Raw genomic sequence first — 71,575 nt, 5'->3', positions numbered from 1 at the left:
TTTTGGCCAAGGCTGGGTTTGAACCCGCCACCTCCGGCATATGGGACCGGCGCCCTACTCCTTGAGCCACAGGCGTCGCTGTCATTTCTGAGAGATCATTAATGGTCACGGTACTTCTACAGGAAGTCTCAAGGAGAGGAACTCTTCCCCAACATCTTAGGGAATGTAAACTTGGGCCAATGAAAGGGATGCATGAAGTCACTACAGACCTTGGAGTGAGACAGAGCCTCAAGCTGTCACCCTGGGTAGAGTCCCATGGTATCACAGCTCACAGCAACCCCCAACTCCTGGGGTCAAGTGAGTCTCCTGCCTCCGCCTCCCAAGTAGCTGGGACTACAGGCGCCCGCCACAAAGCCTGGCTATTTTTTGGTTGCAGCAGTCGTTGTTGTTTGGCGGGCCCGGGCTGGATTCGAACCCGCCAGCTCAGGTGTATGTGGCTGGAGCCTTAGCCACTTGAGCCACAGGCGCTGAGCCTTTTTTTTTTTTTTTACATAGTCTCACTATGTCACCCTCAGTAGAGTGCTCTAGCATCACAGCTCACAGCAACCTCCAACTCTTGGGCTTAAGTGATTCTCTTGCCTCAGCCTCCCAAGTAGCTGGGACTACAGGCACTTGCTACAATGCTGGCTTTTTTTTTTGTTGCAGTTGATTGGCTGGCCCGGGCCGGGTTTGAACCCACCACCCTCGGTGTATGTGGTTGGTGCCATAACCACTGTGCTACAGGTGCTGAGCCTCAAGTAATTCTCTTATCTCAGCCTCCCACGTAGCTGGGACTACAGGCCCCTGCCACAGCACTCGGCTATTTTTAGAGACAGGGTCTCACTCTGGCTCAGGCTGGTCTGGAACCTGTAAGCTCAGGGCAATCCACCCGCATTGGCCTCCCGGAGTGCTGGGATTACAGGCATGAGCCATATGGTTGTTTTTTTTTCTTTTAAGAGATCCATCTGTCACCCAGGCTGGAGTGCAGTGTTTTGATCACAGCTCACAGCAACCTCAATCCCCTGGCTCAAGCAATCCTCCCACCTCAGCCTCCTGAGTTGCTTATTTTTATTTATTTTTCTTATTTTTTGTAGAGATGGAGTCTTTTTTTTTTTTTTTTTTTTTTTAGAGATAGAGTCTCACTTTGTCACCCTCAGTAGAGTTCTGTGGTATCACAGCTCACAGCAACCTCCAGCTCTTGGGCTTAGGCGATTCTCTTGCCTCCCGAGTAGCTGGGACTGTAGGTGCCTGCCACAATGCCCAACTTTTTTTTGTTGCAGTTTGGCTGGGACCAGGTTGAACCTGCCACCCTCGGTATATGAGGCTGGCACCCTACTCACTGAGCCACGGGCGCTGCCCAAGATGGAGTCTTGATATGTAACCCAAGTTGGTCTCAAATTCCTGGCTTCAAGCAATCCTCCTGCCTCAGCCTCCCAAAGTGCTGGGATTATAGGTGTGAGCCAGTGTCCCTGGCTTATGTTAAGGTGTTATTTAAAGCTTTGTCAAGATATTATTCCTCCAGATAAAGATGGATGTTAGGGATAGTGGGTCCTGTTCACTTAGGAATCCCTGATACCCCCCAGCAGAATGCCTGCCCAGAGCAGTAAAGTAGGATATATATTTCCAGAATGAATGATGAAGAGCCGGGAGTGACACAAGAGACCATCAGCTCCTCATTTTCCTGGAGCTGGGGGAGGGGGGAAGGGGGTCCCCTAGAGGCAGGGGACCAACTATACCAATTTGCCAGGGACTGAAGGTGTTTCTAGGATGTAGGACTTTCAGGTTTTCTTTTGTTGTTGTTGTTAAGAACAGGGTCTCACTATGTTACCCAGGCTGGTCGCAGACTCCTGGACTCAAGTGATCCTTCTGGTTCAGCATCCTGAGCAACCGGGACTACAGGTGTGTGCCACTGCACCTGGCAAAACTGTTTCTATCTTTCTGGGGGGTTAGTGGGTTTTGGTTCCAGGTTATAAAGGAAATCTTTACCGTATCTATGCCCTGTGACCAAAGAATTCCGTTTCTTAGAATTTTGGCCTTCAGTAAATAATTAGAAATATGATGAACGTTTTTGGTACAAGGATGCTTATTTGTTTGTGACAACTTCCTAATAAAGGCAAATTGGTGGCAACCCAAAATTTTCTCTTAGGAGGCCAAATGAACAAAGCAAGTTTCTCTCAGTTTTTAAGCAAGGCAATTCACTCTCTTTTGGATTTTCCTCTCACTTTTCAGTTTATGTCCTCTAGCGTGTATTGTAGAGTCAAATAATTCTCTCAACCAGCAGAATTGTGCCATTGGCTCTCAAGATACTTTCTCCAGTCATTTTTAATTAGCTTAAACAACTCACATGATGCATAGGTTATTCTGCCACTTGGTGTAGATACCCTGGTCCAAACATATTTGTTTTAAATAACAGAAAGAACTCAGTCTACCTCAAGAAGAGAAAATAAGGCAGCAAATATTGATAGATGTGGGGGATCTGAGGTTAACCCTCAAGTAAGATCCCGTAAGACACCTCTGGATTGGCTGCTGGCTGCTCCTGGACAGCCTGGCTTCTTTCTTCCTTATTTAATTCCATCCAGGGTTTAAGTCTCTAGTTCTGGCCCTGACTATGTCCATAGGCAGGTTACTTAGCCTCTCCATACCTCAGTAGCTTTGTCTGTAACAAAAGGACATTAATAGCTTTTATCAATCAAATAGCACACACTGTGTGGCCTGCTGTGATGATAAAAAATAGATGGCATTTGGTGTTTGTCCCTAGTTCCTGACATAGGCCACATGGAACTCAGACAATCTCCAGAGTGATCTTTTGTTATTGATAAGGAACCTCTTTTAACCACGCCTGAGATTATACTAATGAGATGACTCAGGGTCTGGTCCCAGAGAGCTTCGGGATGGGAGCTGGCCACCAGAAAAACCAGGATTAGACGAAGAGCGTGAGCTTCCTCTCAATGCCCTGACTTCTGGGGAAGGAGTAGATTGGGTCTTAAAATCTTTTAAATGAGGATATTTGAAAAGTTTCAGGATTGGTGAATGCAACCACTTGCTGGGACAGTAGTATACCCAAATCCACGGGACAGAGGCTTCTATAGTGGGGACTCATATGGATCTTGCCCAGGTAGCTCTTCATCTGACTGCTAATCTCTATCCTTTATAATAAACCAGCTAGTATAGTTCTAGCAAATTTTTGAACCTGAGAAGGGGTCATGGGAACCCCTAAATTTGTTGCCCTGTGGGCAGAAGGAGCCTGGGCACTCCCTTTGCAGCTGGCATTGGAAATGGAGGCAGTCTCATGGGACTGAGCCCTCTAACTTGTGGTGTCGGATGCAAATCCCCAGTAGAGAGTGTCAGAATTGAATTGCATTGTTGCACACTCAGTTGGTGTTGGAGAACTGGTTGGTGTCAGAAAACACTCCACACAGGCACTCGTCAGCACGAAGTATCGACCCAGTCAGTCCTTTTTACCCTATGAGACACGTGCTATTATCTGCTGGGGCAGGTGTGCTCTGATCCTCTGCTTCTCCTCATCCTCTGTCCCCTTCTAACAGGCTTTCCCAGAACCTTTTTTCTCTTCTAACTTGGTTGTGCATGTAGCTCCTTAATGGCCACTCCAGCTGTAACCCCTGCTCCCCAGTCCCACAGGTTTGTGACCCCGCTGTCTGTCGGGCTCTGCCCTACTACTCTTCCCTGCCAACTGTCTACTCTCTCTCCATCACTTCCCCATTCATGAAAGACCTTAGCCCCTTGCTCTCTGCCTTTCTGTCCATCACGACACTCAGTGTCATTCTTGGTCCCTTTGGTATCTATTAGGTGACTGCTCCAACATGCTGCCTCTCAGTTCATTAACCTTCTCACCACCAGTGATCCTTCCCTCCCCTGCTGCCTCATCACTTACTCTCATCAACTGAGCCATGCCCCAAATCCCCATTTCAAGCAGTTTTCTCTGACCACTGTCTCATCTGTTCAGCTAGATTCTACTCATACTGTCATTCCTACACTCCACTTCCATTCACTGATCCTCCAGTCCATTCACTTGTTCATTCCTCCATGTCAGCACCTCCTTGGCTTTAGAGCCCATGATCCATCACAATAAACACACTTATGTATACCTTTGGCCCTTGTAGAGATATTAAAATATGTCTGCAAGTTCTTTGGCACTTGTACTAGTCTTCTTGGCTGCCATAACAAAATACTGCAAACTGGGTGACTTAAACAATTTATTTTCTCAAAGTTCTGGAAGCTAATAGTACAAGATCAAGGTTCTGGCCAATTTGGTTTCTGGTAAGAACTCCACCTTTACTGTAGATGGCTGCCTTCTTGCTGTATCCTCACATGGCCTTTCCTTGCTGCATACATGTAGAGAGCTAGAAAGCTCTCTGGTATCTTCTCTTATAAGGCCACTGATCTCATGGATCAGGGCCCCACCCTTATGACCTCAATTAACCTAATTACTTCCTTAGAGACCCCCATCTCCAAATACAGCTACCCTGGGAATTGGGGCTTCAACAAATGAATTTTAGGAGGACATAAACATTCAGTCCATAACAACACTCCTCCCTTCAAAATGTGGAGTCTAATTCTCCTTCCCTTGAATGTGGACTGGACTTAGTGACTTGCTTCGAATGAATAACATGTGGCAAAAATAATACAATGTGACCTCTGAGTCTAGGACAAAAAAGGGTAGCTTTTGCTTAAATAACCCTCTTGGGTTGCTAGCTATAGGAGAAGCCAGTTGTTCTGTTGTAAGGCTGTTGTCCCCATCTCCCAGGTCGAGGACCAGTACTGGTCCCTGGCCTGTTAGGAACCAAGCTGCACAGCAGGAGGTGAGTGGCAGGTGAGCAAAGCTTCATCTATATTTATTGCCACTCCTCATTGCTCAAATCACTATTTGAGCTCTGCCCCCTGTCAGATTCCCACCCCTCCATGGAAAAATTGTCTTCCATGAAACCAGTCCCTGGTGCCAAAAAGGTTGGGGACTGCTGTTGTAAGGATACTCTAGCAGCCCGTGGAGAGGCCCACATGGAGCAGAATGGGAGTCTATCTGCCACCCATTCCACTGACTTGCCAGTCACGTGAATGTGACATCTTAGAAGCAGACCTCCGGCCCCAATCAGGCTTTCCGATGACAGCAGGCCTGGCGAACATCATGAAAGACCCCAAGCCTAACCTGAGCCACAGCAAGACCCCGTGTCTAAAAAATAGTCAGGTGTTGTGGTAGGCACTTGTAGTCCCAGCTACTTGGGAGGCTGAGGCAGGAGGATCACTTGAACCCAACAGTTTGAGGTTACTGTGAGCTAAGACGCAATGGCACTCTACCAAGGGTGACCAAGTGAGACTCTGTCTCAAAAAAAAAAGACCCCCAGCCAGAACTACCAAGCCAAGCTGCCTCTAAATTCCAAATTCTGACTTACAAAAACTATGAGGTAATAAATGTTTATTGTTTTGAGGTAATTTTTTTTCTTGGTGACAGAGTCTGTCACCATAGCAGTGGTGCCATAGCATCAGCCTAGCTCACAGCAACCTCAAACTCCTAGGCTCAAATAATCCTCCTGCCCCAGCTTCCTGAGTATCTAGGACTATAAGTGCCCACCACAATGCCCAGCTAATTTTTTTCTGTTTTTAGTAGAAATGGGGTCTCGCTCTTGTTCAGGCTGATCTCTGACTCCTGAGCTCAAGCAATCCACTCGTCTCAGTCTCCGGAGTGATAGGATTATAGGCATGAGCCACCGCGCCTGGCCTTAGGGGTAATTGTGTTGGGACAAAGTTTTTTCCAGCAATATATAACTATCACAACCATCTTGACCATCTTGCTTACAACGTTTAGGCCTAGCAAAATCCCAACACTAGCCAAATCTAACATCGTTTCATACCTGCCCTTCAGCTGCTGAATGGGGCTGGAGAAAAAAACAGGGCTGTGCTGAAAGGTTTCCCTTCAGACTCGTGACCACTGACCTCAGGAGAGCCATACTGCCGCCCAGCGTGCCTGTACTCCTGCTCTTGTGACAGAAGCCTGCATCGTGCCTCCTCTCTGCCTCCACGCAGCTCTCCCTGCTTCTCACTTTCAGCTGATGACATCACTTTTTTCCCCCACTGAGAAAAAAAGAAGAAATCAGACAAAAAATTCACATCCTCCCACCACCAAAAATACCAACCTCAGCAGTCAAGCCCACGTGCGCTGGCTTTGCTCTTCTCACGATGGGTGGAACATCCGTGTGTCTGTCTGAGGCCAGCCCCTCCCCTTGCACACTGGATCCCTTCCTATCTTGCTTCTTCAAAGGCATCGCTCCAGCAATGGGCTGCTCTCTCGGCTGTAGCATCACATTGTTCCTTTCAAATGGACTCTGCTCCTCTGCACACTAATGGGATCTAGAACTCTCATCTTGAAAAAAAAAATCTTTTGACTTTACCTTCCCCTCCAGTTAATTTCATCATTTGCCTGCTAACCATCCGTAATAACACTCAGAAGAATTTTTTCTGCTCTTTGTTTCCTCATTTTCTATTCTCTGTCACACGCACTCCAATCAGGCTTCTGTGCCTACCATACCAGTGAAATCACCTTTATCAAGGTCACCAATGACCAGTATGTTGACAGAGTCAATGGTTGATTCTCCATGCTTGTCTGACCCATCAGCAGCATTTTAAGTCATTAGATCACTCCTGTCTTCTTGAAATATGTTGTTCAGTTGCTTGGAGGACACCAGGCTCTTCTAATCTTCCTTCTTACTTCATTAGCTGTTCTTTTCCCATTTATCTTTCCTAGATCGGCTTTTCACTTTTTACAGCCTCTAAATTTGGAATGCCTTAGGGCTTGGTTCTTGAATATCCAGCACTCTCCTCTCTTTCCCTCCTAACCGTCCCCTCCCATCCCCCTCTGCCCTTCCTCCTGGGTGATCTTATCTGGTCCCATAGCTTCAAACACCATCCATATGTTGCAGACCCCCCTGTTTAGATTTCTAATCCAGTGCCTCTGCCCTGAGCCCACGATGAATAAATACAAAATTTGTCTTCATTTTCCTCTCTTTTTTGCAAATCTCTTCTCACCTCTCAGCTGTTCTTTCTTCTCCTGATACCCAATTTATTCATATTCAAGGGTAACAAGCTAGGATTAAAACATTACCCTGGTGGTTCACACAGTGCCCTGCACATGATGGAAATATTAATCAGATGTAACTAGTTATTCCTCTCAGGGAACAATATTAACATTTGGCCTAAAGGTGAAGTTATGCTACTCTCCCGGCAACATTTCAGATATGGGCAGATACGGTTTCATCTTCATGTGTCTGTCTGAGGCCAGCCCCTCAGGGCCTAGGATGGAAAAGTGGGTGGGTAGGTTTTCAAGGGTTGAGAGCCTTTTCTAGAATCCCTTCAATGCTGCTGACCATGGGCTCAGCTTTTCTGTCTCTTCTGCTGTTTCTTCTCTTTGCTCTTGTTGTGGCTGAAGTAGACTGACGAGTCAGCAGGGCTCCACCCTGGACTTTCATGGATCCTACCTGGGGGTGCTTGTGCAGTGGGTAGGTCACAGTACTGACACACTGGGGATTCCTTTTCCACTTAGCTTGTCACAGAGAGACCCTGATCTTCAACCACTGGTTGACCCTTAACTTGGCCCCAAACGGTGGATATTCCAGTCTAACGATTCATGTTAGACTTTGACATTTGTCTGAACCATTTTAAAAAGTCTCACATGCCATAATCCCCAGAAATAAGAGTATAACCCTCTCCACTTTACAATGATAAGGTGAGACTCAATGAGGTGACAAATTTGTGGAGGTCATGAGACACTGAAATCAGTCTAGGCCCTGTCACCCAGGAAGTGAGGAGAGTTAGAGGAAGGGGCTAATTGCAGGATGGAGGGAAGGAACAACATGAGGGGGGCCGGCAGCAACAGGGACTCATCTGCACCTCTAGCTTGAAATCTACTTCTTCATGACGCTTATGTGACAGGGATGGGATTTACTGAAGTGTGTTTATTGTAAGGAAAATTCTAGCTTGATGCTCTGACATTTAGATCTTCTGGGCTGCAGAATTGGGGGTTGAGTGGGGACAAAAAGGGGAAGAAAAGGGAAGGACTGACACCAGAGGCCCAATCACCCTGCAAAATAAAGAGCTCAGAAAGAGGAGAGACGCTCATTTGGGGGCTGCACGGAATGTGGGAGCTTTTGGCATACGAAAAGCCCTTGAGTAGTTATGGATGTGAGAGAATTCAGAAGGAGAAAAAAGAGCTGGAGAAAAATATTGCCAAATGTTTCTATCTTTTCAAAAGATATAAACAATTGGAATTTGTTTTAAAATTACTTTCAGTTACTGAACCATGTTTCTTTCCATGTAGTATGAGCCTCCTGGCAGAGTGGGGGCTGTATGGGACCCTCACTTTTATTGGAGTTGCACTAAGAGACCTTCTGGATGGTTCTGGAAATCAAAGACTGGCCAGAAACCAACCCATACATCTTACTCTCTGTCCTCTGCACAGTTGCACACAAGCCCAGAATCTTCTGAGGACTTTGCTTCCTTCTAATGGGTTGTATGTAACTTTACCCAAGGATCTCTGCAAAACGGAAGGGGTGATCATTTTCCTCTTTCGGCACAGAGGCCAAAGAGGATAAACACGTTGTTCACAGTCACTCCACAGGTCATCTGAAGGAGAAAGAGGACATAAGCCAGGTCTCTGGACTCTACTCAGCTGGCAGGCCGTGGATTCTGTTCCTTTCCCTTTCTGGGAAGTGGAAATGCTCCCCTTTTTCTCCTGAGAAGGCTCAGGCCTGTTTCGCTTAGGTTTTCACCAAGGGCCTGAGTGGAACAAGACCAGATCCCAAGCATTTATCACTCCTTCCCTGCAAGCAGTTTAAATTGCGCAGTGGCAGGAGGCTAAGCCCAAGTACTAGAACCTGGGGGTTCTGAGCATGGAAGCATGACGATGCCACATTCTGAATTTCCCAGCCCTGCAGCACCCTGTGTCTGAGGTGGGCTTTGGTCTGGGCTAATGAGATGTGAGGAGATATTTGTCTGAGGGGTTCTGGAAAGAAGCTCTACCTTCTTCCAAGAGAACTATTTAAAAAGCAGTTTTCTCTCTCTTTTGAGAGTGAACAAAAGGGCAGACAGTTTTGGTTGCTGCTGACAACCATGTTGCAACCTTGAGGGCTGAGAGTTTTAGGATGAAGTTTATACCAGGGAGAAAAGACAAAGGAAACAACAGAGAGCGGATGGATCAGACCTTGCATAAAGTCCAGCCCCGCCTCAAACTGTGTTTATTGTCATGGACCAATAGATTTCCTTTCATTGATTAAGCCCGTTTGGGTTGTGCTTCCTCCCATCCAAGTATCAACTGGGCTCAACCTTCCAATATCAGACACGATTGGGCACATTCAGGGTGGTATGGCCACAGACAAGTTGTGGGAATACAAACTATCCCTCCTCCTGATACCTTATGGCAGCTTGGATTCCCCTTGTTCCAGGCTCAGGAACAAGGAGGCACAGTCTAGCCTGAGGAGCTTCTGTCCTAAAGCTGGTAATGTGCATTCTGTCTTGGGGAGGGGACCAAGGTCAAGCAAGTTCATCTCACAGTCTGGGGAGGGGGATGATGAGTCAGGTCATCTGGCAAAGGCATGGTTCAAAGGATCCCTCAAGTGCTTGAACACAATCCTCTGGGAGATTAGAGGACTTGGGCTGCCAGATCCCTGTGAGGCTGGTGTTCTTTGCCTGGGGTTCCTGCACTCCTGCAGTCCATGGGAGGGCATCAGCAAGTCCATGAAACCCTGCAACTATATGAAGAATTCTGGGCATGGTCACATTCACCAGTTCTCAAACTTAAAGAATCACTGCCTTATGCTTAAATGGGGTAAAGCCCTCTAAGCTCAGCTGCCTTGGATTTCCCTTGTCGTAAACCAGGAGTGACTCTCTTCTTTCTTATTACTCCCAAGAAAAAAGGAACATCTAAAAGATCATAGATGGTAGATGAGCCCATTAGATGGAAAAATCTTTTTTGAATTAGTGGGGACTGTGTCTGATCTTCAGCCACTGGTTGAACCCTTAACTTGGCGCCAAATGGTGGATATTCTGGTCTAATGATTCATGTTAGACTTTGACATTTGTCTGAACCATTTAAAAAAGTTTCACACTCCATAATCCCCAGAAATAAGAGTATAACCCTCTCCACTTTACATTGATAAGGTGAGACTCAATGAGGTGACAAATTTGTGAAAGTCATGGACACTGAAATCAGTCTAGGCCCTGTCACCCAGAAAGTGAGGAGAGTTAGAGGAAGGGGCTAATTGCAGGATGGAGAGAAGGAACAACAAGGGGGGGCACCCAGGGACCGGCAGTAGCAGGGACTCATCGGCACTTCTAGCTTGAAGTCTGCCCCTTCCTCTAACTCCCCTCACTTCCTGGGTGACAGGGCCTGATTTCAGTGTCCCAAGCTATTGGGAGAGGACTTCAGGGGACGTGTCCTGAAGTGGGAAAGTCCATCTGAAAGTGAAGGCAGAAGTGCAGGTAAAAAAAGAATGACAAAAATCAAAGGTCAGGTGTAGTGATTCAACAGACCTGTAATCACAGCACTTTGGGAGGCCAAGGCAGAAGGATTGCTTGAGGCCAGGAGTTGGAGGCCAGCCTGAGCAACATAGCAAGTGAGACTCTGTCTCTAACAAAAATTTAAAACTGGGCAGCGCCTGTGGCTCAAAGGAGTAGGACACCGGCCCCATATGCTGGGGGTGGCGGGTTCAAACACAGCCCCGGCCAAAAACTGCAAAAAAGAAAAAAAATTTTAAAACAGATGGTGCCCGTAGCTCAGTGGGTAGGGTGCCAGCCACATACTCCGAGGTTGGCAGTTTGAACCCAGCCAGGGTCAGCTGAAACAACAATGACAATTACAACAAAAAAATAGCCAGGTGTTGTGGCAGGCACCTATAGTCCCAGCTACTTGGGAGGCTGAGGCAAAAGAATCACTTAAGCTCAAGAATTTGAGGTTGCTGTGAGCTGATAAGATGGCACTTACAAGATGGCACTCTACCCAGGGCGACATAGTGAGATTATGTCTCAAAAAAAAAAAAAATTAAAACAATTAGCTAGATGTGGTGGCACATACCTGTAGTCTTAGCTATCGGGGAGGCTCAGGTGGGAGGAATGGTTGAGCCTAGGAATTCAAGGTTACGCGAGCTATGATTGCACCACTGTACTAAAGCCTGGGTGATAGATTAAGACACTATCTTTAAGAAAAAAGGAAAAGTCAGACCTGCCCTTCCTCTCTGTAGAAAATCTAGGTGAATGAAGACACATGAAGATGACCCTATGTCTGCTGCATCCTAGAATGGATATGGAATAACAATTAACATTTGCATTGTCTGATGGTTTTCAACAGGCATTTCCATAACATTGCCTCCTTTGGTCCTCACAAAGCCATGGGAGCTGAATCTCACGTGTTTTCCCTAGCTTTAGAGAGTGAAGTGACCAGGTCTCTCTCCATAAATGGTGATGCTCAACGCCCTATAGCACTGGTTTCTAAACCTGATTGGTAATCAGCATCACACAGGTCCTTCTTAAAAATGCAGAGTCCTAGGCTCATCTCCAGTCCCGGAAATTCTGATTAAGTATGTCTAGGACAGGGCCTCAATGCCTGCATTTTTTGGAAGCATCCCAGGTGAATCTGAAAATCATTAGGTTTTTGGAATTTGGGTCACAAAGTTTAGGTTGGTGCATTGTCACAGTGGATCTTTAAAGATCAACAATGAGGCTCAACGCCCATAGCTCAGTGAGTAGGGTCCCGGCCACATACACTGAAGCTGGCAGGTTTGAGCCCAGCCCAGGCCTGCTAAACAACAATGACAACTGCAACCAAAAAATACCTGAGTGTTGTTGCAGGTGCCTGTAGTCCCAGCTAGTTGGGATGGAGGCTGAGGCAAGAGAATCACCTAAGCCCAAGAGTTTGAGGTTGCTGTGAGCTGTGACTTCACAGCACTCTACTGAGGGTGACATAGTGAGACTCTGTCTCAACAAAACAAAACAAAACAAAACAAATACCAACAACAACAACAACAAAAAAAAAATGATGGGCAATGCTTCATGTTCAAAAGTAGTAAATTACCTGTGGTGCATCTTACAAGGGTACATGTAAAACTTAGTAAATGTAGAATATAAATGTCTTAACATAATAACTAAGAAAATGCCAGGAAGGCTATGTTAACCAGTGTGATGAAAATGTGTCAAACGGTCTATAAAAGCAGTGGATGGTGCCCATGATTGCATTAATGTACACAGCTATGATTTAATAATAAAAAAAGAAAAAGAAAAAATAAAGTATTGAAATTATTTTCATCATGAAAAAAAGTAGTAAATCTGCAATGGTAGAATTTCAGGCTTTGAGGTAGGCAAATGGATGCAGGAGATGTTTTGGGAAGCAGAGACTAACAGTGTGTGTGGTTGTGTATTGGCCACCATAGCGCTCCACTATAAAATTTCCTATCTTTGTATATAGTACAAATATAATGTCCACAAAACACTCAGAATGAAGATCAAACCCACATAATGAGCCTGTGGATTTTTAGAGCATGCAACCTTTTTTAGGGTAAAAAAATATAAAAACATTTTTAGTGTCAAGGCTCACCACGAGGCATGCTCTTTGAGCTAGAAGAAAGGCATCCGGAAATGCGAATTTGTCATGGAAACGCTGACAGGGCTTCAGCTGAGGGATGCTCACAGGTGCAACCCAGAATGGCGAGGCCTCTTGTGGCTTATTTACATCCCGGCTGCTGAATGAGTTCTCTTCTTGCCTGTTCCCTGCATAGTCAGCTGGTCTTCTGGGGATCTGGAGGCTTCTTACTAGGAGGAGCTGTGTCTGTGTCTCTGGGTGGGGGTCTTCCGACTTCTGAAGCAGGCAATGGGGGGGGGCTTAGGATCAGTTTCACATCTGGGAGAAAGGCTCCTCAAGGGGAGAGGTGTGAGGTAAAGAAGGAAGAAAGGAAGGAAAGAAGGAAGGAAAACACATTGCTTCTGAATGCCAGGCCCAACCTGAGGAACATACAGGCGTCATCTTATGTCTTCATCACCATAGGCTGTAACCTAGTGAGCTACCCGGGGTTATTTCTTTGTTACAGAGGAAGAAACAGACCCGAGGTGCTTACAGCCACATCCTTGGTAGACCAGGTGGTTGGGCGGTGAGAGGATTGGGAAGCTTCTCCTGAACCTATCACTTTTGCTAAAGCCAGAAGCCCTGAAGCAGGGAGCAAATGCCTTCCCCCAGTAAGTAGCAAGAGGGCTGGAATGGCTAGTCCTCCTGAGAGAGGCTGCATGGTGACCATCTGGGGGATGTCTGGACTTGGATCCTGTGCTGTGGGCAGGGTTTGCTCGAGGGAGGCACTGGGTCCTCTGTTCTTCCCACCCTGGGGCTCCAGGAATCCTAGCAGGAGCCACAGGAGGGTGTCAGCCACTTCACAGAGCCTGGTCAGGAGTCTGTGGCCAGGTTGAAAAAACAGGTCTTTCCCTGTCTAGACTGTGAGCTCCTGGAGATAGGGGACTGCATCCTCTTTCCTCCATTTTCCTTGGACTCTGTGTGGACCAAAAGGCAGGGAAGGGAGCAGGAAAAGGTTGTTTCTACCAGTGGGAAGCTTCTATTCAGGTGGGGGAAGTGCAGCCTCTTGGAGGGGTGGTGGTCCCAGTTCAATCCTATAGAGGAGACAGGAGTTCGGCACACAAGGAGTCCCAGGAAGAGGGAAGAAAGAAGGTTCGGTCCGTACATTCCAGGAGCTCACAGTCTAGACAGGGAAAGACCTGCTTTTCCAATCCTGACCACAGACCTCTGACCAAGCATCTTGGGAACTGAAGCCGCCAGCTCTGCCCTGTACTGTGGCAGGAGTTAGGGTGAAACTAAAGCCCCCCAGTCCTCTCCTATGTGCCCACAAGGCCCCCAAAGCATCCTCCTGCAGGTCTATCAGAGCCACCTGCTCCTATGGGGTTGGCAACTTCACTCAGGCCTGATGGCTGTGCCAGGAGGCTGTTTGCAACCAGGGCTGCTCCCAGCCCTTCTGTCCTCAGCAACATGGGCCCCACTTTCCCCTCCCCACTAGGAGCCTTGGGAGCTTGGGAGACATTCCAGGGCTGGCTCTGACATGAATTTGCTGCTCAGTGTGGCAGGCGATCAGAGTTGACTCCTTTCCCTCTTCCCCAGGAGGTGTTGATAGTAACAGCAGCGCTGAGCTGCCAAGTTGGCAGGAGAACAGAGCGACTGTGTGCTGCGGATTGGATGGAGGGGGGTGGGAAGCAGCAGGCCGCCGGCAGAGGGCTGGGCCAGAACAACAGTTTGTTTATCCTGAAATTGAAAGGGTGCCTCTGGTCGCTCCTTGTTGTAGGAGGGAGGGAGCCTGAGGTGGATGGTGGGGGCCCCTGGAGAGGCCGGGGCTGGAGGCGAAGGTTGGGGCACCAGGGAGGCTCCTAGTCCTGGTGTTGCTAGAGCCAGTGGGAGGATCTTCTGGCTGGGCTGACGCCACCAGCCAGCCTGGCCCCAAGAGGCATGCCAGGCTTCAGAGGCAAGAAAGAGATCCACTTTGGTTCCTGCTGTTGATGAAGTGGTTGTGGAATTTCCAAACTGGAAGAGACCTGGGTGGGGAGCTATGGAGTTCTGATAACACTGCTTCCTCAAAGGACCTCCAGGGACCGGAGGGCACTTACACTCTCTCAGTCAAATGGATTTGAGAACTTGGGCAAGTCTTTTGAGTTCCTTGAGCCTCAGAGATTAATAATACTTACTTCAGAGCTTTGTGTGAGGATTCAAGTACTAACAGCAAACCGTGCCTACTGGCTACTGCATGGCAGTCACAGTGGTAAGAGCTTTGAGTGTCTGAGTGCACTTAATCTTCAGACTTCCTCATGTGCGGGGCAGCACCTATGGCTCAAACAGTAAGGCGCCAGCCCCATATACCAGAGGTGGCGGGTTCAAACCCAGACCCCGCCAAAAAAAACAAAACAGACTTCCTCATGTGGGTCCTGTTAGTGTTCTCAAGTTATTAATGAAGCGACTGAGGCACAGAGAGGTTAAGTAACTTTCTCAACATCAGAGAGCTAGTGAGTAGCAAAGTGAGGGACTTGAACCTAGTCTTGTGTCACTTAGCCAATGCTCCCAGACCCTGTACAAACTGACTCCATAGTGCAATTGAGCTCTGAGCAGTGTCAGCAAATGCTGAATGCGTGTTAGCTACCACTATGACTCCCCCTGAGCAGTTGCAGACAGGGGACCTAGCCTTCTGAAACACACCCCAGGGACTCCATCTCCTTTGGAGGGACAGCCACTGGCCTTGCCTGCTTCTCTTGTCCCCTCCTCTATGAACCAGAGCAGAAGATTTCTCAGCTTCCTCTGGTTACTCTGAGCCTGCAAAGAAAACATGTCTCTTATGTCTGCTGCCAGTTCCTCTCTGGTGACAGCCACAACCCATTTGCTTGATGCCAGCTCCAGCCTGTGCTGTGAGTAGAGCCTGGAGCCTGGGCCTGGACCCCAGTGCCTGGGATGGGAACCTGGGATAGTTGCTTCTAGGATGAGCCTTGGGGACTGCGTGTTGTAATCAGATTTTTTTCTGTTTGTTTTTTTCCTTTTATTAAGTCATACACACATAGAGCATGAAGTAACCAGTTTTATAAACTCACTAAATAGTGTCACTGGTCCCCCTTGCCTCTTGTGAGGTACCAGGTAAAGGTACCACTTTTGGGGTGGCCAGAGCTACCTCCTGTCAGCTGGGAGGTCTGCTGACCCAGAGCCAGGGGCTTGGATTAGTGACTACTTCCTAGGCTCAAATTCTTTCCTGGGACTATTAAATGCCAATCTTCAGTGCTAAGGGGAAAAGACTTGCAGTGTGGCGACCTCAAAACATCATTGTTTTGCTTATATGTGCCAGAGGTGTTGTGGGTGTGTTGGCTACAGATTCACCCTCCTAAGTGTTTCTTTCAAGATTGACGATAGGCAGTCAGGTGGGCTTAGAAAGCTGGGGCTGAAACTGCCATAGATAACTGAGAAGGAAATAGAATATTCTAAATATTATACTTAGGGAACAGACAAAGCAGGGACCTTCTAGGCAGAAACTTTTAATCAAAATAGTATTCAGTCCCCATGGATCAGCTGGAATATGGTAGTAGATAATTATAACCAAGAGAGTTGTTACAACCCAACAAATCCTTTCCCCACACTGACTACCTAAACAGCACTTAAGACTCCTTAGGTGTGGGCGGCGCCTGTGGCTCAAGGAGTAGGGTGCCGGTCCCATATGCCGGAGGTGGCAGGTTCAAACCTAGCCCCGGCCAAAAAAAAAAAAAAAAAAAAGACTCCTTAGGTGTGACAGTACTTCCTGCCCGTGCCAGGAAGGTAGAGGGGAAACTGAGGCACCAAACAGAGGAGAGGTGTTTCCTGGCACACCCAGAAGCAATTGTCCATCACTCACAGGGCTAACCACCATCTTGGTCTTTGGAGTCCAAAATATCCAACTTGGTTTGTTGGAGATTTGCTTTTTCCAGTGTTGTAACAGAAGTCAGAGAGAGGAAGGAAGTGCCTTACAGTCAACTTGCTGGCACACGTGCGTTCTGTAAAGTAAGTTACAATGGTCTTCGTCTGTTGTGCCCAGAAATGCATTTACTCTGCCAGACCTTGGGGTGCACATTTATAACAGATGACTAAGCAGCTGAGGGGCTGGGATAGTGGGGAGACTCCCCAGAGGAGCGGGGAGCAACTGCCTTCTTCCTTCTGCTGATTCAATTTGGTGCCAAGCAGCGGTCAGAAGAAAGTCATGAAATCAGGCGAAGTGAGTAGCAAAAAGCCAGAACTGAGAGCAAAGGGCAGAGTCAAGGAGCAAGCTGAAGGCCTGCCTGTGAGAGGGCCCCAGGGAGCTGGTGGTGGGGGGAGGGCACACTCCCTAGGGCTTGACCTCCTTGGGTGGGGCCAGCCAGCACAGAGGCAGGGGGCTGCCCCCGATGACCTGTAGGAGAGTTCCTTCCTTCTGGAGGCCTCTGTAGGAAGCCAGAATGGGTGAGCAGAAGTGGGTCATGGTTTGATTTTCCTAAAGAAGCCCTGAGCTGGAGGCAGGATGCGCTGACTGTTTATTTATTTATGAGGCTATCGATTATAATGCAGCTTTTCCACATGATCCTGAGGTAGCTTGACTTGGGAGAAGAAACCTCCTACCTGTTAACTTCCTTTGCCTTGGAGATGTTGGGAGCTCAGGTAGGCTGCCTCCCTCTCTCCCTGGTCTTTCTCTCTCCTCTCCCCACCCCCCTGCAGCCCTCACCTCTGCACACCCTGGTGGGGTGAGGGTTCCTGCCATCTCTAGTTTCTCTGGTCTGGCTATTCTGGGTTCCTTCCAATATTTAGGGCACATCCCAATACCCCAAATCCCAATAGCATAGGCTGTGCAGGAGTGCACATCTGGAATGCAGATGTAAGATTTCTGAGCTGGAAAAGCCCTCTTAGCAAAATCCTTTTGTTTTACTGAGGAAGAACACAGGCCAAGAGAAAGTGATTTCCCCAAAGTCACACAAAGTGACAGGCACAATCTGAATAAGAATGGAGGCCTCCCAATTCTCCAGGATGACAACCCTTTCCACAGTACCACGTTGCCTCCCCATCTGGCCCCTGTTACTTGGAATGAGTCCCCAGATAGATCCTTAACACCACTCTTCCTCCTCCACCCACGGTCAGGCATGAGTGAGGACTCACTCTCTGGGACCCTTGCTGTCTTTGGCATCTTCCCATCAGGGCCTCTCCTTGGTTTGTTTTGCACTCGATAGAATCTTTGTTCTCAGTCTGCCCTGCTCCCAAATGGGATGGAGGAGGTTCTGTCTATCTCCAGAGGAACCGAGAGGTAGTGATAATGACCATGAGCCTGGTCAGCCTCATCCTCCATTCCCATCTCCTCCCCATCAGTAGTCTTTCCTGAGGCCCCTCCCAGGCTTTGTGCCCCCAACACCAGCCTTCTGGTGGACAGAGATGGCATGGCCACTGGTCCTTGTGAAAGGAAATGACTCTTTTCCCTTACCCCTCATTTCAGAGTTCAGGAATAGGCCTCTCAGGTGGGCAGAGTCTAGGGCACACAAGCCAACATTGCAGCAAGCCCTAAGGGCTGTCTCCCCAACTTTGGAGACCCTGGAATTTGGCCCTGAAATGTTTCTCTAAAGATGAGGGCCACTGTTTAAGGGTAGGTGGGCATTTTGCCCTATCAAGACCACCTTAAGGCTCAGTGCCTATAGCTCAGCGGCTAGGGTGCTGGCCACATACACCAGGCTGGCAGGGTCAAACCCAGCCTGGGCCTGCCAAACAAAAATGACAACTACAACAACAACAACAATAAAAATAGCCGGGCATTGTGGCAGGCGCCTCTAGTCCTGGCTACTTGAAAGGCTGAGGCAAGAGAATCGCTTAAGCCCAAGAGTTTGAAGTTGCTGTAGGCTGTGACACCACAGTACAAAGGAATTCCTTACACGCAGTTCATTTTCTTCCTTTCCTCATATTGTTCAACAATGTCCTACCTTCCTATTCCACACAAATAGAAAACGCACGTCACCTTCCTTTATCACAGCAGCTGACGTCTGCGGAGCATCTGCTATTGCTGGACATTGCACTTTATCTTCACAGTAACCTCAGTGTTCTCTCCATTTCTCCTAGGGCCACACAGTAAGTGGCACAGTCAGGATTGAAGCCCAGGCCTGTGGTCTCCAGCGTCTGTATTATTACCTCTCAAGAAACACCCGCCCTTTCCAACATTGCCTTTCCCTAACCTAGGATTTGATCTGCACTTTCCTTGTCACTCATCACTTTTTTGATATTTATGGTAACGACTTAAATCATATCCTCTTCTCTCCTTGCTGGACTGTGAGCTTTTCAAAAGTAGGAGCTGGGTCACATTTGGTGCGTCCTCAGCACCAGGCCCAGCACTAGCACAGGCAGGGGTCCATTCAATGTGTTTTGAATGAAGGAAGAACAGGCAACTGAATGGATTTGAATTGGAGCAAGGGCTGAAGTCTGCTCACAGTGAAGTAGGGAGTTGGAAGTTGCTTTTCTGAAGGCCCCAGCCTCACACTTCCTTTTCAAAGGCACCATGTGAAGAGAAGGGAATGGAAGTCTTTCATCCATGAGTGAGAACATGAACGCAACCCTCGCATGTCTGTAATTATGGAGGCTCCTCACGCTGGCGGCTGTTGGCAGCATGCTGGGGAATGTGTTTTCAGTTCTTCAGGTTGGGAACTGCAGGTAGTGCTGATTGCTTTGTGTGATCTGACATGGCTGTGAAAGGAAAAGAGAGACGAGGATGATAAAACTCTGTGCAGCGGCCCTGACAGCTGCAGGGCCTGCCCCGAGAGCAAGGGCCTCCAGCGTGCAGCCCACCATCGAGCCCCACTTTTGGTAGGGCAGAGGGAGTGTATAGCCACCCTTGACTGTTCTGAACTCTTTAGTGATCAGGGACCCCTCATGGAGTAGCCCATGGCAGGGTGGTCTCTTGCTGGGTTAAGAGTTGAAAAGGGGTAGCAGGAGGCTGTGAGGTTCAAAGTACTGGACAGAGAACCTGAGACATGGCCTCACTGCAGAGTGTGTGTGTGTGTGTGTGTGTGTGTGTGTGTGTGTGTGTGTATGCTCACCTGAGTGTGGCGGAAGCAGTGAGGGCTCCTTTCAGAGCCCTGAGGTGCCCAGTGGGCCCACTTTCTCCAAGGTTCTCTTCAGGACTTGCTTTTGCCCTCCAAGTTTAGCACAGACAGATGTGCAGTTGCTGGGAAGGGGGAGGGGGAGGGCTTCTGGCTCTGCCTTAATGTAAGGCCGCCTTTGTTGAGGGAAGGTGCACTCCCTGCCTCCTCCCCATACCTGCATTCTCACCTCTTGCCACCCCAAAACAACCACCTCAAAATGCTCCCTTTACACAGTGCTTTTCCCTGACTCTTGTACTTTTTTTTTTTGAGACAGAGTCTCACTTTGTCACCCGCAGTAGAGTGCTGTGGCGTCACAGCTCACAGCAACCTCAAACTCTTGGGCTCAAGTGATCTCCTTGCCTCAGCTTCCCAAGTAGCTGGGACTACAGGCGCCTATCTCAACACCCGGGTATTTTTAGAGATGGGATCTCGCTCTGGCTCAGGCTGGTCTCAAACTCATGAGCTTAGGCAATCCACCTGCCTTGGCCTCTGATTCTTGTACTTTCTAAATTGTTTACGTCCATTAACTCCTTGCATTCTTACAACAGCCCCTTCAGGGCTACAGAAAGCAAAGATTCTTTTAATTATAGATGAGGAACTGAAGCCCAGAGAGGTCGTGTGACTTGTTTCAGGTCCCAGAGCAAGTTAGCTGTGGCGCCCCAGGGAGCCCCAGTCTGGCTTCCTGACTCTGAGTTCTTTCCTCTCTTCTGTTCTGCGTCCCTGCTCAGCCCCACTCCTGAAAAGAAATCTTCTCAGAGAGGCTCACAATTCATTACTAACATGCACTTTATTTCTCCCAATGTGGGGTAAACAGCAACTCAAAACTTGTCCTCTCCTCACTTTCCTTCTCACTTCCTTCCTCCATTCCTACCCACCCCACCCCCACCTAGGAGGAAGCTCATCTCCAGCCAGAATCCTCAATATTGGTCCTGCTGAGAATGTTGGGCTGAATGCCAGGGAGCTTTCCTGGGAAGAGCCAGAGCTGTTTGCTTTTCCTGGGAAGGAGGAAGAGACACTGGTGACCTGGGGCCTCATAAATGGCCTGTGCAGGCCTGGAGCAGGGCTGAACAAAGGACAATGAGTCACAAGTTTTTCTTTGTTTCACCTCCCAGACTGGGAACCTAATAGTCACTGGGTGACCATCTCTTTGAGACTAAGAGGCCAGGTGCAGAGGCCCACTCCTGTAATCCTAGCACTCCCAGAGGCTGAGGCAGGAGGATTGCTTGAGGTCACAAGTTAGAGACCAGCCTGAGCTAAGCGAGACCCCATTTCCAATAAAAATAGAAAAAATAGCCCGGTGTAGTGGTGCACACCTGTAGTCCCCTCTACTCAGCAGGCTGAGGCAGAAGGATTACTTGAGCCTAGGAATTTGAGGTTGCTATGAGCTAGTTTGAGGCCATGGCATTGAACTCTGTCTCCAAAAAAAAAAAAAAAAAAGAAAAAAAATCATCTAGTCTGGCCTCCTCTCCACCTAAAACTTTATGTATCTGGCTTTGGGGTGTCATTCATTGATTCACATAAATTCACATATTTATTCATCAAATTCTTATTGATGACTGACTATGCTCCAGTCTTTCCTTGCTTGAGGTGCTAGAGACATGACAGGCAAGATTCAATCGGTGTGGGGAAAGGACATAGTTATTTGGCACACTATTATTTGAGGGGGAGGTAGGGTGGGGGCAGGACAGAGGAGTCGTGGGAGCTCAGGGAAGTAGCATAGCTAGGAAGGCCTCCCGGGGAGGAGATACATCTAAGCTAAGGCTAGAAAGATGAACAGAGCAGTTAGCAGGCCAAGAGGTGGAAAAGTGTTCCGGGCATAAGGAACAGCATGTGTGAAGGCCCAGAGGCTGTAAGTGTAAAATACATAACAGATTTCAAAGACAATACGAAGAAAAGTAAAATGTCTTTTTAGTATTTCAGTGTTAAAATTATAATATTTTTATATATTGAGTTAAATAAATTATATTACTTAAAATTACTGGCTAGGCATAGTGGCTCACACCTATAATCCCAGCACTTTGGGAGTCTGAGGTAGGAGGATTCCTTGAGCCTAGCACCTTTTAAACCGTACTATCCCCACTTTTGGAGTGCTCCATAGCCCCATGCAGTCAGTGGCTGCCATACAGGACAAAGCAGATGTAGAGAATGAGTTTAAGGGAAGCTAGAATAGGGGTTAGGGGACCAGAGCTGCTGTAGTTGACCTGGAACATAATGGTGGCTTAAAGATAGAGACAAAGGGACAGATTTCAGAGCTATAACTCCCAGGTTTCTGCTTTGGACAACCAACTAGATGCTGGGGCCATGATGAGATGGAGAAGGCAGGAAGAGGAGAGGTTTGGGGGTCAGTGGGCATGGAAGGGTTAACAGTGAGGCGCTCTGAAGGACATGCTGTGTTTAGAGTGCTTGTGGGGCATCTCTGGAAGAACTGTTGTTTGGTAGTTGTTCTCTGGTCTGATTTTTTGACAGGACGTGTGGCCACTCAGAATAAAGACCATATTGGTAGGTCTCGCTTGCAGCCATATGTAGTTCTGCCAGTGGGATATCGGGGATATCGGTGTAGGTGCACCTGGTGCAACCTCTGGGAAATGTGTTAAAGAGATGGCAGAGAAGAGAGAGGACTGCTTCCTCCTTCTGCTGGAGCCAAAGTGGTCATCCTGAATCACGAAAGAAAAGTTGAGGGTTGAGAGTGACAGAAAAACAGAAGGATCCTGAGACCCTGACACAGTGGTGTCATCATCAGGTCTGGGCTTAGTATCTCTGGACTCCTTTAATCTAAAATAGAAATAAACTTCTATTTTCTTTGAGCTATTTTACTTGGATTTTTCTTTTACTTTCAGAAGCCCTGATTCTAATGAATATAGCATGTAAATGGAGATGTTCAGTGTAAGCTAGAGCTTGTGGATCTAAAGCTAAGGAGAGAAGTCTGAAAAGGGTATAAGTAGATGTGGGAGTTACCAGTCCACAGTCGGTCACTGAAGCCACATCCACAACATACGAGATCTCCAAGGGAGAATGGTCTGGTGAGAAGCAGAAAGGATCTAGAACAGAACTCTGAGAAACATCAACATTTGAAGGATGCCTTACAGCCCCTGTTAACATAAACGGCCATTTCATGCAGGACACTGCTGGTCAGGCCCTAACAAAGCTGAATGAGCCTATGTGCTGACATCTGGAGATTGTTTATTCACTTCCAAGGCCACTGTCATAGATAAGCTGGGGCACTGGACTTCGTGGTACCAGTCAAGGACCCGGGGTACTCTGTGCACCCAATGAAGTGTTGACTAACTATAAACTAGGTCTAGAATAAAAATGCTTTGACATATCACCATTTTAAGATAGAAAAATATTGTGTAACTTTGTAACCTTATGAGGAGGAATCTGACGCATATCCGATGAGTAACAACATTGTTGATATTTACTTTTACTGTGACAATAAAAAGTAACAAAAGGAAAGAGGAGGGCAAAACAGTTCTTTGAGGAGATGCCCTCTCTGTTCTCCAGGGTTGCTAGAATTTCTGTAAATAAAAGTGAAACTGTTGATCTCTCATCCACTTCTCCGTAATTGAGAGACAGGCGGACAGATTCCTTGGTCCGGCAACAGATGGGCAGAGGGAGATAAGCCTACTAGGGAGACTGGGAAGGAGTAGCCAGAGAGGGAGGAGGAAAGCAGGGAAGTGCCATCCTCGGGAAGCTCCCCAGGAGCAAGTGATCCACAGTGGTGAAGGCGGCCATCTTTGCTTGCTTCTTCAGGTGTGGATGGCACCACAAAGCTTGTGAACCTAACTTAGGTTCTGTTGCTGTCCCAAATCCAAACAGAGGATAGTCATGTCACCCTCCACTCAGAGTCCTTCAATGGAGTCTTAGTTTCTTCAGGATAAAGGTGACATAGTGAGACTGTTTAAAAAAAAAAATGGCTTGGCGCCTGTGTCTCAAGCGGCTAAGGCATCAGCCACATACACCTGAGCTGGCAGGTTCGAATCCAGCCAGGGCCTGCCAAACAACAACGACAGCTGCAACGAAAAAATAGCTGGGCGTTGTGGCGGGCACCTGTAGTCCTAGTTACTTGGGAGGTGGAGGCAGGAGAATCGCTTAAGCCCAGGAGTTAGAGGTTGCTGTGAGCTGTGATGCCACGGCACTTTACCCAGGGCGAAATCTTGAGGCTCTGTCTCAAAAAAAAAAAAAAAAAAGAAAGAAAGAAAGAAAAAATGTTTATGGATTAAGTTCAAATCCAGATGCTTAAAAAAAAAGTGCAGTCTGTGCTTCTGCCCACCAAAGCAGCTTGTATCATCTGAGCATTCAAAAAACACCTTATTAATAGAAAAGCAATAGAAAAGAACTAATAAAACTACAAATTGGTCCTTCGAAAAGATAAACAAAATTGACAAATTATTAGCTAAATTGACCAAGAAAAAAACAAGGGAAGAGTCAACTTACTAAAATCAAGAATGAAAAGAGGAAGAGGCATTGCTTCCATCCTTAAAGAAATAAGAAGAATTAAAAGGGAATACCATGAGCAACTATGTGCCAAAAAATTAGATAACCTTGATAAAATGAAAAAATTCTGGGCAGTGCCTGTGGCTCAGTGAGTAGGGCACCAGCCCCATATACCCAGGATGGCGGGTTTGAACCCGGCCCCGGCCAAACTGCAACAAAAAAGATAGCTGGGCATTGTGGTGGGCGCCTGTAGTCCCAGCTACTCGGGGGGCTGAAGCAAAAGAATCACCTGAGCCCAAGAGCTGGAAGTTACTGTGAGCTGTGATGCCTTAGCACTCTACAGAGGGTGACAAAATGAGTCTCTGTCTCTAAAAAAATAATAAAGAAAAAATTCTTAGAAAGATGCACACTACTGAAATAATATCGAGAAATAGACAATCTGAATAGACCTACAGAAAGTAAAGAAATTGCATTAGTATTTTAAAACTTCCCACAAAGAAAATTACAGGTCCTGATGACTTCACTGGCTAATTCCACTACATGTTAAAAGAATTAAAACCTGTTATTCACAGTCTTTCTTTTTTTTTTTTTTGTGGAGACAGAGTCTCACTGTACTGCCCTCGGTAGAGTGCCGTGGCGTCACACAGCTCACAGCAACCTCTAACTCTTGGGCTTACGCGATTCTCTTGCCTCAGCCTCCCGAGCAGCTGGGACTACAGGCGCCCGCCACAACGCCCGGCTATTTTTTTGTTGCAGTTTGGCCGGGGCTGGGTTTGAACCCGCCACCCTCGGCATATGGGGCCGGCGCCCTACTCACTGAGCCACAGGCAAATAGGAAGGAACATTTTCCAACTCATTTTATGAGTCCAATATCACCAAGATGCTGAAACCAGAGAAAGACAACATAATAAAACTATATATTAAATGGCTTGGCCCCACCGTAGCTCAGTGAGTGGGGCACTGGCCACATACACTGAAGCTGGTGGGTTTGAGCCCAGCTTGGGCCTGCTAAACCAAAAAATAGCCGGGCATTGTGGCAGGCGCCTATAGTCCCAGCTACTTGGGAGGCTGAGGCAAGAGAATCGCTTCAGCCCAAGAGTTTGAGGTTGCTGTGAGCTGTGACCCCCATGACACTCTACCCAAGGTGACATAGTGAGACTCTGTCACAAAACAAACAAACTATATATTAATACTGTTTATGAGTACAGATGCCAAAATCCTCAATAAAATATTAGAAAAATGACTACAGCAATTTTTTTTTTTTTTTGGCTGGGGCTGGGTTTTTCACCCACCACCTCTGGCATATGCCCGGTGCCCTACTCCTTTGAGCCACAGGTGCTGCCCAACTACAGCAATGTTTAAAAAGAATTATGCATCATGGCCACATGGGATTTATCCCAGGAATGCAAGATCAATTAACATTTAAAAATCAATCAGAGTGATGCACCATATTAATAGAATAAAGGACAAAAACCATATGATTATCTCAATAGATGCAGAATAAGCATTTGACAAGAACCAACACCTTTTCATGATAAAACACTCAACAAACAAATAAATATTTGTACATTTCTTGTTAAACTTGACAAGAGTGGAGGTGAAATCAGACACATGTTAGTCCAAGTTTATGGGGTTAATGCTAGGAAGAAAATGGAAGTGTAGAAATGGATTAAACATTTTTCTGAGGAGAGAGAAATCTTCACTGATGAAGACAGGTCAAGACGGCCAATAACCAGCAGAACTGATGAAAACATTGCAAAAAATAATCAAATTATGTGTCAAAATCATCAACTGACTGTGAGAAGTATAGCAGACCAAATTTGATGGAGACAGGCAAATCTTAACTGAAAATCTTGGCCAACAGCTCATGGCTCTTGCATCATGACAAGGCACCAGCTCACACAGCACTGTCTGTGAGGGAGTTTTTAGCCAGTAAACAAATAACTGTATTGGAACACATTCCCTACTCACCTGATCTGGCCCTAAATGACTTTTTTCTTTACCCGAAGGTAAAGGAAATACTGAAATAAAGACATAATAAAAAAAGACATAAAGAATGTTTGATAACATTCAGAACATCAAAAGACAAATAAAGACATAAAGAATGTTTGATAACATTCAGAACATCAAAAGACAAATAAAGACATAAAGAATGTTTGATAACATTCAGAACATCAAAGGTAATATGGTGTTAACTTTGATGATCATTCTAGAAAGAGTTCCAGAATTGCTTTGAAAGGTGAACTAGGTGCTGGTGTCAGTGCATAATTTCCCAAAGGAAGTCCTTTTGAAGGTGACCATAGTTATATTCAGCAATGAGGTAGGTAGCACTTTTTCTAGGATGAGTTTGCAAACTTGTCAGAATTTAATCACTGAGAAGGTTACTACTGTATTACGTTGAAATGTAAGGTGAGCCTCCATTTTTCGTAGTGAAAAGAGTTTAAGGAAGTTTTTGCCAGCTTGAATAAACCACAGTATGACTGACAAGGCAAAGTTTTCCTTCAATGTCATCCTCAAAAAGGAAGGCCAAGCTGAGCAGACCTTGCTTTTAGGGCTCCCTCACCCCTTCCCACTTCACCCTAAGAGAAGAGCATTGGGAGAGCACAGTGAGGACCAGGCTCTCCCTCAGATGTGATTTGGCCTCCTTCCTCTGAGGCTCTAGGGAGAGTAGACATTTGTGGTTTCTGCTTGCCCAGCAAACATTTTTCTTACTCCTTGTAACCACAGGTGGATTTTCCCTCTGTGAGCCATTCCTCCCTCAATCTCCGAAAGTCTGTAAATCAGGCTGCCCGCCTCTTCCACAGCCAAAAGGTGGACAGGTGACCCAATCTGCCCAACCCAGTGCCCTTCATTGGGAATCTGAATCAAGATGGGAGACTCAAAGAAAACACAGCTAATTTGCCTTGCTGGGATGTCTTGAGGAAACCAACATGGTTGCTGCTACCAGGCATCAGGGAGCTTTTCTGGTCCTGTTTGTTTTTTCCTTCAGGTATTTCTTACACCTAAGAACCCTAACTTGGTCTTTTCAAGTTAGGACTGACAAACTGCATATCACTGTCTTGATTCTCTCCTGGTGGGACAGAGCTTTTCAGGGCTGTCCAGATAACAGGGAGGAAGACTCAAAATTATGGCAAGTCATGACTTGAACACCACTGCTTACACGGGAGTATCTTCTCTTTGGTTCCTTCTTGGTCACTATTTGCTTTTCTTTTCTCTTTTTTTTTTTTTGAGACAGAGTCTCACTTTGTCACCCTCTGTAGAGTGTTGTAGCGTCACAGCTCACCGCAATCTCAAACTCTTGGGCTTAAGTGATTCTCTTGCCTCAGCCTCCCAAGTAGCTGGGATTATAGGCGCCCACCACAATGCTTTGCTTTAATATTTTAATTGAAGCTTTAAATGATTTGTTGAATCTCAACTAAGTCAAGGCTCATTGTTTCTTAGGGCAACACAAAGACGACTGTTCAATACCCCAGCTCTCAAGAAATACCGTTGGTGTAAATTCTGACTGAGTGGATCAGAGTGAAAGATCAGAAAAAGAGGGCATTTATGTCAACCCAGGAATGGATTAATAAACAGTAGTATATGTACATGTACACCATGGACTACTATTTAGCCATTAAAAAAAGATGGGGACTTTACATCTTTTGTATTAACCTGGATGGAGGTGAAACACATTCTTCTTAGTAAGTGTCACAAGAATGGAAAAGCAAGTATCCAATGTACTCAATACTAATACAAAGCCAGTAGATGATCTAATATACACCTACATAAGAGAAAAACTCAATTCAATTCAAGTTGGAGGGAGGAGGAAGGAGGTAGGGAAAAGTGGGGGATTGGTGTGCTCCCACTTAGTGGGCACAATTTAAGGGATATGGCACATTTTGGGGGTGCTGGACATAACTACAAGAGGGACCCTATCTAACGAATGCAAACATTGTAACTTAATTGTTTGAACTCTCATATTAATCTGAAGTTTTAAATAAAGAAAAAAAAAATAAAGAAGGCCTTTAAACTTGTCTAAAGGTAGAGGCTCCTAGCCTAAAAATTTTCTCTTACTCACAGGGAAAGTACCCTTTGGAATGAGGTACTGAAATCAGAGAATTGTAGATCTTGGGGTTGATAAGGACGTAAATCAGCCAGTCCTACATTTCCTATTAAATAGATGAAGAAATTCTGAGAGGTGAAAAGACTTGACCAATAGCTGAATATGGCTCGGGACTTCTTCCCTGATTGTGGTCGACCTTGACTGGCTCCTTCAGGTTTCAGGGAGTTAGGGGCGGTGGAGAGACAATGTTTGCGACTTGGTAAACAGCTGCCTAGGGAAATGTGTCTTGCAAGGCCACCCAAGAAAGCAGCAAGGAGTTGGGGCAGATTGACATGTGGACATCTCCCCTCCTTAGCTTTCCCACTGGGGACGTGGCACTGGGGACTGGCACCAGGGTGTGCACTGCAGTGTAAGTGTCAGTGTGTGTTTCCCACCTTTCTTCAATAAAGGGTCGGGTACAGGGTGGCACCTGTGGCTCAGTCAGTAAGGCGCCAGCCCCATATACCGAGGGTGACGGGTTCAAACCCGGCCCCGGCTGAACTGCAACCAAAAACTAGCCGGGCGTTGTGGTGGGCGCCTGTAGTCCCAGCTACTCGGGAGGCTGAGGCAAGAGAATCGCTTAAGCCCAGGAGTTGGAGGTTGCTGTGAGCTGTGTGATGCCACGGCACTCTAACAAGGGCCATAAAGTGAGACTCTGTTTCTACAAAAAAAAAAAAAGGGTCGGGTACAACAACCTATGTTACTTCTCTGGTCTCTTTTCTCTGAGTGACCCAGACAGCTGGGGTTAGATTGTCTTTACCTATATGGAGACCAGTAAAATACCCAGCAGAGAGTGTAAGGAGGAAATCAATTCAGAAACCAGGGCTGGACTTTCCCCAGAGTCGACAATGATTTATTTTAGCTGGCAACTCGTTCTTAGCAGGAAGGGCCCAGTGTAAACAGCATGCATTGCTGGTTCTGGGGAGAGAGAGGTGCCTGTTCGTCGGGTAAAGGAAGAGGCACTTCTTTCCAAGTTGTGCTGTTCACTCATCAATGGTATAACCAATTTAACCAACACATACAGAGAGCTTCCCATGCTTTAGGAACTGTGCTAGGCCCTGCAACCACATATAAATAAGATGTGATTTCTGCCTAGAAGGACATACAGACGAACGTAAGGCTGACCACAGAAAGTGGTTGGTGGCAAGCCCTGGAGGTTACAGGGCACAGAAAAGAAGTATGCATCCCCACTGTTCAGGGAAGGCTTCTTAGATGGCACCCAAACAAAGGAGACAGCCAGGAAAGAAAGCTACAAGCCTCACAGGCAAAAGAACCACATGAACAAAGGTGTGGAATCTGGGTGTGGGGGAAGGACGGGCAGTTGATGGTGTTCCCAGAGCAGGAATAGTGAGATGTGAGGTGTGGGGAGATAAGGCAGAGAGGCAAGAGTGTGCATGTGGGAGTAAATTACAGGAAAGGGCACCGTCTGTATTCTGAGTGGGGAAGAGGGGCATGCCTACATTTTACATAGATCACTGCAGTGTAGATTTGGAGCAGGGGAACCAAGAATGGAGGCAGGAAAGCAATTGGAAGAGGTAATGAATGCCCAATGCAGGGCATTTATAATGAGAATGAAGGCATGGATTGGAAAAACGTCCAGGAGGGGAGCAATGATGGAGACATGGTGGGTAAAGGAGAGACACAAATCCAGGGAGACTCCCAGGTTTCTGGCTTGTGCCTGGGTGAATAATAGGGTTATGGACAGAAATAAGAAATACAGGGAAGACAGCTGGGCATTGTGTCACCCGCTTGTAGATTCAGTACTCAGGAGGCTGAAGATTGCTTGATTCAAAGAGTCAAGGCTACAGTGAGCTATGATTGCACCATTGCACTCCAGCCTGACCAAAACAGAAAACCTATCTCTGAAAGAAAAAAAGAAAAAGAAAAAGAAAGAAAAGGAAGGGAAACAAGTCAGGGAGAGAAATGTTGATGATGGCTAACAGTTATTAATCACTTATATGGACCAGGCACTGTGCCATAAGGTTTCTATGCATTTTTCTCTTATCTCTATGAAGTAGGTATTATTATTTTATTACTTGTAGATGAGAAAATACAATTTTGAGATGTTGAATAGCTTGGCCAGATCTGCACAGCTGGTAGAGTGGTAGAAAGAGGTCAGAATCCAGTCATTCAGACCCCAGGGCCAATGCTTTTAATTCCTGGGATCCATGAGGGTGCATGTGAAGAGTCTGAAGGCGTTCACAGCAGGGAGGTCTGGGCACTAGGAGGTCACCAGGCCCCAGATCTTGGTAAAAATCATGAATATAGGTGACCAGTGACTGAAGCACATTGCTCTGGGGAAGCCTGAACTTGAAAAAATAGCCAGAGGGTAAGATGCCCACAAGGGAGACAGAAACAACAGTCCCTTTTGATTTTTAAATCAGAAGACCAGCTCTGATCTCTGGGCAACAGAAAACCCACCAGTCGCAAACAGTGTAGCGATATATAATAAAGACATCTACCAAGTTAAGCTGACATATTAATTATAACGGTAACTATGTAACATGGTGATTATCCTGAACAAGAAGCATTTCACACACATAATTAGTATAGCACAAGTTTCCCAAACTGTGGCCTGTGGAATAGAAGTTCCTGGAGATGTCAATACATGTTTGAATAAAAAAAAAACCTTGGAGTCAGATAAGTTTAGGAAATGCTGATACAATTTAGATAGTGAACCAAACCCCAATGGTTTATGTATATTTTCTCTTTTCTCTGTTAGGAAGCAGCATAGCATAAATGGTTAAGATTATAAGCACTGGAAACAGCCTGGGGTTGAATCTTGCCACTGACAAGCTGAGTAATCTTGGTCAAGTTACTAAGCTTCCCTAAAACATAGTTTGATTATCTGTATAGGGAGATAGTAATATAATTCACTTTAAAAGACAGTTCCTGGGATTAAATGGAATGCATCACATATAAATGCTTTAGAAGAGCTTAGTACAGAGTGAGGACTCCATAAAGACTGCTTATTATTATTATATATAAATCATACTATTATTAACAAATTCCCAATGTCTTATAGAGTTCTTGTCATACATCCTTCACACACACACACACACACACACACACGCACATTTCTTTTTTTTTCTTTTTTTCTTTTTTTTTTTTTTTAAGATGGGGGTTTTGCCTTGCTTCCCTGGCCAGGGGTGCAGTGGTAAGATCATAGCCCACTGTAAACCTTGAACTCCTAGACTCAAGAGATCCTCCCACCTCAGCCTCCTGAGTAGTTGGTCTATGCCACAGCTAATTTTTTTCTTTTTTTGGTAGAGCTTTGGGGGGAAGTGTCTTTCTATGTTGCCCAGGCTGGTCTCAAACTCGTGCCCTCAAGTTATCCTCCCACCCAAATTCTGGGATTACAGGCATGAGCCATAGCACCTGGCCAGATACCCACTTTTCTTAAAAGTCAAAAGTCTTGGCTCTGACTCCTGTTAGTTGAAGTATTTTGTGCCTCTGTCACCCCACCACCATAGTCCAGCCTGGGAATGATGGAACTCTACCTCTACCCTCCAGGGAAAGGGATAAGGAGAAGGAAGATTCATGCCCTGGCAGCATGGCCTTTGAAGACCCACTGTTTGCTTGTAGTCACTTTTATGCCCACTTGAAAGAGGTCATCTTCTGGTTGGACACTAGCTTGTATGGGAGCACACAGTCAAACAAGCAGAGTACAGGCTGTACTTTAGCCCCTACTTGCTCTTTTAGTTGAATGCCCTTGTGCAGTGAACAACCTGCACAACAATGCACGGCAGTTCTGACCTTGAGGCCCTGGAAAGGGCTGAGATGATGACTGTTTTAGAAAGAGGGTACTAGCTCTTTTTCTCCAACCAGTCCAAGAGATCAGCTCTGCACAAGCCCTAAGTGGATAAACCATCCTTTCTTTTTCTTCCTCCCCCCCATGTGCCCCGCCCCCCATTCATTAACACAGAGGCTGACATCAGAATACCCTTGGTGTGAGAGGATACCCCAGGCCCTGCCTGTTTCTCTGAAATCCCCATTAAGTTGGAAGAGGACACACCTGTGGAAAACAGAAGCCATGGGGTTACTTTCCCAGGTTTCCCCTGACACATAATGAACACTAACTTATGGTCTAAACCAGAGCAGGCCAGGGCTAGAGCAAATCTGACTTCTTGACCACAGTTTGGGGCAGTGAAAAACAGAAGTGGAGTTACTCCTGGCAGCTTCCTAATCTCCACTGTGTGGCCAAAATGTTTGGCTCCTGGTTAGACTCTCATCATCCCTTTAGGTAAACACTTACCCTGAAACAGGTTAGGAATAAAAAAGCAGACATTTCTGGGGGTCTGTTCTAGCAGTGGGTAGGGTGGAAGGCAGGCATACTCCCAATGTTCACATTCACCTCCCCAATCCTGACAGCCTTCGGAGGGGATGCTGCCTAGGGCACACTTTTCTGCCTAGGAACTGAGTCAAGCCTGACTCCTGGGGACTGGAAGGGCTCCCCAACTCTGTATGATGGTTCTCTCCTTTATAAAGTGAGGGCATGGATGAAGGGAGGAAGTGATCTTTAAGGCTCGTGGCAGCTCTGGCAGGCTTAGCTTTGCCCCTTTAGGGGCTTCTGTTCACTTCCCTCTAGTACTGCCTACCTGAAGAGGTAGAGGTAGTGTGATAGGAAAGGCTTACTCTCAACTCTATCCCAGCAGAAAGACCCCAACGCCATAAACATGCATGGGCAGCAGAGGCCTGTGTACCAAAGACAAATCTGCCTCACCATTTTGCTTAGGCTCTGTCTCTTGAAGAGAATTAACTGTCTAGGGCCCCAGCCAGGAGTTAAGGTCCTTCAGACTCAGTAACAAAGGCTGAGCATGAGAGGGAAGGGACCATTCCTGGATGTGGGGGAGGGGGCTGCCCTGGGGCCAGTTGTGCCCTAGCTCTCCTTAGGGTGGCTGTCCTTTTCCTTCCCAGAGATTTGGGGGCGGGGGGTGTCTATCTTTCCCTCTGAGTCTGGTGACTTCATCTCCTCCCCATCCTCTAAGGCTGAGAACTCTATCCCTAACCCATCTGCTCCCTGGGTCTGCAATCTCCAGCCCCTCTCTTCCTTTTTCTTCCTTGGGATTGTGATCTTCAAACCCCTCCCTCTCCTAGCCTCTTTATTGTTTTCCAGGCCTGGCCTGCCCAGCCGTGGCCAGAGGGGTCTGCAGTCTCTTCTCTTAAGGCCACAGCTCCCTACCCCCACCTTCTCCATCTCCTCCTCCCCACCCCCTCCCTCCGCCCCAAGGCATTATGGGAGGAAACAAGATGTGGGGCGAGAGCTGCGCGGGGAGAAGCCCGCAGTGCAGGGCCGGGCGGGCGCAGCCAATGGGGAGTGCGAACGGCGGCGCGCGCGGCAGGGGGGCGGGGGCGGGGCGCTATTTCAGTAGGGGCCGCGCGTCGGCCGCACTCGGCGGCAGAGCGGAGCGGAGCTGCGAGGCGCCAGCGCGGAGCGGGCGGGCCGGCGGCGCGAGGCGGAGCGCGGGCGGCCGGGGAAGCTCGAAGGGCGGACCGCGGCGGCGACAGATCGGCTCCGGGCTGCGGGAGCCGGAGACGGCGGCGGCGGCGGCTGCTGCAGGAGGAGCCCAGGGGACACTGCCCCTGCCCGCGCTCTGCCTCAGGCCATCGCTGCTCCCCAGGGGCCCGTGCGGACTAGCCTCCGTGAAGGTGAGCGGTGGGTGGGGGCGTCCCCCGAATAGCGGTAGCGTACGTCTCTGTGCGCCCCGGGCTTCGCCATGGTTCTCCTTCGGCCTCTTTACGCGGCCCCGAGGCCTAGAGCTGGGCTGGCCTCGTTGCCCTCAGCATTGATGGCCGGGTCGGCGCCACGCTCCCCTGCCACCCCTCCCTCCCGGCGTAGCCCGGCCTGCGCCACTGTCTGCCCTGGCGACCCCAGTGGCGCCGCTGGAGGTCCCAGGCTGCAGAGATGGCGCTCCCCACACCCCCCCTCCCCCGGGAGTCTGTGCGCTGCGTGGAGGCCACTGGTGTCAGGGACCGGAGGAGAGGGGGGGAGAGGGCTCGGGCATGACGCGGCTTCTCCAGCCGCTGCCACCCTCTGGGGCGTCTTTCCTGCAGCGAGGACGCCCAGTCACTCCGGCGCTGCTCCAGGCCGGGCGGGGGAGGGCGGCTGACCGGCCGGGGCCTGCGGACCCAGCCTGGTGGGAGGTGGGGAGAAGGATGCTTTCTCATTCCGCAGGTGCTGCCCTTCGAGACTGCATGTCTCTGGAGGATGGCATGGTGCAGGCAGACGGGCCCCTTGGAGAGTGGAAAGGAGGAAATGGAAGCATTTGTGTGTATTGGCGGGTGGGAAGTGTGGTTCATGCCATTCGGAGATTGCAGCCTGTGTTTTTGGTCTCAAAACCAAGGACAGAAGATGGGAGCTGTCCTGGAGTGTCCTTTTCGCTTTTCAGAGGAGCCCCTGGCTCGTGACTGAGGCTGCTGGCTTGGGGCCCTCTGGCCATCCTTCTAGCCGGAGGCCAAGGTCCCTCACTTTTTTCTCGGGAAGGAGGGGCTGGGCTGGGCGCCTTCCTATCCTTTTCTCGCTGGCACCTTGGACAGGGGTGGTTGGGGTTGGGCCTCCCCTCTCTCAGACGCCTGGGGGACCGAGGTGAAGAATCGTGGCATTGTAGTCACAAGACCAACATTATGTAACCACATGCTCTATTCTGGAGGGTAAGGTGGCTTTTAATTACTGTGGCAAAGTTGTTTCTTTGGACTTTGCGGCTGAGGCAGTAGAGCAGGTGAGTTTGCTGGCAAAATGGTGCCAATTTCGTGGTCTGTAACCATGCCCCGCCCCCACCTTGGAGTTTGTAAACAGTGCCCCCTTCTGAGTGGTAACCTGGAATACACCGCCAGGTGACACTAGTTTTCTTTACTTAAAGAGCCCTATAATATCAGAACATTCTCCCTGTGCTTCTGATACCTTTGCTCAAACCCTTTGAGGTTTGCCCCATTTATCTCTTTTCAACTATTGGCTATTAAAATGAAGGTGTTGATTTGCCCAAGGTCACAAAGCAAGTCAGGATTTAAGCAGGGCTCTCCTGAACTATGCCCAGTACCATGGAGGGCTCAGAATCCACTTGAGCCTCTCTCTGACTTTTATTTTCCTGGATGTGGGGGCAGAGAGTGCTAGTATACTACCCTTTTGCTCTGCCAGTCTCTCCTGAATTGGAACAGCCCTGCTTAGTTTGACAGTGCCAGATGAAGGTGCTTGGGATGCCGTCAAGGGTGCTTAGCTGGCAGCTGGCATATTTGCATTTTGTTAATCAGCTGCAGGTTGAAATAGTGGTTATGGGTTCTGCCTTCCTGTTGAGCCCATCTATCCCACAGGCTAGTGTGAACTCAGAGGTCATGGTGGCCTGGAATGGTAACCCAGGGATCTGTCCTTGAATAGACAAGCCCGTGGGTAGCCTTGTATCAAACAGTGCTGGAATGACAGCATCTTTTGTCCATTGAGCTGGGCCACTGAGTGGTGCTTTTGGGACTGGCATTGGGAGATTGTTACAGTTGTGTGATGGGACTGTGGTCAAGGACACAGGGCAGGATATTGCAGTTCATTCCCTCTGTTCCTACAGAGTACTTCACATCCTGTAGACTGCCAGGCAGGTCTTGAAATTCCTCTCCTCCCAGGAAAGATCCATGCAGAGTCTGCCCTGAAGCTCTGGTTGCCATGGCTCAGGTAGCAGTGATAAGAAAGAAGGCTGTTAAAATAGTAACCATTCTTCACCTTTCTTAGACTTTTTTTTTAAACCCTCCATCTCCAGGTTTTTCCCAATCCCATATTTTTATGCTTGCAAAAGTTATTTTGAGCCTTAAAGAATGAATGGATGTTGTACTGAGGAGAAGGATGGGACAGAGATGTGATGGACTGAATGACTGGCCAACTCTGAGGCTGCCTCCCTAGCCTTTCTCCTTCTAAGGGGCATCTCAGTCCTGAGTACTTAAGGGAAGATATAATTATTGTTGTGTTTGCTCCACTGGGCATTGGTGTGCCCAGAATATACCCTACCCCTTTTTGTTTGTATAGAATAGGAGTTGGCAGTCTATTTCTGTGACATGTCAGATAGTAAATATTTTAGGCTTTGCAGGCCATATATTCTCTCACAATTATGCAGCACTGCTATTGTAGCATGTTCCTGTAAGACTTGATTTTACAAAAACAGATGGTAGGCTGAATTTGGCCAATGGACAGCCTCTTGTATAGACTGTTCTTTTTTGCTCATTCTCTCATATAACTTTAGTTAATCCTTACAACAATCTCTCCAGTAGAGAGTTATCCTTATGCTAAAATGGAAATAATCAAATGCAGGAAGGCCAAGTGACTTGTCCAAGACTACAGCAGTTCAAAGTCAGGACCAAAAGTCAGATCTACTGATTCCTAGTCTGTCTTTTTACTATGATACCAATGATGTAATAATGGTCATTAAATCAAGGTCTTATTCTGTTTAGGTGTTAATGCCACCTGCTTTATCCTCAGGACAACCCTGTAGTTCCCATTTTATAGATGGCATGAAAACATAAAGGTTAATTTGCCCAAGGACACAGCTAGTAGGTGATATATATCACCTTGAATATCAGCACTGTTCAGAATATCAGAAACAGGTAACTTTTAGAGTTGGAAAAAGCTCATTTTACATATGATAAAAACTGATGGTTACTATGTCTTTTTTTCTATTTGCCCTGTATTTCTCAGGAGTATCTCTGTTAAAAGCTTAGGAGCTTTTCTCCTAATGTCTCATGTCTGTGTTTATTGTTGCCTCAGCCTTCTATGCCGCCTTCTCCCACTGAGACCCCACACCCAGCAGTTAATGTGTGTTGCCCAGAGCATAGATTTGTCAGCCTTACCTTTCTGGTTTTTTTTTTTTTTTTTTTTTTTGTGTGTGTGTGTGTGTGTGTGTGGTTTTTGGCCAGGGCTGGGTTTGAACCCACCACCTCCGGCATATGGGACCAGTGCCCTACTCCTTGAGCCACAGGTGCCGCCCAGCCTTACCTTTCTGCTTCTTCTGCAGTGTCACGATGTCTGACCGGAAGGCAGTGATCAAGAATGCAGACATGTCTGAGGACATGCAACAGGATGCCGTTGACTGTGCCACGCAGGCCATGGAGAAGTACAACATAGAGAAGGACATTGCTGCCTATATCAAGAAGGTGTGCTGGGAGAGCTATGGCTAATGGCCAGGGGTGGGGATTGACAGCTGAGCTGTCCTCCTGGAAGGGCTAGAGCTGGGGGACATAGGAAAGCAGGCATATCCCATGCAAACAAAGCCATAGGAGCCTGGAAAGCAGACAAATTAGGGAGCGACTCTAAATTGCCAAAGCATTCACCTTAGTTCTTAATAGCTTTGTTATGCGTATGTGTGTATGCAAGATGTGGGGGAAGGATAAGACCTATGCAGGGGAGCGTCAGTATTAAATATATCTGGCCCAATTCAGAAATGTTAGAAGATAAGATAAAGGATATTTGAATAATATAAATATATAAATTTTCAGGGAATTGCATCATTTAAAGTGGGGTATACTTATAATAATCTATCATATAGGGGGTTTCCTTTTCCTTCCCTTAAAAAGGACTTGGGTACTGCAGCATCCCATTCTTAAGAAAAAGGTAGGCTTGAATATATACTTGTTTTAAGTAGATGAGCAATATTGGGGCCATAGGTTCGGTCCCTGAAAAATTCCTGAGTGAATGGGTGACCGGGTGTGGTCAACATGGTGAGGAAGCAGCTGAGCCAGAAGTGAGAAGGGGTTTCAGGGGCCCCCATTCCCTGTCAGGACCCGTGTCCTTTGGAGACATGGTCTTTGATGTTCTTATCTCTGGTATCCCAGCAAGGATACATGAGAATGGCAGGCAGTAATCTGGCTCACAGAAATGGTGGGATCTCCTTGAGTTTTATTTATTTTTTTTTTATTAAACCATAGCTGTGTACATTAGTATGATCGTGGGGCACCATACACTTGGTTCATATATCGTTTGACACATTTTCATCACATTAGTTAACATAGCTTTTGTAGCATTTTCTTAGTTATTTTGCCAAGACCTTTACATTCCACATTTACTAGGATTCACATATACCCTTGTAAGATGCACCGCACGTGTAATCCCATTAGTCCCCCTCCTTCCCTCTCCTTGAGTTTTAAAGAACTCTGTTTTTCTACCCAGATAGTGGGATGAAAAGGAAAAACTCTTCGAGTCCTAAGAAACATTTTTGTGTGGACCCAAGGGTGCAGAGCCAGCTGCAGCTGCCAGCTCCGTGCCATCCTTTCCAGGGAGGGAATCCAGAATCATGTTCTCTCAGAAACAGAAGAATCCCTGAATTATCTGGTCCACCTTCTTGTTTTATTGATGGGGAAATGAGGACCCAGAGAATTTACTGTGGCTCTCCATCGTTACACAGATTCTTGAGCCAAAATTGAGGCTGGGTTTGGTTTTCACTGTTTCCTAGTATGTTGTGTGGTATGGGTGTGCTGTGAGGAGGCCAAGCAAGTTGTATGTTTAGCTCTGAGGGGACAGAGATACCCAATCTTGACAGCATTGGTGGGCCCATGGTGGCCATGTCTTCTCATGGCCATGGTAGGATGCATCTAGAATTGAGCCTGCAGGCTGAGCCACAGGTGGGAGGGAATTGCCTGATTAGCTTACAAGGATTTCCTTTATGGTTTTGATACTGAATTTGTACCCCTGAGGGAAGTGAGGAAAGTTCCTAGATCTCATGGCCAGGTCCTTGTTGTGGTGTATATAGGCCACACCAGTGCCTAGCACATGGGAGCACCTTTAACGTCATCTTATGTAGAACTGCTTCCTGGTACTCCATATGTTTTTGGTTCCCGTTTTGCTCTGATGTCTTGGTTTATGCTGCTTTGGTAATGTGTGAGGCAGTAGGTTGTGAGTCTCTATTGGTGTCATACTGTATGACGGCTGGGATGGTCCTTTATTACCATGGCCTCTCTGATTTCCTTTCTGAAGGAAGGAGGTGGGTTAGTGACGGTGTGGCAGTGGGGTAGCTTAGAGGGAGGAGAGATGATCAGGGTGTAGAGTGGAGGCTGAGGTGAGAGAAATAATGGAGCCTTTGTGGTGTTCCATTATTAATGAGGGGAGGAGAGTTCTTGCCAGTCTTAGAACCTGAGCTCCTGAGGTTCAGGGAGCTGAGGCCATGGGCTGGGGGGTTGAATGGGGGTGATAAAAACTGAACATGTGCAGTGCTGGGATTATAGGGAGAGACTCCCTTTCTGATTTTTTTCTTTAAGCTATCTTAATCACTTTTCTCCCCCTTTTGTTATTTTTTTAGGAATTTGACAAGAAATATAACCCTACCTGGCATTGTATCGTGGGCCGAAATTTTGGCAGCTACGTCACACACGAGACAAAGCACTTCATCTATTTTTACTTGGGTCAAGTTGCAATCCTCCTCTTCAAGTCAGGCTAGGTGGCCGTGGTGAAGGTGTCAGTGGCGGCGGCAGCGATGGCAAGCAGGCGGCGTTGCTGGGACTGTTTTGCACTGGGGCTAGCATCAGGATGTCCTCTCCAATGGCTGTGCTACTGCATGGACTGTATACTCGATTTCATGTGTATGTCGCAGTAAACAAAACCAAACTTCTTTCTGTTTAGTTGCCTGGGGAAGAAGGCTGCTTTATGTTTACTTTTCAAGACTTTAAAAAAATTTTTGGTTGTATTGCACTAGGAAATCTCTCCCACCTCTCCCTTTTCTCTTTCTCTCTCTATACAAAATAAAAGCCCTCAACAAAGCCCAAAAGACTAGGAGGGCTGAGGAAAAGAAATAGGTCTCTGGAGGTGGAACTAAAACTGTGCAGCTGCCTTTTCTGGGGTGGATGCTGCTTTGAGAGGGCCAGGGAGTTTGCAGGGGACCGTGTTAGGATTGGCAACGAGAGAGGGATAGGAAGGCAGGTGGAGGGATTGATCTAGTACCAGGGAGAATATTCCACTGAACTGTGATTCTACAGCTAGGGGCAGAGGGTGGGGCGGGGGTGCATTCTTTAAGGGGCCCTGAGATGTATTTGTCTGTGGTGTGTGGGAGTGGGGAGCAGACTTGTCTAGCTGTCTTTGTCAGAATTTCTAAGTAAGGGCTTTGTCTTTGTGGAATTACCTTCTTTTATTCTTCCTGCCAGAGATCTTGCTGTGAGGATGTTGGGGATAGGATTAGCTTGGTTCTTTTCTTTCCATTCTTTCTTCTCCTTCTATCTGCTCTCTGCTCAGCCCTCAGTTTTCTCATTCCTCTGGAGTTCTCTTAGAGCAGCCCCTGTTGTTAGTTGGCTGGCAAGAGAATTTCTGGTGACCGTAGTTCCTTAGTTAGGTCTTAGCAATCAAACCAAATCAATGTTTCCCTCAATTTTCCTGTGTGTTTGTGTGCGTGTGTGTATGTATGTTGTGTTTGGGGTAGAGGGAAGGGAGGGGGCAGGACAGTGTGGAATCTTAGGGTGTATGGTAGGTAGGGGGCACAGTTAGTTCTAAGGGGGCCTTTATGTTAAGAGCCTCTGGGGGTGTCTGTTTTGGGGGTGAAGACAGATGTCACTCCACCCCATCCCCAGTCATCTAGCCCAGACACTCTGCTTGCCCTGTAGTCGTCTGCTCCCTGGGGAGGCTTTAGGAGGACCACCCAGGACAAGATGGCCATGCTGCCGTTTGCTCTGGAGCTGAGTCCCAGTGGAGAAGGTCAGTGACTGTGGACAGTGGCAGCCTCTGGTAGGAGGTGAGATTGGAAGTGATAAAGGGCTGAGAGAGGCTTCGGGGGAGCTTTGGAGGAGGTCATCCTACAAAGTGATAAAGCCAGATATCAGGTGGAGCAGAGCTGTGAGTGGGAGGAGATTCCAAGGAGGGTCCAGGGGAAACCTTGTCTGTTAAAGGAATAAGGTGGGGTTTGGGGTGGTCACTGCTGATTCTCATGAATCACCTTCTAAACTCTCATGTGTAGGGTTAACAAGTGGGGGGTGGGGGATCCAGCTCATACTTTCATTTTCAAGTCCATTCTTTGGGTGGGTGGGGAGGCAGGAGGATGCCTCTTCCCCAAGCTCTTAGTGTGTTCTGAACTTGCTTTTGATACCTACAGGGGAGGGTGGGAACTCGGGTGATGATTGAGTTCCCTGTATCAAACCCTTCAGTGGGCACAAGACTGAGTGCTTGATGTTAGGTTTTATTTTTTTACGGATGTCCAAATCTCTTTTTCCCCTGCCCTCCCAGACTTGTGTGGCCAGTTGGAAGTGTCTGGTTTGTGGTTTGTGTTCATCTCTCCCTCATTTCTGGAGCAGGGATTGAGACCCTGCCATATCTCCTATGCTCTGCATCCACGCCTCTTTTGGACATTAAAGGTCGATTGATGCACCTCTGCACTGTTTGAGTTTCTTTGGGGGGTGAAGGGTTGGCCTGGTGGCAGTGGTGTCACATAGATGGGGGTGGGAAGTAGAGTAGAACGGGGACTGAAGAGAGATCAGGCAAGAGATAGTGGTTGGCCTGGAGCAGAACTTATTTGTAGGGCTTAGGCTTATGTTCCCTAAGTAAGAACTAACCAGCAGCACTCACCCACAGGGGCTCCGGGGTCCTCCCTCCCTTGTGGGGACGGCTAGTGAGCCACATTTCAAATCTTTGGTGTAGTAGATGCTGCCTTCCCAGCTGCTGTCCTGTACTGCCTGAGCTCAGTTTCTAAGAACCTCCGGTCAAAGCTCAGTCTCCTGCTCCCTATTTTCAGCGTCCCGGAGCCTGGGGAGTGTATCTATTAGCAAAGTCCTCTGGCCACTCAAGTGGAAAAGCTGGGGATCTTCAGAAAGAGACTCTGTTGGTGGAACCTGAGTGATTCTCTTGACTCTTTTGGGTTATCCTAGGTGACCTGCTGGGAGGTTCCTACCCCTACACGCAACTGGAGAGGTCAGCAATGACAGGACTTCTCAGAGCATCTGCCCTTCTCTGATCCTACGTTGTGCATCTATAATCCTTGTAGAGGTGTCAGGGAACCAGAGGTGCTTTGTCCTCTTTCTGTTGTCTGAAACATTTGCTGAGTTTCTTGTGTGTTTGGGTCTACAACGCTGTTCACACTGAATGAGGCAGGCAAGCTCTAGGCTTCTATGACACGTGCATTCTAATGGTAGAGCAGGCACATGCACATGGGTAAGCTTTTTTCCAACAGTGATGAATACGTTATCCAAGAAACTGCACAACAAGCTATTGAGTGTGGAAGTAGACAAGGTTCCTTCAGTTAGGAAGTTGATTGGCTAGATTTTGGGGAAAAGGCTCTACCTCTGGAGCAACAAGGTCTTACGCAATTAAGATGAGGGGCTCTAAAGCCCTAACTTCTGTTACTGCCTGTGCTGCCATGAGTAATTCGATAGAGCTGGATGGAGCCCTGGTGGGGAGAGAGGCCATGGTTCGCATTTCATCTGAGATGAGTGTTTCTAGGGCCAAACGTCATCCACTTCCTGCCTGATGCAGGAGGCAGTGCAGCTGGCATCTGTGGACACTGCATTTTTTCACAGGTAGGTACACAGTGCTCATCTAGAAGGCAAATCCTACAGGGCTTCCTGGGGTTCAGTGAGGTCCAGGAGGGAGAAGGATGTGAGTGTGGGTCACAGAAGGGGCTGTGGTGGGCAAATGGGAATCGTGGAATTCTCTTAGAATGCAGGTCACAATCAGAATTGTGGCTGGGCGGAGAGGGAGGTGGAAGCTCGATTTCTCCACCTCTCTTATCCTGATCTCCAGGCTTCTGGGGCTTCCCTTTGACTGACCCCCACCTGAATGGCACATGATAAGGCTGACCCTGGGATGCAGGGAAGAGCAGGGTGGTGACAGTCTAAGAGAGACAAATGGAGAACAACCAGTGTGGTAGGGGGTTGTCTCTGCTACCCTCAACTCCCATATCCTCTAGCTCAGACTTAGGGTGTGGCTGTTTCCTAACTTACTCCCTCACTGCCTTCTTGTCATTACTCAGAACATCCCTTTGACATCTTGTATGAAGCAGAACCTCTGCCCCTCCTTAATCTTGCCCTGTTTAATTCCACCATAGCACCTGCCGAGGCTTGTTATGTTTTGCTGTTTGTTGATTTCCCACAACTAGAATATGAACATTGTAAGAGCATCTTAACTGCTTTATCTTCAAGCACACAGAACGTTTATTTCCTATTGTGTAGGAAATGCTTAATAAATACCCATTGGTCAAATAAAGAAAGGGCATGAACAAGCATGGGCAGCCTGGCTTTTTCTGGAGACCAGGCACCCTCTTGCTCCCTAAGCCCTGCCACCTGGAAAGGAGTGAGAGGATCTGCGTTCAAGCCTCAGCCCCTCTTGCTTGCCAGCTGTGGAAGAATGAAATAATGTGTTCATAAAGTACAGTTTATTTTTAAAGCACTTCAGTTTATTTGTGTCGCTGAAACCTCAGAGCACCCCTCTGAGCTAGACATTAGCCACACTTTTGGATAAGCAAACAGAGGGTGCGTGACTGTGCAAAACCCACGTAGCTGGTAGCATTACTAGAGCTCTGCCCTGTGACTCACAAGGGCTTAACTGGGTTTGGCAGCAGGGGTCTCCCTGACACTTCTTGAAGTTAGGCCCAGCCCTCCGAGGTCAGCAGTGGATCTCCTGGGGCTCTGGTTTGGCAAGTGCAGGAAGGACAATTTCCTGTCTCCTTCCTACACCCCTCTGCCAAGGACTGAGGAGCTGATCTTTCCTCCTCAAGGCCTCATGAGAGAGTTAATGAGTTTTATGGTATCAGAAAAGAGAAATTCCCAAGGTTCTTATTTCTTAGGCCTCCCTGAATTAAAGGCATTGCCTCTTCACCACCCCCAACAGCAATGAGTGACCTATCACCTGTTTGGAGAGATCAGCTGTACCTATGTGTCTTTGTGATGTATTATGGTCTTGGTATCCATACCAAAGTACATGAGTACTCCTACCCACAGACGGCTATTATGCCAATATTCAAAGGTTCCTAAGAAAAGATAAGAGAACCAGCAGAACTCCGGGTTCCTGCTGCCTCTCCCCTCACTTTGCTCAAATAAAGACGTGCAGTGTTTGGTGAGGCTGCTGGCATTGTTGTACTAGGCTTTCTAGAGAGAGCCCAAATATGCAAAAACAAGTGTGGTGGCATGGGCAGAACAAAGACTCTAGAATCAGAAGACCTGGGGTTGAGTCTTAGCTCCCACTGTATAAGCTTGGACAAGCCTCTTGACTTCACTAGCCTCAATTTCTTCATCGTAAAATGGAGCTATATGTGTCTTCTCTAAAGATGATCAAGTGACATCACGTATGTGAAAGTGCTTTGAGGGTGGCGCCTGTGGCTCAAGGAGTAGGGCGCTGGTCCCATATGTCGGAGGTGGTGGGTTCAAACCCAGCCCCGGCCAAAAAAAAAAAAAAAAAAAAAAAGAAAGTGCTTTGAAATCGGAAGAGTGGTGAGAGTGGTGATAGTGATGAAGATACTGATTATTAGGCTATCTAATAAAGCTTGGGGAAAGAATAAAGGATTCTGGGAAGTGAGGCTCCCCAATCCCACCCCCCCCACTCCATTACACGAGCCTTTTCCTACCCTGCCCAATTGCACCCATGTCACAGGGAAGGAAACTGGGAAAGAAACAGACCTAAGGTCACATGAGTGTTTGGGACAAATGCGTTTTAGAACTTGATCTGAATCTCAGGCCAGGTTTGATCCTGGTTTGAGGAGGCAGAGAGGACTAATTCATCACCAGGTTCTGTGACCCTGCTGAACTGTGCACGTCCTGTGCCCGGAGGTGGTGTACGGTTCAAACTGGTGCAGTCATCACTACTATCTTATTCCGGAACATTTCATCACTCCCATCTGTAGTCACTCCCCGTTGCTCCTCCCCAGAAATCACTGGTCTACTTTCCATCTCTGAATTTGCCTATTCTAGACATTTCATAGAAATGGTATCATACAATACCTGGCCTTTTACTGGCTTCTTTCACTCAGCATGATGTTTTCAAAGTTCATGTGTGTTATAGTATTTATCAGTACTTCATTCCTTTTTCTGGCTGTGTAATGTTCTATCATATGGGTATATCACATTTTTGTTTATTCATCAATTGAGGGACATTAGGTTGTTTCCACTTCTCGGCTATTGGGAATAATGCTGCCATGAACATTTCAAGTTTTTGTGTGGACATGTTTTCAATTCTCTTGGGGCATATTTTATTTTTTGATGTCAGTGTACTTTCCTACTTTTTGGAGACAGGGTCTTTTGCCTGGGCTAAAATGCAGTGGTGCTGTCATAGCTCACTGCAACCTCAACCTCTTGGGGTCAAGCGACCCTTCTGCCTTAGTCTCCAAGCAACTGGGGCTACAAGTGAGTGCTACTGCACCAGCTAAGTTTTCTATTTTTTTGTTGAGATAGGTCTTGTCTTTCTCAGCCTTCTACTTTTTCTAAAACAAAACGAACAACAACAACAAAAAACTAAGGTTGGGCATTTTTTTTTCTGTAATGGGTTGGATAGTAAATATTTTAGGCTTTGCGGGCCATATGACAATGTGTGTCTAGTTATTGCAACTACTGGACTCTGCCTTTATATCTTGAAAGCAGCTGTAGACAGTATGTCAACAAATGAGCAGGGCTATGTTGCAATAACACTTTAAACAGGCAGTGGGCCAGATTTGGCCTGTGGACCGCAATGTGCCAACCCCTAATTTAGATGATACATTCACATGAATCATTCAAAAGGTACAAAAAGTGAATTCTCCCTCCCACCTCTGTCCCTAGCCACTGATGCAATTGATGCTATGAGATTTTGTGTCTTCTTTTAGAGACAGTTGATAATGAGCACATTTTAAAGTGGCTGTGTAATATTCTAGATAGTTGCACATAGTTATTATTTTTTTTTTTTTGAGACAGAGCCTCAAGCTGTTGCCCTGGGTAGAGTGCCGTGGCATCACAGCTCACAGCAACCTCAAACTCCTGGGCTCAAGAGATTCTCCTGCCTCAGCCTCCCAAGCAGCTGGGACTACAGGCACTCACCACAATGCCTGGCTATTTTTTGGTTGCAGCCATCATTGTTGTTTGGCAGGCCCAGGCTGAATTCGAACCCACCAGCTCAGATGTATGTGGCTGGCGGCTTAGCCACTTGAGCTGCAGGCGCCGAGCCTGCACATAGTTTAATAAACATGAAACACACCTGAAGGTGTGCCATCAAAGTCAGAGAACTACCCTGAGCTGCCCATTTGATCCTCCATCAGTAATCTTTGTTTGTTTTGAGACAGAGTCTTCCTATGTTGTTCTCAGTAGAGTGATGTGGCGTCACAGCTCACAGCAACCTCAAACTCGTGGGCTCAAGCATTCCTCTTGCCTCAGCCTCCCGAGTAGCTGAGACTATAGGCGCCCACCACCATGCCCAGCTATTTTTTTGTTATTGTTGTCACTGCTGTTTATCAGGCCCTGGCCAGGTTCGAACCCGCCAGCCCTGGTGCATGTGGCCGGCACCCTGACCACTGAGCTATGGGCACTGAGCCATGGGCACTGAGCCCAGAGTAATCTTTTGAATGCCTAGGAGTTGCCCAGTGGTTTTGCGGCATGTCTCATGTATGCCTGGTGGTCCCTTTGGGGTCAAAAAAACAAGCTCTGACCTCAAGAGATGCAAAATTTTCTCAAATCTGTGTATCAGTCAGAGTTCCACCAGAGAAACAAAACCAGTAGTATATCTATCTTCCTTCTTTGCCTGTGTATCTGTCTAGGGTTATTGCAAGGAATTGGCTATGCAGTGTGTGGGGTTGCTGACTAGGCAAATTGGAGATGCACAGGACAGGTCATGAAGAAGGCAAGTGTGGAGACACTCAGCCAGAGCTGACACTGCAGTCCACAGGTGGAATTTCTTCTTCAGGGAAACCTCAGGCCTTTCAGTTGGGTGGATCAGGCCCATCCATATTATCCAGGATAATCTCCTTTTCATAAAGTTAACTGATTATAGATGTAAATCACATCTACAAAATACCTTCACAGCAACCCCTACATTAGTCTTTTTGGGGACAGAGTCTCACTGTGTTGTCCTAGGTAGAGTGGTAGAGAGTAGGTAGACTCTGTCTGGAAAAAAAAAAAAAAAGAAAGAGACTACTCTTAATTATAGTCCTCATTTCCACAATTCATAGATGATTGTATCTGGTATTCATAACTACCTTTTTCCATGAAAATCATTCTATATTTCTTTTATTCTCTACAAGAAACTCAGAACTGCTGGTGAGTCTTTGCCTGGTGGGATGCCCCCAAATCTTTCTTTCTTTCTTTCTTTTTTTTTAGAGACAGAGTCTCACTTTGTCGCCCTCGGTAGAGTACCGTGGCATCACAGCTCACAGCAACCTCCAACTCCTGGGCTTAGGCGATTCTCTTGCCTTAGCCTCCCAAGTAGCTGAGACTACAGGTTCCACCTCTCTCTCTCTCTTTTTAGACAGTCTCACTCTGTCACCTGGGCTGAAGAGCAGTGATGTCATCATAGCTCACTGCAATCTGCAGCTCCCGGGTTCAAGTGATCCTCCTGCCTCAGCCTCCTGAGTACCTGGGACCACAGGCACATGCCACAACGCCCAGATAATTTTCTATTTTTAGTAGAGACAGGGTCTCACTCTTGCTCAGACTGGTCTTAAACTCCTCAACGCCCAGCTATTTTTTTGTTGCAGTTTGGCAGGGGCTGGGTTTGAACCTGCCACGCTCGGTATATGGGGCGGGCGCCCTACCCACTGAGCCACAGGCACCACCCCAAATCCTTATTTCTAAAGGGTTTGGGTCATTAAAGGTCTTAGCTGAATTGAATTGCTATAGTTTTCCATTTGCTTAAATCACAGGACATGGTAGCACTAAAAGAGACCCTAACGGATCACCATATTCTAGATATGCTTTCCCTTCCTCCAATGTGTAGTCAGGATGAATCACCCCAGCCCCCTTCTTTGCCAAAGGACCAATGGCACTCTTTATGTATTTTTTTATTTTTTTGAGACAGAGTCTCAAGCTGTCACCCTGGGCAGAGTGCCATGGTGTCATAGCTCACAACCTTCAACTCTTGAGCTCAAGCGATCCTCTTGCCTCAGTTTTTTCTCTCTTTTTTTTTTTTTCTTAGTAGAGATGGGTTCTTGCTTTTGCTCAGGCTGGTCTCAAACTTGTGAGCTCAAGCTATCCACCTGCCTTGGCCTCCCAGAGTGCTAGGATTACAGGTGTGAGCCACTGCACCTGGCCCCAGTGGCAGTCTTAACTTCCAGTTCAGTGAAGTAATTACTGTGACTCCTGTTGAAAGCATTCTCCCTTTGGAATGGTAATCTCTAGATCAGCAGAGCATAAGATTACAGGGATGGGAAGCAAACATTTTACCAGTGGATCACTAGGGCTAATATCAAGTGGTGCCATTCCATTTCTACCCCTGATTCCTGGAACCACGGACTCTAGCTACGGGAGAAACAGCAGCATGTGTGAAGGACCTTACTTTAACCCTGCAAGGTATTGCCACCAGACTGGCACCATACCTGGACCTTCAAAAGGCCATTCCACCTTTCAGGCAAGCCGGCCGGCTCAGGATGATGGGAACCTAGACCAGTGAATGCCATGAACATGGGCCCATTGCTACGCTGCACTTCCTATGAAATGTGTTTATTCACAGAAATAATGTTGTGTGGAGAAACATGGTGGCGAATGATGCATCCCAGAAGTCCACAGATGATGGTTTTGGCAAGGCACCATGTGCAGAGAAAGTAAATCCAAGTCCAGAGTAAGAATGAAGTGCCACATTTTCCACGATAAAAGTAGGCCATTGTAGGCCAGGCACGGTGGCTCATGCCTGTAATCTTGGCACTCTGTGAGGCCAAGGCAGGAGGATTGCTTGAGCTCAGGAGTTCAAGACCACCCTGAGTAAGAGCAAGACCCCATCTCTGCTAAAAACAGAAAAATTACCTGGACATCGTGGCTGGTACATAGAGTCCTAGCTACTTGGGAGGCTGAGGCAGGAGGATCACTTGAGCCCAACCAGGAGTTTGAGGTTGTTGTGAGCTATGATGATGCCATGGCATTCTAGCCAGGGCGACCAGAGTGAGGCTCTGTTTCAAAACAAAACAAACAAAAAAACATAGGCCAATGTAATCATCCTGCCACAAGTTAGCTGGCTGATGACTCCAGGCAATGGTGCTGCTGTCAGACTGGGTACTCAGTGGTGGCTGTGGCCAGGTTGGCCTTTGTGAGTGGAAGTCCATGTTGCCAAGCGTGTGTGTAAATAACTTCCATCCCTGCCACCGTGGCCACTTTTCTGGACTTTTATGTAAATGAAATCATACAATATGTCCTTTTTTGTTTGTTTGTTTGGTTTGATTTGGTTTCTTTCACTCAGCATAATTATTTTGAGATGCATCCATGCTGTTTTTCTGTGGATTATAAATTGTTCTTTTTTACTACTGAATAGTGTTCCATTGTATAGATATGCTAAAGTGTTTTTATCTACCCCCCCAACTGAGGGACATTCCATTTTGGCAATTATGAATAAAGTTTTTATAAAAATTTATGTACAGGTTTTGTGTTAATGTAGGTTTTTACTTCACTTGGGTAAATGAGTAGGTGTGAGATTGCTGGATCTCAAGGTAAGCATGTATTTAACTTTGTAAGAAACTGCCAGACTGTTTTTCGGAATGGCCACACCGTTTCACATTGCCACTAGCAAGGTATGTGACTTTCAGTTGCTTTCTATTCTTATGACAACTTGCTACTGTTGGATTTTTCAAAAAAATTTACCTATTCATATGTTATGTGGTGGTATCTCATTGTGGTTGTAGGTCACATTTCCAAAATGACAAATTATGTTGATCATCTTTTCATGTGATTATTTGCCATCCATATATCTTTGATTAAGATTTTTGCTCATCTTTGTATTGGCTCATATTGGCTGCTATAACAAAAATGCCATCAGCAGGGTGGCTTACACCACAAATATTTATTTATCACAGTTCTGGAGGCTGGGTATTCCCAAATCAAGGAATTGGCAGATTTGTTTTCTGGTGGCCCCATGTCCCAAAAGTGGGGCCTCTGGAAGGGCCTCAAGAATAAGGCCTTAGGAGGGCGGGTCTCCTTTCAAAGGCCTACTTCTCAATGTCATCTGCACTGAGAGTTAGGATTTCAACCTATGAATTTCGATGGGACACAACATTTAGTCTTTAGTTGGGCAAAGCATTCAGTCTTTTATCATTAAGTGTGATGTTAGCCATAGAGTATTTTTTTTTTTTTTAATAGATGCCATTTGTCAAGTTAAGGAAATTTCCTTTTACTCCTAGTTTCTGAGAATTTTTTATTTATTTATTTATTTGAGACAGTGCCTCAAGCTGTTGCCCTGGGTAGAGTGCTATGGCGTCACAGCTCACAGCAATCTCCAACTCCTGGGCTCAAGCGATTCTCCTGCCTCAGCCTCCCAAGTAGCTGGGACTACAGGCAAGGCACCCGCCACAATGCCCTGCTATTTTTTGGTTGCAGCTGTCATTGTTGTTTGGCGGGCCTGGGCTGGATTCGAACCCGCCAGCTCAGGTGTATGTGGCTGGCGCCTTAGCTGCTGAAGCCACAGGCGCCGAGCCGGTGTTTGTTTTTGTTGTTTGTTTGAGACAGAGCCTTAAGCTGTTGTCCTTGGTAGAGTGTCTTGGCATCACAGCTCACAGCAAGTCCAACTCCTGGGCTCAAGTGATTCTTCTGCCTCTGCCTCCCAAGTAGCTGGGACTACAGGCGCCTGCCACAACACCCAGCAATTTTTTTGGTTGCAGCTGTTATTGTTGTTTGGCAGCCCAGGCTGGATTCAACCAGCCAGCTCAAGTGTATGTGGCTGGCGCCTTAGCTGCTTGAGCCACAGGCACCCAACCAGTTTCTGAGAGTTTTTATGTTGAAATTTGTCAAATGCTTTTTCCACATCTACTGAGATGATCATGCAGTGGTTCCTTTTTACTTTATTAAGTTACATTGTTGATTTTTGAATGTTAAACCGAATGGACATTACTGGACTAAACCCTCCTTTGGTAATGATGATTATCCTTTTTATATATTGATGAATTCTATTTGCTAAAATTTTGATTAGAGTATGGCACCTATTTTGAGATGGATATGGGTGGGTACTTTCCTTTCCTTGTAATGTCTTTCATCTGGTTTTGTATCATCCGGCTAGCCACAGCTGGCCGGTTAGCTCAGTTGGTTAGAGTGTGGTGCTAATAATGCTAGCCACATACCATGACCTGGGTACTATTTCCTGTCCAGCAGGTAAGGGGAGGGGAAGGGGAGTGGAGGAAGGTGAGGGCAGGGGAGGAGAGATGAGGGGAGGGAAAGGAAGGGAGAGATTCATATTCATCCATGTGGTTTTTCTGTGTACCATAGTTTGTTCCTTTTTATTTTTGAGTAGTGTTCAATTGTATGGAACTAAAGTGTATTTATGGGGTGTGGTGGCTCACGCCTGTAATCCTCGCACTCTGGGAGGCTGAGGTGGGTGGATTGCTTGAGCTCATGAGTTCAAGACCAGCCTGAGCAAAAGCAAGACTCCTGTTTCTACTAAAAAAAAAAAAGAATGAAAGAAAAAACCTAGAGGTGACGCCTGTGGCTCAAAGGGGTAGGGCCCTGGCCCCATATGCCAGAGGTGGTGGGTTCAAACCCAGCCCTGGCCAAAATCTGCAAAAAAAAAGAAAGAAAGAAAGAAACAAGAAAAAAAGAAAAAAACTGAGGCAGGAGGATCACTTGAGCCCAAATTGGAGGTTGCTGTGAGCTATGGTGCTACGGCACTCTACCCAGGGCAACAGCTTGATACTCTGTCTCAAAAAATAAATAAATAAATAAAACAGTAAATAAAATGTATTTCTCTATTCCCCAATTATTATTATAATTAAGGAATTTCCTTTTACTCCTAGTTTCTGAGAATTTTTATGTTGAAATTTGTCAAATGCTATCCCCCATATGAGGGCCATATTGGTTTCCATTTTGGCAAAAAAGATGAGCAAAAAAATCTATTTTTTTTTTTTTTTGAGACAGAGTCTTACTATGCCACCCTTTGCAGAGTGCCGTGGTGTCACAGCTCACAGAAACCTCAAACTCTTGGGCTTAAGTGATTCTCTTGCCTCAGCCTCCCAAGTAGCTGGGACTACGGGCACCCGCTACAACCCCCGGCTATTTCTTTTTTGTAGCAGTTGTCATTGTTGTTTTAGCAGGCCTGGGCTGGGTTCTAATGGGCCAGCTTTGGTGTATGTGGTCGGCACCCTAACCACCGAGCTACGGGCACAAAAATCTTAACCAAAGATATATGGGTGGCAAATGGTTACATGAAAAGATATTATCAGAATAATGCCAGCCAGCCACATAGAATGAGCTGGGTACTATTTCCTCCTTTTAAGTTTAATGGTTTAAGTAGAACAGTATTATTTCTTTCTTAAATGTTTACTAGAATTCACCAGTAAATCTGTCTTCAATTTTCTTGTGCAAAGACTTTTAAGTGAAAATTCAAGATTGAGGGGTATTTAGGTTATCTGTTTCTTCCTGAGTAAGTTTGGTATTTGTGTCAACTTAGATGAAAGTATTTCTCCGGGGCGGCGCCTGTGGCTCAGTAGGTAAGGCGCCGGCCCCATATACCGAGGGTGGCAGGTTCAAACCCGGCCCCGGCCGAACTGCAACCAAAAAATAGCCGGGTGTTGTGGCGGGCGCCTGTGGTCCCAACTACTCGGGAGGCTGAGGCAAGAGAATCGCTTAAGCCCAGGAGTTGGAGGTTGCTGTGAGCTGTGTGAGGCCACGGCACTCTACTGAGGGCCATAAAGTGAGACTCTGTCTCCACAAAAAAAAAAAAAAAGAAAGAAAGTATTTCTCCGTTTCATCTATGTTGTAGAGTTTATTGGCATAAAGTTCATAGTATTTCCTTATTATCTGTAGAATCTGTAGTGATGTCCTTTCTCAGCCCTAATATTGATAATTTGCATCTTTTCTCTGTTTTTTCTTGATTAGTTCTGCTAGAAGTTATTAAGTTAATAATTAACATTATTAATCTTCTCATCTTTTAGTTTCATTTATTTTCTCCATTTTTGTATTTTATCTCCACTCTAATCTTTCTTATTTTCTTTCTTCTGCTTACTTTGGCTTTAATCTGGTAGAAACTGAAATTATTAATTTGAGATTTCTTTTGTAATGTAGGAATTTAGTTATAAAATTTTTTCTGTAAGCTTTAGCAGCATTTAATAAATTCTGTATTTTCATTCAGCCCAAATTACTTTCTAGTTTCTTTAAAATACATTATAAAAGGCTCAGCGCCTGTGGCTCAAGTGGCTAAGGCACCAGCCATATACACCTGAGCTGGTGGGTTCGAATCCAGCCCAGGCCCACCAAACAACAATGACGGCTGCAACCAAAAAATAGCCAGGCATTGTGGCGGGTGCCTGTAGTCCCAGCTACTTGGGAGGCGGAGGCAGCAGAATTGCTGGAGCCCAGGAGTTGGAGGTTGCTGTGAGCTGTGATGTTATAGCACTCTATCGGGGGCGACAGCTAGAGGCTCTGTCTCAAAAATAAATAAATAAATAAATTTACAAAATGTTTTTCAGGCTCAGTGCCCATAGCATGGTGGTTATGGCACCAGCCACATACACCTGGCTGGTGGGTTCGAACCCAGCTTGGGCCTGCTAAACAACAATGACAACCGCAATAAAAAACTAGCCGGGCGTTGTGGTGGGCACCTGAAGTCCCAGCTACTTGGGAGGCTGAGTCAAGAGAAGTGCTTAAGTTCAAGAGTTTGAGGTTGCTGTGAGCTGTGATGCCATAGCACTCTACCGGGGGCAACACAGTGGGACTCTGTCTAAAAAAAAAAAAAAAAATTTTTTTTTTTCATAGAGATGGAGCCTTGCTACTGGTCTTGAACTCCTGGACTCAAGGGATTCTCCTGCCTCTGCCTCCTAAGGCACTGGGATTATAGGCATGAGCCACTGCACCTAACATCTAATTTCTCTTTGATTTCTAAATTTGACCCATTGATTATTTTAAAATAAATTGTTTATTTTCTAACTATGTGGGAATTTACAGTTATTTTTCTGTTATTGATATTGTTAATTTTATTGTAGTTAGAGAACATACTTTGTATGATTTGAATTTTTTTTTTTTTTTTTGTGGAGACAGAGTCTTACTTTATGGCCCTCAGTAGAGTGCTGTGGCCTCACATAGCTTACAGCAACCTCCAACTCCTGGGCTTAAGCGATTCTCTTGCCTCAGCCTCCCGAGTAGCTGGGACCACAGGCGCCCGCCACAACACCCGGCTATTTTTTGGTTGCAGTTTGGCCGGGGCCGGGTTTGAACCCGCCACCCTCAGTATATGGGGCTGGCGCCTTACCGACTGAGCCACAGGCACCGCTGATTTGAATTTTTTGAAGACTCAATTTATGGCCCCAAATTTGGTCTGTAATGGTAAATTTTCGTTTCATTTCTTTTTTCTTTTCTTTCTTTTGAGACCCAGCCTTGCTCTGTCACCTGGGCTAGAGTGCAGAAGTGTCATAGCTCACAGCAACCTCATACTCCTGGGCTCAAGCAATCCTGCCTCAGGCTCCCAAGTAGCTGGGACTATAGGTGTATGCACCATATTCAGGTAATTTTTTAAAATTTTTTTGTAGAGAGAGGATCTGGCTCTTGCTCAGATTTATCTAAAACTCCTGACCTAAAGTGATCCTCCAAACTTGGTCTCCCAAAGTGCTAGGATTACAGGCATGAGCCACCATGTTTGGCCAATCATGGTAAATTTTCACTGTGTATTTTCAAATAATGCATATTCTGCTCTTGTTGGTGGTATGTTGTATAAAAATAAATTGAGCCAAGGTGATTTATAGTTTTCTATAGCCTTTCTGATCTTTTGTCTACTTGTTCTCTGAATTATTGAAAAAATGTTGAAATTTCCAACTATAAATTATCTATTTTTTTCTTATATTTCTAGAATTTTTTTGTTTTATGTATTTTGAAGTTCCACGTATTTAAGAATATTATATCCTCTGAATGAAATGATTTTTTTTTATCATTATGAAATGACCCTCTTATTCATGATAATCTCTGCTCTAAAACTATTGGTTCTTCAGCTTTCTTTTGATTAGTATTAGCATATTAATGTACCTAAAAAGATATATAGCATCTATCTTTTGCCACCTTTTTACTTTTAACCTATTTGTATTTTTATACTTAAGTGGCATTTTTTTTTTTTTTTGAGACAGTTTCACTATGTTGTGCTCGGTAGAGTGCTGTGGCATCACAGCTCACAGCAACCTCTTGGGCTTAAGCGATTCTCTTGCCTCAGCCTCCCAAGTAGCTGGGACTATAGGCGTCTACCACAATGTCCGGCTATTTTTAGAGATGAGGACTTACTCTACTCAGAGCTACAAAGTCAGACTGTCTCCAAAAAAAAAAAAAATGCATTTGCAATTTATGATATTTTCAACTCATGATACGAGTAGGTTTATCCAGATGTAGCCCCCAATGTAAGTTGAGGAAGATACCAAATACTTATTGCTTTCACTTGACTGTAAAGTTGAACAATCTTACATCAAACCATTGTAAATCTGGGTCTATCTATACTTCGTTGCCTTATTAGTTATAACTTTTCTTTTGTTTATTTTAGTCATTAGTTTATATAGTATACAAGCTTAACTTTATAGTCTAAAAACTATACTATATTAGTTTATATAGTATACAACCTTAACTTTATAGTCTAACTTCAAGTGATGATCTGCCACATACATATATTGTCATGCACTGCATCCCTATGTTTTGGTCAACAACTGACTGCATTATTCCATATGACAGTAATCCCATGAGATTATAATGGAGGTGAAAAATTCCAATCACCTGGTGAGACTGTAGCTGTTACAAAGTCCTAGCACAATGCACTACTCATGTGTTTATGATGCTTGGATAAAAAAACCTACTGCACTGCCAGTCATATAAAAGTATAGCACATCCAATTATGTACAATAGATAATAGTTGATAATAATAATGACAATGTGGGCGGGTGTGGTGGCTCATGCCTGTAATCCTAGCACTTTGGGAGGCCAAGGCAGGTGGATTGCCTGAGCTCACAGGTTCAAGACCAAACTGAGCCAGAGCAAGACCCTGACTCTAAAAATAGCCAGGTGTTGTGGTGGGTGCCTGTAGTCCCAGCTACTTGGGGGTTGAGGCAAGAGAATTGCTTGAGCCCAAGAGTTTGAGGTTGTTGTGGGCTGTGACACCATGGCACCCTACTGGGGGTGACAAAGTGAGACTGTCTTAAAAAAAGAATGACTGTGTTACTGGTTTATGTATTTACTGTACTATGCTTTTTATTGTTATTTTAGACTATATACCTTTGTACTTATTAAAAGGAAGGTAACTGTAAAACAGCTTCAGGCAAGTGCTTTAGGAGATATTCCAGAAAAAGGCATTTTTTGTCATGGAGATGACAACCCCATGTGTGTTATTTCCCTAAAGACCTTCCAGTGGGACAGATTGTGGAGGTAGAATATAGTGATATTGACAATCCTGACCCTGTGTAGACCTAAGCTAATGTGTGTTTGTGTTTTAGTTTTTAACAAGATTTTAAAAAGTAAAATATAAAATTAAAAAAAAATTAAAGTAGAAAAAAATCATAGAAAATAAGGATATAAAGAAAAATATTTTTGTACAGCTATACAATGTGTTTGTGTTTTAAGCTAAGTATATTGTAAAAGAGTCAAAAATGAAAAAAAAAATCGTTATAGGGAATATCCAGCACATAGGAGGATACCATAATAAAGGCTGGCTAGTATAGGTGGGGAAAAATGTGTTGTAGTTCCAGAGATTGTCTCTTGAGGGTGACCAGGGACAAGAAGGAGAGGGGCACAGAGGCAAGGCCTCAGCACTTGGCCCAGCTGAAGAGAGCGCACTTAGGTCACTCTCTGCCTGCCCTGGAAGTATAGGACACTAACCCAGGCACACTCCCTCATCCCTTCATCTACATCTACTTCCCTTAGGGTACTATTGCTTTGTTGTGGGGTGGGCTGTAATGCAGGCCAACATTCCAGGAGAAAGGGTCCACAGGAGAAAGGGTCCAGGCCTCAGCCTCAGTACCCCACCCCCACCGCTGCTCAGCATGCCTATGGTGGTGAAGGGGGTCAAAATGTCTGCCAGAATAGACAGAAAACTGGTCTGGGGAAGTCGGAGTAAAATTCAGTAGATTAGCAGAGACGGGATACCAGCAGAGTTAGAAGGGATTAAAAATTACCCTTGAGCCAAAACACTAGCCTGAAGGCTGTAACCTTAACATTCCTGGCCCATCCCCTAAGGTTACTTTGTTGCCTACTTAGTTCTGCCCTTGAGAATTGTTCTATGACTTAGTGCCTCCACCCTGGTGACCTTTTCCTGCCGCACCCTCGGCACCAAGCCGCAGCGAGGTGGCGCTGTCCGCGTTGTAAAACGGCGGAAAGGAGGTCTGTGCTCCCCGGAGCGAAGCCCCCAGCACCCCCAGTGTGCGCAGCGACAGAGATGTTGCCCAGCATGCTGTTTTTTGTCGCATTAACCTAAGGGTATGGCTTTCTGTTACAGTGTACGTGTATGTTAAGCTGAATGTCTGTTTGTCCTGATAAGTAAGCAATAAGTCCTTGTCAGAATGAACACAGTGATAGTTGATCCAGAAACAGCACTAGAAGTATGACTGTGCCAGACTCAGTGGCTCCAAGTAAGCCTGCACAAAAGCAAGTCCCCACCATAAACGCCAGTGGGCTAAGACAATGCAGGCACAACAAACAAGATGTTTAAACAAGATGTTCCAACACGACATACACCATCACCACCCACAGTAAAACTTTCCTTAAAAAACATCTTACTTCACTTACTTTTTAATCAATCAAATCACAATAGAATAAGCACATATGATTAATAATAAGCACATAATAAAAGTATATATAACCAACATTAACTTAAAATTTATATATCTAATAAAAGCCTTAAAACAAATTATACCTTTACTATTACTTAAACACAAATGTAAAGAATTACACTATACTAACATTCCTCAGATAAGAGGAAGCAAGAGGAAGCAAGAGGAAGCAAGAGGAAGCAAGTAGGTTTCGCTGATAACCACTAACCTTTGTTCTCCTTAAGGACAGAACATTGAGAAGTAGTAATGGATAACTACCCACGTTTGCAAACTTAAAATATAACTTGTAAAGGTCAGCAAGTTGTAAAATTACTTTGTGTCTGAAGCCCACCGACAGGGTGGTCCGCGGCATTTTCCTAATCAAAAGCCCACCCCCGTGATTGAGTCATGAGACCCTTAACTCTACTTCTTCATCTGTAAACACAAGCCCTAAAACCTGAATGAAAACCTCCTGAGATCTACACGGCGCCAATCTCACCGGGTCTTGGCAGACTTTTTCACAAAAACTCTGCGTGTTAATTTCTTGGCGCGGTTTTTCCCTCTGCCTCTGGACCGGGTGGTTGGGAAGAGTCCCCTCTTGGGGAATTCTCAGTCTGCTGTGCTGAGCCTCTTTCCTGCAAGGTAACAGTCTGTGGCACACAGTGTTGTATAAATACTAGTTACATATAATATCTAACTAGTATGTAGTGACTGTATAGCTATATAAATGTAGTTAAATAATAACTAATACAAGTATAGTTTTTTTTTGTTGTTTTTTTTTTTTTGTGATTTTTGGCCGGGGCTGGGTTTGAACCCGCCACCTCCGGCATATGGGACCGGTGCCCTACTCCTTGAGCCACAGGCGCCGTCCACAAGTATAGTTTTATAATAACTTTATATAGCTGTATAAAAGTTACATAAATAATATTTACATAAATATACGCTTTAGTATTTATATGCCTGGAGGCATAAAGGACAAAGGCTGGTCTTCTTTACACACAGTGCCCTGCACACAGCAGGTGCTCAATGCATACCCATAAAAAGAACAAATGAATGAGAAACAGCTATTAAACTTAAAAAAAGAAAAAAGACCCACATATATTGATCTAGCTCACTTCTGGGAATCTAACCAAAAAGTGGAGTTAGAGAGATAGGCCTATTAGGAAGGATGGTTATGTTACTTGTAATGGTCAAGATTAAAAGGAAAACTTGTAAACAACGTGTCATCACTGGAGGAGGAGGTGTTATGTCCTTACTCTGCAGTGTGATGTAGCTCCTCAAAAAGAATGAGTTGAGGTCTCTAACCACCTGAAAGGTTAAGATGATGTTAACTGAGATAAGCAAGTGTCAGACACCTGAGTTTGGTATGACCTTGTGTTGACAAACAATGGCCAAAGCACCATCTAAATATAGTATGTGTGAGTATAAAGAAAAGGCAGAGAGCCGTATCCAAGCTGCTAATATGGAGGCGTGGGGAGAGTAACTACTTTTCCTTTGTCTAATTGTCTCATTGGATTCAGTGAATATAAGTTACTTTTGTGATTTTTGAAGAGTTTAGTAAAATTCTAAAGGAAACCAATGGTAAGATCTTGTGCCTAATTGTTGCCACACCCACTTGCATGATTGTGGATCCTGGAAGTTCTATTAGTGAGTCAGGTAAGGAGAAGGTGGACTAATTTTACTCTCAGTTTTGAGGTCTACCATCTTTTTGCCTTACCAATGAAACTAGGTAAGAGTTGCCTATCTTCTTCAAGGAAGCCCCTCTTAGCCTCGTGTAAACAGCTGCCCACCCCTGCCTGCAGGGACGATCTGGGTATGTGGGGAGGGATTACCTTTCTCTTGCCCTGCAGCAGGCCTGGGCATGACCCCTTCTCTGTTCTTTTTTTTTTTTTTTTTTTGTAGAGACAAGAGTCTCACTTTATGGCCCTGGGTAGAAGTGCCGTGGCATCACACAGCTCACAGCAACCTCCAACTCCTGGGCTTAAGTGATTCTCTTGCCTCAGTCTCCCGAGTAGCTGGGACTACAGGCGCCCACCACAACACCCGGCTGTTTTTTTTGGTTGCAATTCAGCCGGGGCTGGGTTTGAACCCGCCACCCTCGGTATATGGGGCCGGCGCCTTACCAACTGAGCCACAGGCGCCGCCCCCCTTCTCTGTTCTTTAAGAAGATGGCTCCTTCCCATTCATAGGAAAAAATGTCTGTGACTATTGCATCTTCCTCAAGGGAAGGGAGTATGAGCAGTGTGTCTCCAATCTGACTATGTGTGTAATCCTTTAAATGGATTCCCAGGCACTCCTGACATTGACAAGTTAATTTTTTTTTTTTTTTTGAGACAGAGTCTTACTTTGTCACCCTGGATGGAGTGACAAAGCTGTGACGTCATAGCTCATAGCAACCTCAAACACTTGGGCTCAAGTGATCTTCTTGCCTTAGCCACCCGAGTAGCTGGGACTACAGGCGCCCACCACAATGCCTGGCTATTTTTAGAGACAGGGACTCATTCTGGCTCAGGCTGGTCTTGAACCTGTGAACTCAGGCAATCCACCCGCCTTGGGCTCCCAGAGTGCTGGGATTACAGGTATGAGCCACTATGTCCAGCTTGACAAGTTAATTTTGTAATTATAGTATTTAAATATGTATAAACATTAGACCAGATATAACATAGCCGGGCCTTGTGGCAGGCGCCTGTAATCCCAGCTACTTGGGAGGCTGAAGCAAGAGAATCACTTAAGCCCAAGAGTTTGAGATTGCTGTAAACCGTGACGCCATGGCACTCTACCGAAGGCAACATAGTGAGACTCTGTCTCAAAAAAAAAAAAAAAAAAAGCTGTTATAGATATAAATTTATGCATATAGCTCTTATGTGACTATGAAACTAAAAGAAAATTTCCAACAGAATTGAAAACTCTGTAAAATTCAAATGAAAGACACTAATGTACTTTTTTCTTTCTTTCTGTATCTAAGTCATACTTCCTACCAGGAATGAGTCCCAGCAGCCATAGTGGAGGGCTTCGCCCTGGGCCTGCTGTGGTGGGGTGTGCCAGGTAGACCATTTACTTCTCTCCCATTTTTCTTTCTTTCTTTCTTTTTTTTTGTGACAGAGTCTCACTTTGTCACTCTTGGTAGACTGCTGTGGCATCATAGATTACAGCAACCTCTAACTCTTGGGCTCAAGTGATTCTCATGTCTCAGTCTCCCAGGTAGCTGGGACTATAGGTGCCCACCACAATGCTTGGCTATTTTTGACTGTTTTTTTTTTTACAGTTTTTGGCTGGGGCTGGGGGCTGGGTTTGAACCCGCCACCTCTGGCATATGGGGCCGGCGCTCTACTCCTTTGAGCCACAGGTGCTGCCCTGCGTGGCTATTTTTAGAGACAGGGTCTCGCTCTGGCTCAGGCTGGTCTTGAACCTGTGAACTCAGGCAATCCACCCATCTTGGGCTCCCAGAGTGCTTGAATTACAGGTGTGAGCCACCACGCCCAGCCTTTACCTCACTTTTCCATGACTTGACTCCCTACGAAGCTTCCCTTTTAACAATGCATCTTGGGCGAGGCGCCTGTGGCACAATGGTTACAGCTCCAGCCACATGCACTGAGGCTGGTGGGTTTGAACCCGGCCTGGGCCTGCTAAACAACAATGACAACTGCAACAACAACCACCAAAAATATAGCTGGGCATTGTAGCCAAGGCTATAGGTAAATACAAACAGGGCCACAGAAATAGGGAGGCAGCTCTTAGTTTTAAGGAGGCTATCCAAAGTCCATGATAAAAAGTTACCAAGTGGAAACACAAAGCAGAAAATTATTTCATTTTTTTCAGTTTTTTTTTGCCAAGACAGGGTTTGAACCCGCCACCTCCGGTATTTGGGGCTGCCACCCTACTCCTTGAGCCACAGGTGCCCCTCAAAATTATTTCATTTTTTTATTTTTTTAAAACAGGGTTTCCACTTTGTCCCCCTCTGTAGAGTGCACGGCTCACAGCAACCTCAAACTTTTGGGCTCAAGCCATTCTCTTGCCTCAGCCTCCCAAGTAGCTGGGACTATAGGTGTCTGCCACAACGCCCAGCTATTTTTAGAGACCAGGTCTCACTCTGGCTCAGTCTGGTCTCCGACTCGTGAGCTCAGGCAATCCGCCCGCCTTGACCTCAAAGAATTCTGTTACTGGTTCTTATGCCCATAAGAACACCTGAGTTAAAAATAAACTGGTGTGAGGGTAGAGTAGCGGACTCTGCCTCGGCCTCCCAGAGTGCTGGGATCACAGGCCTGAGTCACCACGCCCAGCCGCTCAACTTTGTACTTTTACCGTCTCTGAGATTAGAGGCCCTGGGTTTCTTTTTTGTTTTTTATACTTATTTTTTTAATTGACAAGTTGTACATATTTATGATGTGCAGCATGATGTTTTGACAGATGTATCCACGTGGAAAGGAGCCCCTGGTTTGTTTTTCATTTTCTGGTTCGTTTTGAGACAGAGTCTGGCTCTTCCGCGGAGCTAGAGCCCCTTTGGTGTCATCATACCTCACTGCAGCCTCCAACTCCTGGGCCCAGTAGGTGCTCAGCCTTAGGTTTTGAATGAACGTCTTTGAACGCGCACGGGGAAGCAGCAGCATCTTCTGGCCGAAGTGGGTAATGCGGCTCTGGGACAGAAGAGCTCAACAGGAGGCTCCCCAGAGCCGCCGCGAGCGCGCGCGTTGTGTACACACAGGCGTGCCTATGCCTTCAAACTGTGGTCAATGCGCTCTGATTTTCTAACTTTGCCATCTGCCTAGCACAGGATGTTAAGGCATCCTGGCTTCTGGAGTGAGAGGGATAGTTGGGAGAAATCTGATCGGAATCTCCACTCCCCAGCCACCACTGCCCCATGGCGGAGAGGTGCCATCAGGCTCAGAGCTGGGAAGGCTGGTTCAAGGTCACGCTGCAGGGGCGTGGCAGGGCTAGGCTGGGCCCATCACTCCTTCCTTTTCACTCAGGACTCTTCTGTGATCCCACGGACTACTCCCTCCTGAGTGCTGAAGTTTTGCCTTTTTAAAGTCATGTTCTCTTTGAAGTGGATGTGCAGCTTGGGAAATGTCGTTTGGTTGTTGACAGGGAGCAAGGATAGGGAGTTGAGGGGACAACCATTTATTGAATATGCTGGGTGCGGGGCACTCCATACGCGTTAGCTTAGATGCGATCCTCTATGCGGTGAAGATAATAATAGCAGCTCCTTGAAAAGGTTCCTATAAATAAAGTGATAGAAATGTAGTAATACGTGTGAAATGCTCAGACCTATGTAAAGTTGCTGGGACATAATGAGCACTCCATACGTTTTAGTTTTTGCATTAGTTAGATTTTCTGGGTGCAGTCATTTGGAAACAGCCCAATCCCTTCAGGTCTTGTTTTTTCTAAGGCAGTTCTGAGGAGTGCTCTCTCTAGGACTGATTATTCCCATTACGGAGACATGACCTTCTCAAGTATTCTCCTCACTGCCTGCTGAATTATGCGTTTTTCCAGTCTGGTTGGCAGGAGCCAGCAGTCTTTCTGACTCTGGCTCTCGAGTTCTGGGCACGGTTCTCTTATCCTTTCAGAAGGTTCTTTCTCCGGTGTCCAGTAATTTTCCCCACGCATGCCGACTACCTGCTGACTAGTCCAGGGGAACCCTCTGCACATCTCGGGGCTCTCTCGGCGAGCTCTCTCCCCTTTGGATTCTGTCCTGAGAACTCTAGCCACCTTGCTCTCCTGGACTCTGCTATGTCTCCCCAACTCAGGAATCCCTCTGGCTCCATTTGGGTTTCCCCCAACTGCACCACAGGCGGGGAACTTTTTGTAGACAGTAAGCTGAGTTCACATTGTTTCCTGTCCCTCAAAGATTGCCATCCTTTGTTACCCACCCAATGTCCAGATTCTTGCCTTGTTATTTTTGTTGTTGTTGTTGTTGTTGTTGTTGTTTTTTTAGAGACAGAGTCTCACTTTATCACCCTTGGTAGAGAGTGCTATGACATCACAGTTCACAGCGACCTCCAACTCCTGGGTTTAGGCGATTCTCTTGCCTCAGCCTCCCCAGTAGCTGGGACTACAGGTGCCTGCCACAATGCCCGGCTTTTTTTTTGTTGTTGTTGCGGGTTTGGCTGGGGCTGGGTTTGAACCCACCACCATCGGTATATGGGGCCGGCACCCTGCTCCCTGAGCCACAGGCGCCGCCCTCTTGCCTTGTTATTTTGGGTTTCAGGCAGGAAGATAAATCTGGTTCCTGTTATTTCATCGTGGGCAGATGACTAAGCCCATAAATTAGATTTTGCAGCATAACAAACCACCCAACATGTAGTGGCTTTCAACAGCGGCCTTTTATTTGCTCATGGTGTGGCAGATTGGAATTTGGGCAGAGTAATTCTGCTGGTCATGGTTGGGCTGATCTGTGGGCCTGCAGTCAGCTGTGGTGCAGTTGGGTGGCTTCCTGGGCATTTACTGGCTATTGACTGGAGTGATGGGGCAGCTGAGCCATGTGTCACCCCTCACCCAGCAGGCTGGCCTGACTTGTTAACGTGGTTCCAAGAGCACAGGAGAGCCAGCCCTTTACCTGAGTACTTTTCAGGTCTATTCTAGTATCACTTTCACTGTTGTCCCTTTGGCCAAAGAAAGTCACCAACCCAGATTCAAGGAGTTGAAAAATAGAAGCCACCTCTTGACAGGAGGAGCTACAGGGTCCCATTCCAAGGGCATAGATACAGGAGAACAAAAATGTGATGTCTATCATAGCTGCTGTTATTTCTTTTTACTCCTTATATCAAGCCAGGAGGTAGATCATATCAACAATTTAAGGAAGAGAAAATTAAAGCTCAGTGAGGTTGAAAGACTCGTATAAGGCCTCGCAGCTAGTAGGAGGCAGAGCCAGGATTGCTTTTGACTGACAGGATTGCTTTAGTCTGACTCTGAGCCCTTGCTCTAATCACTGCATCATAAGCTTGGCGTGGGCTGTGTGTGTATCTGATTCTGAGTAGGCACCCCTGTATGTAGCACCATCAACTTTTTATCCCCACCCTGGCCCCTGCTACGAGGTGCTCCCCAAAGCTCACCATGCTCTGGATCCTTCCAGTCATCCCCTGGCCCCCAGGAGAGACATCTGTGTGTCAGTGTCTGTGTGTCGGGGAGCTCTCAGGTGCACTCCTGTCTCAGCCAGCTTGCTCCTTGGTTGCTTGGTAGCTCCCCTCTTCTCTGCTGCTCTGTTACTCCTGCCTGGCTTCCCATTCCTACCCCTTCTTCAAGTCCAACCCAGGTGGGGCCCTTGAGCAGGTCCATATTTGATTGCATCACTCCCTCATCATCAGCGCTTCAGTGGCTCCTGACTTTTTTTCATGGATAAAAGCTGGGTTCATTCTCTTGGCCTGAAAGCCCTCCACAACCTCACCCTCACCTACTTTTCCACCTCATTCTCACCATCTGTGCACACTCCATCCATAAGAGACCATGGCTTTGCCCTCTCTGGGACCATCCCCTGCACTGCCCGTGTCCTCCAGCTGCACATGCCCAATCCTCCTGCCTCATGGTACCTGCCTGCCCTCACTCTAGGCTGGATGTGATGTCTGACTGTTCCACTCAAGCCATAACTTCCTGAGAGAACAGACCTTGTCTCCCTTGTGTTTGGCTGGCCCTGGTGCCTGTTACCCACACAGTGTTCAGTGCCCCAGAGGATGAAAATCTGAGAGACACGTTGCCCAACTTTCCACTCCTGGGCTCTGCTACTGTAGCCTCTACACAACACGCCTGTGCCTCGTGGTAAAGTTCCCTTCTCTGCCCAGGAAAGTTTGAATGAGTCCCTTTTACTGGAAATCAAGAGAGTCTTGGTTAAGACAGAAAGAATGGGTAGTGTTTTAGCTTTGCTGGTTAATAGTTACAGGAATCTTTGAAGACATGAGTGATCTTTTATGATAGAAATGCCAGGGATCAGAGGCAGTCAGGAGGGGAAGGTGCTATTTGAGGACAAGAAGGATGTCCTATTACACCTACGGTGCATCTTACAAAGGTACATGTGAAACTTAGTAAATGTAGAATATAAATGTCTTAACACAATAACTAAGAAAATGCCAGGAAGGCTATGTTAACCAGTGTGATGAAAATGTGTCAAACGGTCTATAAAACCAGTGTATGGTGCCCCATGATCGCATTAATGTACACAGCTATGATTTAATAATAATAATAAAATAATAATAATAGTAAAAGAAGGATGTCCTTTGGCTGCTCCTCGGTAGATTCCGGTCATCAGGGGAAACTTCTTTGACAGCATGTGTGGCTGGTTCAGGAAAGGGAGGGTTTACCAAGAATGGGAGGGATGTTTCTATAGAAAGTCAAAACAGAGAGTTCAGGGAGCCTCCATCCAGCTCCCCATTTGGGAGATTCTGGTTTCTTCCTTGAGTTAAAACAGGAGGGGCATTGCCTTTGACCATCGTCCATAGCTGTGGTTTCCAGTTGGGGCCAGGATGCTTCCTCATTGTGATAAAGCCAACTGATAAGCCGAAGCCCCAGAATGGAATTGGGAGGGTGGTCTGTCTCCGTGGGGTGCTCTCAGCCAGGGGTATGGAGAGCCTTCCCCAGAACCCCTTGTAATTCCAGGCCCTGACTGATACCCAGACAAAGCAGGTGGGCTCCAGTGGCAGAATAAACCCTGTGGGCTCTGTAGCTATGCCAAGTTCTCCACCCAATGACTCTGGGGAGGAGAAGAGAATGCGAAATGTGAATGTACCAGTGTGGGCAGGATAGGAAGTGGGCAGTGTTATACCAGGGGCCCACAAGGGGCAATGCCTCTGGTTGGGGTAGACACCAGTACTGTGCTGGTCATCAAATATTTCTTTTCTCCTGCAGGCACATCTTGATGTAGATGGACCATGCTCTCACTTTTGTACCACCTTTCACAGAAGACTTTCCTGACCCCCTTTTTCCTTCATTTTTTTGAGACAGAGTCTCACAAGTCACCCTCAGTAGAGTGCTGTGGTATCACAGCTCATAGCAACCTCAAACTCTTGGAATTAAGTGATTCTCTTGCCTCGGCCTCCCAAGTAGCTGGGACTAAAGGTGCCTGCCACAAGGCCCGGTTATTTTTCGTTGTAGTTGTCATTGTTGTTTAGCTGGCCCAGGCCAAGTTCGAACCCGACAGCGTTGGTGTATGTGGCTGGCGCCATAACCACTGTGCTACAGGCACCGAGCCTCTTTTTTTTTAAGCACTCACTGTTGTAGTCTTTAGTTATCAGCAGTGCACCATGAAACAGGGGCCCAGTCACAAAACTTCCTCTCTTAAATTTTCATGCATGTTACATGATAGGCACTAAAATAATTTTTTTTGTGAACTAATGAGTGCATTAAGTATAACCCTTTGCTATAATAAATTTGTTAATTTATTAATTTATTTAACCAAAATTTATGCAGTGCCTATCATGCTTTATCTTGTTGGAGAGAGTTTTCCAAATCTGGCTTGGAAGAAGACCATGGATTGAACCTGCAAGGTACCAACTGCCGACCTTGACTGGCCCTTCTGGAGGGACCTGGAGGGTGAGGGTTGGTAGCGTGTTTGGCCATTCACAGCCGTGTTGTTACTGTCCATGGTCCTGAACCGCCATCGTTGGTCTTTAAAACCTGCTGTTTGATCTAACCCAGACACATTGGTTTCTAGTGTCCAGTATCTTTGAAATACATAAGCAAGAAGAAGGTAGAGGAAAATATAAGGAGACAAAGGGAAGGAGAGAGGCGGAGGGAGAGAGAGAGAACCCAGAGGCTGTTACAAAGGCACAGCCCCAGAGCTGAGTGTGCCGCACAGAACTGAGTGTACCGCACAGTTCTTCAGTTTTCAAATACATATTCACTTCCACCATGAAACAAACCACCATAGACCTAGACCAGGGCCAAAAGGAAATACTGAAAAGCTGAAGAATATGGAAACATTTCTGCATTAAGCTAAGTAAGGGGATGAGTATGGACAAGATTGGGAAAGTGATATCAAGGTGTTTCAAATGAAGTATCAGTTATTACACTAAAGAGCCCATAATGAAATTAAGCCATGTGGAAAAGTTTACATATTCATTATATGCTGGGTATTAAATATATTTATAACATGTAAATTATATATATATATATATTTTTTTTTTGAGACAGAGTTTCACTTTGTTGGCTTCAGCAGAGTGCTGTGGTGTCACAGCTCACAGCAACCTCCAACTCTTGGGCTTAAGTGATTCTCTTGCCTCAGACTCCCAAGTAGCTGGGACTACAGGCACCTACCACAACACCCGACTATTTTTTGGTTGCAGTTGTCATTGTTGTTTTAGCTGGCCCGGGCCAGGTTCAAACCCGCCAGCCTTGGTGCATGTGGCTGGCACTGTGCTACGAGTGCTGAGTCACACCTGGCTCTTTGTTAGAGATGGGGTCGCACTGTGGCTCAGGCTGGTCCCCAATCCATGAGCTCAGGCAATCCACCTGCCTTGGCCTCCCAGAGTGCTAGGATTACAGTTGTGAGCCACTGTGCCCAGCTTGTAAATTTTATATATATATATAAAATTTATATATATATATATAAAATATATATATATATTTATATATATATAAAATATATATATATAAAAAATATATATATATATATATATATTTTTTTTTTTAGTTTTTGGCCAGGGCTAGGTCTGATCCCACCACCTCTGGCATATGGGGCATATGGGGCCAGTGCCCCACTCCTTTGAGCCACAGGTGCCGCCCTAAATGATATATTTTTATATACCATATAAATACAGTGTATATTTTTATAGTTGTATGATAAATATTAAATATATATCATAACAGTTATAAAATTGAGTTGGGAGAAACATTTAAAGAATAAAGAAATGAACCATCCAGTTCTATTACTCAGAAGTACCATATTACATCAAATCTAGTTTTTGATTGCAATATAGCTTTTTTTTTTTTGAGACAAGAGTCTCACTATGTCACCGTTGGTAGAGTGCCATGACGTCACAGCTCACAGCAACCTCCAACTCATGGGCTTAAGCGATTCTCTTGACTCAGCCTCCCAAGTAGCTGGGACTGCAGGAACCCGCCACAATGCCTGGCTATTTCTCTGTTGTTGTTGCAGTTGTCATTGTTATTTAGCAGGCCCAGGCTGGGTTCAAACCCACCAACCTCGGAGTAAGTGGCTTGTGCCATAACCACTGTGCTAGGGCGCTGAGCCTATAGTTTTTTTTTTTTAATCACTAAAAAAACCCTACAATTAAGTCTTATAAAATGCTTTACATAACTTAGAATTTTTTTGTTGTTGTTGGGGATTCATTGAGGGTACAAGAAACCAGGTTACATTTATTGCATTTGTTAGGTAAAGTCCCTCTTGCAAATTGTGTGTTACCCCCAAAAGGTGTGCATAATTTCAAATTTTTATTAAAAGAACTCTTTTATACTTATTTAAACACATATTTTGGCTGGCCCATGCCTGCAATCCTGTCATTCTGAGAGGCCAAGGCAGGAGGATCCCCTGAGCTCAGGAATTTGAGACCAGCCTGAGTAAGAGTAGAGACTCTGTTTCTACTAAAAATAGAAATAGAACAATTAGCCAGGTATTGTGGCAGGCGTCTATAGTCCCAGCTACTGGGAGGCCAAGGCAGGATGATCACTTGAACCCAGGAAACTGAGGTTGCTGTGAGTTCAGTTGATGTCATGGCACTCTAGTCTGGGACAACAGAGTGAGACTCTATCTCAAAATAAATACACACACACACACACACATATATATGTATATATATTTTTTGTAGAGACAGAGTCTCACTTTATGGCCCTTGGTAGAGTGCCGTGGCATCACACAGCTCACAGCAACCTCCAACTCCTGGGCTTAAGCGATTCTCTTGCTTCAGCCTCCCGAGTAGCTGGGACTACAGGTGCCCGCCACAACGCCCGGCTATTTTTTGGTTGCAGTTTGGCCGGGGCCGGGTCTGAACCTGCCACCCTTGGTATATGGGCCGGCGCCCTACCGACTGAGCCACAGGCGCCGCCCCATATTTTTTTATAATATATTACTCATGTGCAAAAAATGAAAAAAATATATAAGGAATGAATTAGCCGATACATTTTTAAAACGCCCTCACATTTCAAGTTCAACTCTTCTGAATCACTTTTTGATTCATTTATCTATGTGTGTGTCAGTAACATACCCTTTGTGAATAAAGGGTATTCAGCTGTTGTCTCTGGACTTTTTTCCAAGGTACTGCTTGAGATTTGATGCTGGCACTTTCTTGCTCTTACCAGAAGGTGTCAGCAATGACAACTACTTCACAACTATGCACCTGGCCTGCAGCCATTGCGTAGTTACTAGATTTCAGAGCTGTTTACGTGCGAAAATAAAAGCAGCATTTTGAAAGAGATGAAAACAGTAATTCTGATAAATATTATTTCAAATATATCTCTATTCTGGCTTATATACACAAAGATCAACAAATGGATAATAAGAGAAAGTTTTAGACAAGGCATACAAAAATGATTTTGTAAAAATTTTTCCTTACATTTCATCAAAATACTAATTCAGCTTCATTTTAACCAAATTCTTGAAACAGAAGAAAAAGAAATTTAAGTAGATCCAAAGGAACTTCTTTTCTTTAAATAATGTTCCCACCCCAAGAGATAAAAATTACTAAAAGATCTCTGTAAGGTTAAGTAAAAATGATTATGAAAACCATAAAACCACAAAAAGGTTAGATTCTTTGTTTTTTTGAACTTCATGATTCAATTTCAGACAGTGTTGATTAATTCCCTGCTATAAAGTGAAGTGGTTAGCACAGTTACCATTTCTCTGTCCTTAGTTTATTAATCTCCTGATTTTGTTACTTACCTTCTAATGGAGTTTATATTTGCAATTGGTTCTGTAATTATAATTCCCAGATTATTCAGTGTCTAAAGCCAACTTTTCAATCTTGTTACACTGTCTTCTTCATTCTTAAGTTCTTGAGGCTTCGTAATGATTTCTTTTCAAATTCATACGTGTACATAGTTTGAAAAGTCAAGTTTTGCTACATGCTTTAAATGAAAACTAGCATATTTCTGCTCCAGGTTCTGTCTCATCCAAATCTAACAGCTCTGAGGGGGTAAACCCTAACTCCTACGAGGATCTCCTTTGCCATCACATTTACACCCTCAAAGCAGTGACTTCCTGCTATGAGTTGAGGCTTTTGATCATTTGTGGGCCCCCTCCCTAAAGTACATATACATACACTCAAAGTCCTTTCATCTCCAAATATAATTATCATCACTTTTCATTAAATCAAGATCCAGAGCATAGACATGCCTGTGTATATGATACCTGGGTTGCATTATTTTTTTAATACCCCCTACTCTAAATGACAAGTTTATTTTCAGTAATCATCACAAAATCAAACAAATTTTATATTATTTTACTATTATAATAGTAAGAAATAGAACACAGAGGGCGGCGCCTGTGGCTCAGTCGGTAAGGCGCCGGCCCCATATACCGAGGGTGGCGGGTTCAAGCCCGGCCCCGGCTGAACTGCAACCAAAAAATGGCCGGGCGTTGTGGCGGGCGCCTGTAGTCCCAGCTACTCGGGAGGCTGAGGCAAGAGAATCGCTTGGGCCCAGGAGTTGGAGGTTGCTGTGAGCTGTGTGATGCCACGGCACTCTACCCGAGGGCCATAAAGTGAGACTATGTCTC

At 46.0% G+C, this 71,575-nt stretch overlaps 1 protein-coding gene across 1 annotated transcript; it reads left to right on the top strand.

The window, feature by feature from the left end:
- Window positions 1-33,518: 33,518 nt before the first annotated feature.
- Window positions 33,519-41,447, top strand: DYNLL2 (dynein light chain LC8-type 2). Its single transcript, XM_053569492.1, has 3 exons — window positions 33,519-33,784; window positions 37,123-37,261; window positions 39,400-41,447. Exons 2-3 carry the CDS (start codon window positions 37,130-37,132, stop codon window positions 39,535-39,537), a joined length of 270 nt encoding a protein of 89 aa, XP_053425467.1. The 5' UTR covers window positions 33,519-33,784; window positions 37,123-37,129; the 3' UTR covers window positions 39,538-41,447.
- The last annotated feature ends 30,128 nt before the right edge of the window (window positions 41,448-71,575 follow it).

This window comes from Nycticebus coucang, chromosome 18, assembly GCF_027406575.1.
Source record: "Nycticebus coucang isolate mNycCou1 chromosome 18, mNycCou1.pri, whole genome shotgun sequence".
Classification (NCBI taxonomy): Eukaryota; Metazoa; Chordata; class Mammalia; order Primates; family Lorisidae; genus Nycticebus; species Nycticebus coucang.
This window is presented reverse-complemented; position numbering and strand designations above follow the sequence as displayed.

Excerpts from the sequence above, each read along its gene's own strand:
- DYNLL2 (XM_053569492.1), top strand. The coding sequence starts at position 37,130 with ATGTCTGACCGGAAGGCAGTGATCAAGAATGCAGACATGTCTGAGGAC. Across the intron at positions 37,262-39,399 it reads TTGCTGCCTATATCAAGAAG|GAATTTGACAAGAAATATAA; the intron begins GTGTGCTGGGAG and ends TTATTTTTTTAG.